At 38.0% G+C, this 70,698-nt stretch overlaps 1 long non-coding RNA gene across 1 annotated transcript; it reads right to left on the bottom strand.

Annotated features, from left to right (window-relative positions):
- Positions 1–15,769: 15,769 nt before the first annotated feature.
- Positions 15,770–68,213, bottom strand: LOC131810799 (uncharacterized). Its single transcript, XR_009345716.1, has 5 exons — positions 68,090–68,213; positions 57,078–57,222; positions 55,371–55,445; positions 50,106–50,191; positions 15,770–16,133 (listed from the first exon to the last, which is right to left on the bottom strand). It is a non-coding gene; the product is annotated as an uncharacterized LOC131810799 (long non-coding RNA).
- Between the last annotated feature and the right edge of the window lie 2,485 nt (positions 68,214–70,698).

Genomic DNA, 70,698 nt, shown 5'->3' with positions numbered 1-70,698 from the left:
GAAAAACAATCTGAGGGTTTTGAAGGGGCGGGGAGTAGGAGGTTGGGGGAATGAGATGGTGGGTATTAGAGAGAGCACGTATTGCATGGAGCACTGGGTGTGGTACAAAAACAATGAATACTGTTACGCTGAAAAGAAAAAAAAATTTTTTAATGGGGTGGCTCTTCTAGTGACATCATAGAACACCTCAATCTCGTAGGTATTTCTTTTTAAAGATTTTATTTATTTATTTATTTGATAGAGAGAGACAACAAGAAAGAGAACACAAGCCAGGGGAGTAGGAGAGGGAGAACCAGGCTTTCCAGTAGAGCAGGGAGCCCGATGTGGGGCTCAATCCCAGGATCCTGGGATCATGACCTGAGCTGAAGGCAGATGCTTAAGACTGATTTACCCAGGCACCCCAAATCTTGTAGGTCTTTAGCAGAAAATATATTTGCCAGAATGCTATCGAGGATATTCTTATATTAGATGAGGTACGAAATGAAGGATGTTATATTATTTTAGTGGCAAAATACAGAGTGTCATTCAGTCTAATTTATGTTATAAAAATAATTGTAGCAATAAGGTAAGGAAATATTGCCAGATATTCATGAATAGAAATTGAAATATGGCCATACCTAAGGAAACTGGAACAAAAATTAATTCTGTACTTGTTGAAACTCTAGGGACCTCAGCAGCACAAGTCTGGGGATTTTAGTCTCAGGTAGGCTGTCAGTAAAGTGGCTAAGCTCTCAGCTACCATCTCTGCCTGTTTCTCCTTCTGTCTCTTGCTTCTCGTATTTCTGCCTGACTTCCTTTTCAATCCCAGTCTCTGCTTACCCATGGTTTCTGCTTCTTCAAGAGTCTAACTTACTCATAACTACTCACCTATGTCTGTTATGGTCCTTCTCTAAGTTCCGACTGCTTATAATGTGATTTGTTCCATAGCACAGAAAAGTGCACAACAGAAAGGAAATTGATTGTCTCATAAAAATTATTGTTTAATTGACCTTTTAACACTAAGCTATATCATATACCTCCAGTTAGCTTAAGGTTTGTCTATATTTGGGTCAGATCATTACATCTGATCCCAGCAGCTTTGTTCAGAGTAGAATGAAGTTATATGGTAAAGAACACAGCAGCCCAGAGCTGGACACTCAACATACTCGGTAGACAATCTATTTTCTTTTAGGAAAGAATGGTGGATATTCTGGTTAATTCATTTAGAACAGTGGGTAGGAAGAAAATGGAAACAAAAAAAGGCCCCAAGATTTATGTCAATTCTCAGTCTATAATTCTGACACCTGGGAGTAGCTATGCAAAGAAGATATCAAATCAGAATTCTGGTGGTCTTGTTAGAAACACCACTATTGCCTTACTTGCCATCTGGGTCATTTTGACAGCAACTAAACACTAAAAAAGTGAGGTTTTGCTCATAAATGATGGAAAGCATTCCCTTTGCCCAGGGACCAAAATAAAAAGACAATATTCAAGCCCAGCAGCCTGACATTTCTGTCTGGGTAATATTTCAGATAGTGTGAAGAGGGGGACAATGGGCTGGGCCTGGCACATGCTCTCACACTGAGACAGCAAGCCAGGAATATTTTTCCTAGAAAGCAACCCAGTGGGGAGCCTCTGTGAAAGAGAGAAATATAAATTATTCATTTTCTGTTCTTTGTCTACTACCCCCAGCAAGCCTGGTTTTGCAGAGGCAAACAGAGCACAGAGGAAGGTATCGGGACAAGTATCTTGTACTATGCCCAGCTGAAGATCACTGCTTTCTAATGAGTGTGCATGCACAGCAGACTGCAAGCAGCCTGGATGGTAGCAAGAAGGGAAGACCGTCACTGGTCTGACTGACAGGCAGACTCACAAATTTGTCATGGCTCAGCATTTAATGAATGGGAAAAACACTTCAGTCCTGTGGAGTTCTGTTTTATTAGCTATAAAAAGAAAGAAATCAAAGAGTATCTTCAAAGCGTTGGTTCTGGAAAAGCACATTACCAAGACTGGAATTCTCTCCCATCCAGCCAGCCTCCCTGGTTCTTGGGTCTCTCTTTAAGTAAGAGAAAATATCATTTAGAGAACTGCAACCTTGGGAGTCTTCCCAAAAGAGCACTCTTCCCAGACCCTAACACTGGAGAGAGTGAAGAAATCAAGTCTTGAAGAATGACTTCTGCCTGCAGAAGGATCTGCACAAGCAATGTCATCATTGCAGAAGGGTAAAAGAAGGTGTCAAACCATGAAGATAATTTCCACAGCAACACCATTAGCTATGACAGATGAAACCTAGGTAAAACCCAGCTCCTGTTACCAAAGTGATCTTTTTTTCCAGTTTTCTATTCTCTTGCAGTTTAGAAGTAGGACTAGAATCCTTGGAATAAATAAGTAAAATTCTTGGATAAGTGGGTGAAGAGGATCGTGCATGTTTCATCTGACAATTCAGCTTCATTCAAGGAAGCCTCAAGTCTTCCACCTACTTTGAGACCATTGCTATAGTCCCGACACTGACCTTCCACAGTTTCTTTCTAGCAGGTTTGGTATCCCTCTACACCTACCGAGGTCCCTGTTCAAATAAAGTCTTGTCCAGGTAAGTACAACTGCTATCTCATCTTTAGACTTCTTGCTAAACCAGCTCCAGTTGAAAAATTACCTCTGGCTATCAATACAATCTGGTTGAATAAGACAGGGGTGGGGGGACATGAAAGACATCTGTCTCTTATTCATCGTATTACCAGCTAATTATGTTGCCTTTATTACCTCCATGTGTTAAATATGAAGCACTCAGTCTGAGACCCAGGAGGATCAACGATCAAATATTACCAATAGTGGGTATAAGAGTTTGACATTGTATTGACACAACAAACCATCCTCTCTTGTTTGACATGTTCAGATAGAGCTCATCATTCATTGCCTAGCCAAACCCCACATACCAGAAATTTCTAGGTCAATAGCATTTTCAAGTTGAAAAGAAATTTTCTTATAAAAAAATGTGGTGCTTGCCTGAACTTTTACACAGTCTGCTCTTCTCTTGGCACAGGGCTTACCAGACTACGTCATCTTTGAATGCCTATAGACTAGATCATACATTTTGTCATAGCTTGATCTCTTAGTAACCTGCCATCTACCTTAAGCCTACCAGGCCATTTGTGAATTTTCTCCCAGAAAAGCTAGATTTTGCCAGTTGGGTCACCCCCAGCTATCTTTAGGAGCTTACTTTCTCAAGTACATGCATATGCCCAGATTTGCGAATATTTATTTCTACAGTATTTTGAAGGGAGGGCTTGCTCATATTTTTCAATTGTGGTCTTAGTGGTTTGTTTTATAGAGGCCCCTGCAACCTCTCGTTCTCTTACTATTATCCCTAGAAGTGCTTCTAACATGTAATTGTAGAGAAAAAAGGTGATACACTTTTTTTTAAATTACATAAACTCATTTATTAAAATTAACCAAATGTAATTAAATTATACTTGTCCCACTACCTAACAGGAACATAAATATGCATTGTAGATTGTTAAATGTAATCAAATTTATTCTTTTGTTATTTTTTTGGATTACAGAAAGAATAATGGATTGGCTGTGGAATTTCCAATGATTGAGGAAACATTAGTATTTATCACAAGAGGAATAATATAGGATGAGAAAAATAGCAATAAATATTTACAAATGAATCCCTAATTCCTAATAGAAAAGCATAGAAAAGTTGTTAGTTTATTCATTAAATAAAAACTAAATACATACATACTTACATATATACATACATATGTGTATGTATATATAGTATATGTACATGTGTGCATCACTATTGTGTGTGTGATAGTACCTACTCTAGAGCTCACTGCCATTGGAAAGGACAGATAGGGAAACAAGCAACATATTAGAAGGCTCCAAGAGTCTTCCACAGAAAGAGTGGAGGCACTGAAGAGAAGATGTTAATTTTGCCTTAGGGTGTGGGAATGGGAAAAAGAAAAGGGTGTAGTATTAAAACTCCAGAGAGGGGCGCCTGGGTGGCTCTGTGGGTTGAAGCCTCTGCCTTCAGTTCGGGTCATAAGTCCCGGGTCCTGGGATCAAGCCCCGCATCCACTCAGTGAGGAGCCTGCTTCCTCCTCTCTCTCTGCCTGCCTCTCTGCCTACTTGTGATCTCTGTCAAATAAATAATAAAATCTTTAAAAAAAAAAAAAAAACCTTCCAGAGAAAGTGGTGCAGAGTAGTCTTGAACAAGATATTAATTTTCATAAAGTAGATGAAGATGGAAGGCAAATACTCTGCCAGGCTATAGTCCGTAGGGGGTTCATCAGCAATAGATGAGTGGGAAGGTCAGTCAAAGAACAAGATAAATTTAACAAGGCAAAGGTGAAGTTGCAGAGAATCATTAATGCCAATCTTTGCCTTTTGTGAAAAGCCTTGTATTCCATTCTTGAGTAACATCCTGGGTCCTAACTCTAAATGGTCCACTGTTGTTGCTCCAAATTCCATGGTGAGACACATCCTGGGACCTTCTCTGATCTCCAAGAGGAAAATAGCTGTGATTACTCATACCATGAACATGTCCAAGTCTACCATAAATGCAGAAGCAGAGCAGGGCAGCACGTCTGCCTGCTATTGGTCATTACAAACAAGACAGGTTAAAGATGGAATAAGTATTCCCTGACTGATGGACAGGAAGACGCCATCATAAGATTTGCTTGCACTAGAAACAGGAAGCCCTAATTAGCCAGGACTGGTTTAATATGTAGCACTTATGACACTGCAATTTCAAACAGCATTTCCACAGGGATTTAGTTTCATAACTCTTCTTGGTGGTACATTATTATTTTCCAGGCACTCCTGGGAAAAATTAAAATTCAAGACCAATATGCTTTCCAGAAAAATCTATTAAAGCATTAAAGGGAAAGCAATTCCTAGGTGATCTATGCATTGAAAACTAGTCTATAGTAACATGTAGACAGATATTGCAGAGCCATCTCAGGGCCATCTTATCTCATCTCATTGAATGCCAATCACATCACCTTCATCCACTAGCACTACATGCTTTTCCTGGAGGAATTTCAGTCTATGGGCTCCTTCCTCATTTAGATCTTGGAGCATCTTTTTTCGTTTGTCTGCCTGCTTCATTCATTTATTTCCCCACATTTACTGAAAACGTATGATGTGCCAGGCTCTGTGACAACTAGGTAAACAAATCTAGAGCTGGCCCTCTTAGAGCTCAAAGTCTGAAGGGAAAAATAGATCTTTAAGGAAGAATTTACATTTCCTGCTGAATGTTCAATCTCCAGACTTTTCTAAGGCCATTTCCTGTTCATTCTTTTTCTTTCAACCACAAGGAGAACCTATTTCATTTTGCTGGTGCCTACAATATCTTCTCTCCTCTTTACTATTTCTGTAATATTTTCTTTGCTTTTTGGAAACTATATCCAATCTCTCCTTGAGATTTTCTCAAGGAGTAAAAGGGCCGTTTACTATCTTACTTTTAAAATTATCATTATAGACCTGATATAGACAGCTTTCAAGAACTTAACCTAAGAAAGACCTGGGAGGTCAAGGGACAGAAGTGGGCAGGATGGGGGATACTTTTAATACTTGGATCAGCCTGCAACATTATAATCCCAGGCTTTACTGAAGATGTTAGAGATTAAACGAAAATCTCTAAAGAGAAGGACGCAATGCTATAACAACCACATTTTCTAGTTTCTATAATTGATTCTTTAACATCTTGAGGCTTTGCTGACTGTGGAGGGATTGCCCCTCCCAGGGTTAGCCAATTCCTAAACACAGTAAAAGACTTGCCTTCAAGCAAGCCTTTTATAAATAAACCAACCAACCCAGCACCCACACCTCCACCACCTTCTTTATCATGCTCTCACTCAGCCACCATCCTCTTGCTCTACACTTCCCAAAGCCAGATCACAGTCTCCTAGGCCCAGCTCTTACCATCCAGAGCCCATGAAAATTATCCAAACTAGCCAGTCCCAAACTTATTTACCCTGCCTTGCCCATTCCTTCCCACAGAAACCACAATAAAGGCTCTTACCCACATTGTCCCCCCACTCCCTCTGCCTCTTGACCTGCCCTGGTGCTTTCCCATAGGAACCTCATGATTTGGCATGCACCCTCCTCTTGGATCTGTAGTAGAACAAGTTATCTTTTCAGAGAAATTGGTCTCCTATTTTTGGCCTTGCCATCATTGCATTATAATAAAATCTACATTAAAGGAAAGATTCTTGAACTGAGATGATTTCATTAGACTTTTTCAACTGGGAATGACCCAGAGTTTTCCATAGTCCCTGGGCTTCCTCTAAAAGAACGTAAGTCTTTGGTTTGCCTCGTAAGAATGGGTTTTATGGTGGCCATGTACCTCTCAGGTCTCTTAGGAAGCATGATGGACTGCTAGTCCAGATATGGACCCCATTCCATCACTTTATTTGCTTTGAGGCCATACTTCCCATGTTCTACCCCCAACTACTAGTGGAGGAATGAACAAAACAGGGACATTAAGGCAGGCACGTTCCTAGGAGATAAAGGACTCCTCTAATGGGCAACTTTGGCTTGAAGACTCCGATTATGTTGCCTTTCATTCAGACTACACTGTAGTCTCGGATCCTTCCTCACTTCACCTTCCTCCTCTCCTTCACCCAGGGTCAAATGTGCATCATGTTCTGCCAATTTAACCAGCTTTCCCTGGCTCTCTTCCCATTTTCTTTCAGTTGTTTCTCTTAGTCAAATTCTTATTCATTTAATTCTGCATTAATGTCTGTTTCTCAGAGGAACTAAAATAACACAAGTATCAGACCAGTAAGAATTGGAATGATTCCAAAACAGCCCATCTTTGTCTGCTTACCATGAAGAGATGAACTATACAAAACAAAAAATCAGTGCTAGAAACTGGAGATTCATTCAGCTCCATTAGAGAGTCAATCAATTATTAGCTTGGAGTTAATTAAGTTCTAGTCAAGAAGGCATTCAAAATCTCCCACATGTATGACTTTTTCTTTCTTGGGAACAAACTGAGACTCCTGTGTTACAGTCTATTCTTAATGCTGAGGTCTTTTAGGAGAATGAAAAGCGAGATAAAAATAAAGAAAAGGAAAAAAAGGAAATAATAACTCTAACAAAGTAAAAAAAAAAAAACAAAAAACAAAAAAACATAATGCTGTCCAGGTGGTCCAAAGATTTAATTTCCATTGTCAGCATTAAGTGATGGGCTCAGAATCCAATGACCCAGCGATTAGGCTCTGACCCATACATTTTTAATAATGGCAGGTGTCCCAGACATACCTTTTATTTCCACAGGCCAAATTCCTGCAGCCACCATCAGGTAGGAGGCTGCCCATTTGAGATTATATCAGCATGGAATTTATATCCTGACCAAGAATAGTGTATACCAGATAAATCAAACCCCAGCAAAGGCTTCAGCTTCCTTCTAGTCTTCCCACCCACTATTCCTCCTACTGAGGGCACCATTTAAAATAATTGTATTATTATTTATAAGGTAGATGGCAATGCATTATTATTTCACCCTTCTACCTTAGTCACAGGTGTCTGACACAGGGGAGGACAGCTTTTTCAAGGTCAGTCAATAAGTAGGCCAACTGGAAGGTTATGAGGTGGGCTCATTCAAGAGTTGTGCCCACGAGGCTGAGAGCAATAAACCATACTAAATCAGAGCTAACTCTGAACTTTGAATCTGAGAGGGAGAGTAGTTTAAATCTGGAGGAAACATTAAAAAAGAAGCAGATTGTGCATGAAAAGGTGGGGAAATGGTGACACCTCAGCCTGGGGAAGAACCAAAAGTGAGTAATCCTGCTGTTAGAACTGTACAAATAGCCAAAGACATCTTAGTTCCCAAACTACTTTTCCATGTAGCCGGGGTGTGTGATAATTCCCATAATCCCTTGAGGCCTTGGCATAGTAATAATTTATTCTTCCACGTAGCACTCCTTCCTACACTTATGGATTCAGAGTGAGACTCTGTTCCTTGAGAAGAAAAAAAAAAAAAATAGAAAGTCAAACAGACTACACTTACCTGGGGAAGAAAAACTGTCAAAAAAAAAAAAAATGAGAAGAAAAGAAAAACGACATTTCAGTGCTCTGTCCGTAGATTATGATTCAGGTGGTCTGGAGTGGAAGATGAAACATACATACTTTTTTTACAGGCTTCCACATCATAATGACAATAAGCCAGATCTAAATGCCATTTCACCAACACAATGACTAGTCAAGTCAGACTCCACAAATAAAAGGTTCATCAGAAAAGTATACACACACACACACACACGCACAAAAGAAAGAAAGAAAAAGAAAAAAGAAAAGTATACACGATGGAGGAGTGGAAGGCTGCATGCCTCCTGCTCCCCTAAGTAAATGAACAGCAACATATTTGTCATAAGTGTCTTCTTTAATAATTTGGTGGTTTGAGTTGTTACACACAGAATGGATTCCTAGAAAAAGGTGACACTGTCACAAAAATCAAAGGAAGGACTCATTTTCCAGCAAGTATAAGAATACTGTGACGACAACTGTACAGATTATTCCAAAGGGGGACAGTCACAGGAAAGGTAAAGTCTGTTTCATCACTGAAAGCTCATGTGCAAACTTTAAGTAGATCTAATCATCTGAGGCTCAGTGTACAAATTAGACAATTAAGGGCCCTGAGATTAGGTAGATGTAAATTCAAATTTCAACCCTGCTCTCTATATACAAGACGTATGACTGTGGGCAATCTGCTTAAGCTCTCTCGGCTTCTGTTTCCTCACCTAAAAAGTAAAAATAGTACTAGGATCTTTGTCAGAGTGCTTGTTTTGAAAAATAAGAGTGTTGAGTTATGTAAAGCATTTAAACGTATTAAGTGCTCATTAAATACTGTTTTGCTACTGCTGTTGTCATTATTGCTAATGCACCCCACCATGTAAAGTTAAATAGAAGCACTTGTTGCATTTGAGGTATTTGTCCTAAGGCTCCTTCCTGTCCTGCTTCTCTCTCGGTTCCATATGTCCTAAGGCTCCTTCCTGTCCTGCTTCTCTCTCGGTTCCATATCCTTTCATCTTGTTCTTAGCCCTGTTGGACTAGATGTTTCTCTCTGATACCTCTGGGATTCTGACTTTAGAATTCCCTCATGGAATCTGCTTTAGATGGAGCCCAACTAATTTCCTTAGCCTTCTGATACCTCAGGGAGAATACCTCAACCAGTATGCCTCTGGAAATCTAACACCAATATGACCCGTATGAGCCCCTATAAAATTAAGATTCTAAAACTGGGTAAATTACAGTTTTATCAGCTGATTGATAACTACTTTATTAAATGCTCAAAAGCAGTTAATCCCCCAAACTGGTGTCTATCAATGATGAGCTCCCAGGCATGCCATGATTCTCAAGCTTCAAATATCTGATATAAATAAGGGAGTAAATGCTTATAAACAAATCAATGATCAAGTTCTATCCAACAACTCTATTGTTAATTATGGGGACCATTTCTGTTATTCATGGTCTCAAGTTAAATTGTTTTACTTTTTTTGTTTTTTTGTTTGTTTGTTTTCTTGTTTTTACTGGAGAAACTGTACTTCTAAAAGGCTATATTTTCTCAAAGTTTCTATTGCAAGCCTATGACTAGCAGGAATCCCAGCTGGACATTCAGTCTCTTTCAACATTAGTCTCTTTCACCAGATTTGATCTGCCTCTCCTGAGCTCAAACTTACGTCATTCAGAAAAATCATTCAAATAGCTTTTGCCTCAAAGTGTTTCATTCAGAGGTTTACCCCTCCCCCTGACCCCACAGAGAATGAGATTTGCTCTGATTAGCATAGAATCTAGCCAGTCCTTTTCCTATGATCAAGGACAATTTTTCCCACCTGCCTTGGGAGGTTTTTAATCTACCAGCTGGAAACATTTTCTCTGAAAACAACAATGTTAAAGTCTACAAAGGTGGGGGGGGGGGTTATAAAGAAATATCTAGCACTGCCTCCCAGAAGTTTATGTTGTATCCAGACCTTGATTTAGAATGTGTTGTGTTCTGCTCCAGAGATAACAAAAGCTTTGGCTGAAAAGCAAACCCTCATGATGGGGGAGCTGTAAAGCCGTTACCCTAGGTGAAGTGAAGGCTACAATTAGAAGCATACAAAGCACAGAAGTTCTTTCAACCATTTGTGCTCAAACCTTGCATCACAACTCAAAGTAATGATTAATTTTTCTACTGAGTCAGACTATAAAGGGGAAATTTTCCTGAGCATAAAAATGAATATATATATATATTTTTTTATAACAGCTTGTCTTTAAAGATGTCCCACATCTTCCAGTATTCATGCCCTATGAGATTCCCTCCCCTTGAATCTGGGCTGGGAATTTGATTCCTGAAACAAATAAGTGAGCATGCTGAGACTGGGTCAGAATAAGCCTTGCAGTATCTGCCTTGGTCTCTGCTATGCTTATGCTGGAGAAGTAAGCCTCATGTAACAAGTCTGATTTGTAAGTGAAAAAGCCATCTGGGATGTCCAGCTCTGTTGAGTCTTCTGATGCTTCTAACCCTGGTGACATCTGACAGTAACACATGAGAGGAACCAAGCTAGAACTACACAGCTGAGCTCATTCGATGGACAAAAAACATGAGCAACAATAATAAATTGCCATTTGAAGTCACTAGGATTAGGGCAGCGGTAGGCGTAGGTGGTTACACTATGGGAAATAACGGGAAAAACATTCTAAAAATTTAGGGGTACTAACTCCAAAGATTACATAAAATTAGCCCTGTATTATTTAGGAATTTTTACTTGGAAATGTGAGAAAAACATACTGACTTAAACAACAAAAAGGGGAGTGATTGGTTCAGGTAACTGAAAACCTTAGTCATGGGTAATTCTGGCCATACCTAGATCTCAGTCCTCAAATAATGTAGTAGGAAACTGAGTGCATCCCTTCACCTTCTGCTCTTCAGCTGGCTTAGCTCTCAAGCAGACTCTTGCCTTAGCCCCCAATGGCACTATGTTTGAGGCCTAACCTTCAGAAACCCCATGGGATAGAGCTTTTCTTTCTGGATGGTTCCAATGAATATATAGTATTGTTGGAGACTGGCCTAGTTTGGGCCACAAGCCCATTCCTCCAGCCAGAGATGAAATCAAGACTTTTTTTTCATAAACAGAGACTAAAAGTGAAAAAGGGAGCCCCCGAACAAATGAAGTGCTCATGTTAATGAGGCTATGACTTCAGATTTAGTGGCAGGAATCCGAAATTTAAAACAACTTTGAAAATCAGTTCATTTCTTTCTCACAGACAAGTTCAAGCAATGAAGCACCTTGCTTCCTTGAAGACATCAGGGGCCCAGGATTCTGTTATCCTAGTGCTTTGCTATTATTAATACACAGGTTCCATCTCTTAACTTAAAATGGCTGCTGTAGCTCTGTCCACCATGCCCATGTTCCCCCGAGTAGGGAAGGGAAATACACAACGGTCACACATTGAACTTCTGTTCACATCCAATTCACTAAAACTAAGTTGTCACTTGGCCATGCCCAGCTACAAGAGTCGGGAAATGTAGTCTTTATTAATGGCCTTATGTTTAACTAAAATTCTTCTTACAACCTAAGATTTCTGAGAGACAACTAACAGTCCCTAACATCCACAGTTACCAATAGAAAAGAGAATGAGCACTGAGTAGGGAAACAAAACCATTCACCGCATGTACCTGGATGGAATTTTTATGATTCTAAGGTATTTTTACAATATGGGATTGTTTTTTCCTTAAAAATAATTGCAGTGGCATTACTAGTATTAATTGTCCCCTATGTCTCTAATTAGAAAGACTACATGTGATTTGGGGTATTTTTAAATTTTTTTTCTTTTGTTGTTTTTATTATTTTTTGAAGTTTGCACCTGAAAATTTTTAATTAAAAAAAGTACACCACTTTCCTTGGCAAGCTATCCCCTCTTTAGAACAATCTAATTGTTGATTTTTTTTTTCCGTGAAAAACTTCTCTTTGCAGTCACATAGCTTGTCTTATCACCACTAAAATATAAAGATAGCTGAAAATTAGAGCCTGACAATTTTGAATTTCTATGAAAGAAACAGCGAAACCATGTTTTTTAGATAAATATTAAAAGCTACCTACTCACTTCTAAGGAGACAAAGAATAAATAAAAATAAAGAATACAAGGTAAGTTAGAATATGTTCATGAGACTGACACTCAAAATTAGCAAATGTTGTTGTGTTTTAATAGAGGCTACAGATCTTTTCTCTCTTTTTTAGAAAATATTACAAACAAAATTGAAATTCCTTATTCCATTCCCCTGTCTCATTCTTCTCCCTTCCACCCTTGATGCATCCCACTTCATAAATTTTGTGTGCCTCAATACACATTATAATACTTATTGTATATAATTATATACAATATAATAATAATAATCATGATAGCAAACGTAGTGCTTACTCTGTATAGACATTCATATAAGAGTTATATAAATATGAACTCACTTGATCATCATAATAACCAAAAGGTAAGTATAATAATTATTATTATTATCTTCATTTTACAGATGGAGAATTAAAATCACAGAGAGATTTAAAAATAACTTTCCCAGGGTCATACACCAGTAGTGGTAGAGCCAGTAATCAACTCCATGCAAGCTGACTCTGGATGGAGTACATTCTTTTAGAATTACTAATACAAAATGGCCACATGCCTCAAGAAAAATAAGTGGTATTGTTTTGTGCAAGCCTTTTTTCCAACTTCAATAAATGTTACCATCTATAGCCCTTTGCAACATAACATCTCCATGAAACATTTTTTATATTCTTATTAACATATATAGACATGGTATTCATTTTAACTGCTATGCAATATTCCTTTGTATACTCAAAACACAATTACATATTTCTCTATTTTTTAAAATGTTTCCAAAAAGTTGCTGTCTGACAAAGTACTAATAGGTTAAATGAACATTACATTTTTATTTTTTTAAGAGAAGATTCAGTATATGTCATATATCTTCAAGGCACATGTGTTGCTGAAAAACTAATTTCAAAACAAATGAATTGAAGGAAAAATATTTCCCATAGTTATCCAAAAAAAAAAAAAAAAAAAAAAAAGGCAAAGCAAAAACAACCCACACTGATTGAAAAATATCATTTCTAGCAACAGACACTTTGACTCTCTGTCCTGGAAGTTGGGACCAATCCAAGGCAGTGAATTATTCTCAACCAAATCAGAAGCACTTTGCTATAGACTAGAAGAATATTCTACACAGTAACAAGTTAAAAGACCATAACTGGTAACTATGCTGTTATTTTTATTGTAATACCAGTAAAATTTAACAAATATTTATTAAGTGCATATAATACATTAGACTCTGTAGTAGCAGTATATAATAAACTCTGCCCCCAAATTTAGTGGTGAAATGTCAAGAACAAAGAAAAAAATAATGCACAGAATAAAGATGTCCCTTGGGAATGTGCTTAATTCAAAGCAAAATTTTTCAAGTATAGCTATATAGAGCAAAGTTTCCCAAAGTATCTTTCATGAAAGTGAAGAAAGTTTAAAAAGAAAGGGGACACTTCTTGGTCAAAAAATTTGGGGGGATACTGAAACAAGCAAAGTTTTAACACATTTTCTCTTTGCATAGATATAAGTTTTAAATATGGAAAATACTTTAAAAATTAAAAAAAAAAAAAAACCTTTGCTTCCACCCAAGAACGGGATCCAATAATTTTGAATTCAGGAATTTGGCAAGTCCCTGTTAATTCAATTGGTAGTAAGACAAATCGGGTAAACTACCCCTACTAAATAGTGCTTAAAATATTATTGCCAAAAAGATATGTCACATACCATAGAAATGTAAGATCCCTCACACATATACCCATCCATTCCTAACTAAACTACTAAACCCATAAGCTGGATAAATTTGGAAAATAATGTTTACTATATCATTCTTTAAAAATCTTTAAACAGATCCTGGAGGTTTCAAAGGGTTGCATTATGTTTGTAAAGTGGCAGAAATTAAAATCAACTCTTAATCTGATTTTCCCAAAAACTGCCCTTTGCCTCTGACACATTAAAATTGAGCTTTGGGGATCCTGGATGGTTCAGTTGGTTAGGCATCAGACTCTGTTTCAACTCAGGTCATGATCTCAGAGTTGTGACATTGAGCCACATGTGGGGCTCCTGCTCAGAGGAGAGTCTGTTCCTCTCCCTCTGCTCCTCCTCCACTTCCTCTCACTCTCTCCCTCTAAAAATAAGTTAATTAATAAAATGTTTTTAAAAATAGACCTTCAACTAGGAGTGCCAGTTGGGATTCAATCTTTCATTCAAGCACAAAACACTAATTGATCAAAAGATATTAAGGTATAAAGAAGGTACATAAGGTGGATCCCTGGAATGTTATAGAATGATATGCAAATTGTGTGCTAAGATTGTGGCCAATAGGAACACCCTTATCACGAAGTTTCCTGTGCTCACTGTGGAATTCAAGTTGTTTGCAAAGGTCCATAATAATCCTCTCTCACCCTCCAGAAAACCTACGCAAGGGGCATTCAGAGAAATTTCAGTATTTCAGCAATTATTCCTGAATATTTTATTAAATAATAAATACTTTGCATATAAATAGAATTTCTTCACAGGCTTATGGACAATCTCTTGGTCTCTTAAGATGACACACACTAGGCTAAGACAATATTATATCAACATTTATTTGATAAACCAGCTAAACTAGGTGTCCTGACATGCTTCACTATCCCAAATTTGGCATGTTTGTAGCTGTTCCGGGAAACAAGATTGTTTTTTCATGGATGTGTGGCAATAGTTTTGATCCTGCCTCTTCATTTCTCCTCTCATTGTGTTTTTAATACTGATTCCCTGGTGTTCTTTCCCAGGAGTTACACTCAACCCATCAGGAACTATCTCAATGACAGATTTTATAATGGGGAAAAAAATCCTAATAAAATTTGTTCAATCTCCTTATTTTATATAGTATGAAATTAAGATGAAGAAAAGGGCAAGGACCTGTCCAAAATTTCCACAGCCAATTTCAGTCAGGGATAGGACTGGAAAGCATGTCATTTGTATCAGTGTGAGGATGCACAGGGATATTAGAGCATGAGGTTGAAATGTATGGGATGTCATTGAAGTTTTATGTTGAGATTTTTCAAGGTCAAGCATTTAAGGGGGAGGGTCATGTACCACTTGAAAATCAGGCAGTCCTATAGTACAAAGACCATTTCCATTTATTCAGAATGATGAAGTGCAAAAAATTAGTATATACATTTTGGAAGGGAAATTCACATCACTGGTTCCTCTTCTTTTAAGTTACAGCTAAAATGTCACCACCTCAAAGACCCCTTCTTGGACAAGCTATTAAGAAACTCCCTATGACTCTGTACCATCTTGCACCCAGAACATTGATTTATTTCATTGCTTATTTTTGCTTCCCCTGGCCACCACCCCCTGCACTGAAAGATGCAACTCTTCTGGTCTATCTTTACACCATCATGTACCTGGTGCCTAATTAGCATCTGATTCAGAGATCACACTCAGTACCTGAGTGGGTGAAGCCAAATCCAGACAGCAAATGAGAGGAGAGGGGACAACATAATTACAGATCCTCTGTGATTTCTGTGAGGGATGCAAGAGGAGCAATGAGGACTTTCAGAGAAAGAGGCAAAGACCTAACAGAATGTGAGCAGTTGAGAAGAGGTTAGATTGGAAGGCTCTCAAGGAGGATTAGACATGAAAGAGTGAAGTGGTGGTGGGCAGAGGGGCAGTCCTGAACATCCTGTTGGAAGCCAGTGAGCTGAGCTCTTCCTGAGGCATTTGAGTACCAGTTGCCTACAGGGGTGTTATGCAGCTTGATCTTTGTATAGCATGAGAACAAAAGTGTTCCTGAAAGACCAAAATCCTCTTTTCAAATATTTATGTTCCCTCTAGCCAGTCCCCTCATTCCCACCCTCCTACTCCCTGTCATTACTGCATGAGGCCACTGTGACCAAAAGAAGAAGTCTGGAGGGTCAACCTGCATCCAGCCATATTGTGACTTCCCTATAGTACCTCTTCCATCAGCTGCTCTCTGCAATAACTGGAAAAACCAACTGGTGCTGGTGATCATTTAAAAAGTTACCTAGGTAGATCCTTAAAGGCTGTATGCCAGTCTGAGAAAGGAAAATTTCAGGCCAGGTGACCTGGGGAAAAAACAAACAAACAAACAAACAAAAAAACCTCATGTATACTTTCCCCCAAGAAGGATTTAAGGTTTTAAAAGCATTCCCCCAGGGCAGAAAGTACATCAGCTGGGGTAGTTTCTGCACCCCCTCCTCCCCAGCAGTCTAAACTCCAGGCATCCTGCCTAGACGCAAGCCTCAGCTTCGTCAGCATCTGAACCACTGAGCATAGACATTCCTGTTTTACCCACCTCCACCCGCATTTCTTCCCCAAACCAGCTCCTAAAAGGATAAACTAAACTTGTGGCAGAATCTTAAGGTAACAATCTGCAAATAGCTGAGGGTGAATGAGGCTTTGGAGTTGTGGAAAATACATAGATAACTGGGCACCATATAAATGCAAGGAGAGAGCCACAGCACCTTAGCTGGATGGAAAGAGTGAGGTTGGGGGCTGAGACTGGCTTTGGAACACAGAATTACCTAGTTACTGGAGACAATCAGCCTCCAAGGCTTTCTAGCCTATTCTGCGAAGTTCACTAATATAAACCAGTAATATATACCACACTATATATGCCACCACTAATATATACCACACTATATATATACCACCACTAATATATACCACACTAATACATACCACTAACATATACCACACCTTCACTAATATATAGCACACAGTATATATATACTAATATATGCCATATATAAATATACACATACATATATATAATATAGTGTATATACTACTAATGAATATATTAACTAATATATATTGGGCTGAATGCAGTGTGCCCAAGGTCTCTGTACTTGTCTTATTAAGGATGCCGGGGTTAGGCCTAACCCTATAAGGGTTAGGCTGATATGCATGCAAAGAGGACTCTATTCTCCATTTGAGGGACCCATCCTATTTCCAGACTCTTTATTAAACTGAATTTGGGTTTTTTTTTTTCTGTGTGTTTATCTTAGAAAGAGGTTTTAGTGGAAACCTATTGTATATCTGCCAGATGCCTTCTTTTAGAAACAGTCTTCCAATCTTCTCATCCCCAACTGCTTTCTGCAGGAACTTACATACCTCAACCTGCCCTCTGACACTGGCCATGGTTGACTGGTCCAGGTATAGATACCAGACCCAGACAGAGCCAATGTTGTGGATCTAGCTGTTCCCAAGGCCCAGCCATATTCATATTCCTGGGTTCCTTAAGATACTACCTTTTCATCTAATCTAGCTAAAGTTGATTTTCTGTCCCTTACATAGAGCTCTAATTAACACAGGAAAGAAGAGAGAGAGGGAACAAATGTATATCTTTCATGTAATTTTAATAGTGAGTAAAGATGTCTGAAAACAGTGGTCCCCAAGTGGGGATAATTTTGGCTTCTTAGGGGACATTTGGCAATGTCTAGAGATATTGCAAGTGTGTACGTGTGTGTGTGTGCATGTGTGGGTGTCACATGTGTGGGATGTGGGTGCTACTGGCTTGTGATGGGTAGAGGCATGGGTTGCTGCTGAGCATCTTACAATGCACAAGACAGACCCCACAACAAAGAATTATCCAGGCCAAATGTTAATGGGACTACTGCTGAAAAACCTTAGTCTAAAGAAAGTCATTCATTCTATCAGTTTTCCTTTTATTTATTCAACCAACATTTATGAACCATTTGTAATGTTTTAAGCACTAAGTAGTTACTTAGGCATGGACAAGGGAAAAACAGACAAATTGACCAATAATTACTGTACAGTGGGGCAAGTATGCAATATTGGAGGTGTGCATAGTGGACTGAGACAGCTCAGTAGTAGAGGATGGGAGAGGATCAAAGAAGCTTTCCTGAAGAGATGATTACTGAGCTGAGTTCTATAGGGTAGGTAGTGTTGGATGAGACAGAGGAAAGAAGGAGAGAGAAAAGTTTTCCATTAACAGAAACACAGGTAGCTGCTCAAATACCCATTTATCCACCCATTTAGCATTCATACATTCCATAAATATTGACTGAGAAAAGAAGTATGAATGAATAGTGATTAAGAATACAGACTCTGGATCTAGACTTGTCTGGCTTCAAATCTCAGTTCTGCTACTTCTCAGCTGTGTGATCTTGAGCAAGTTACTTAAACTCCTTATGACTCCACTTCCTCATCTGTAAAATATCTGATAATTATAAGAATTTTCCTTCTGGGATTACTGTGTACAATAGTGTTTACTATTATTATCTTTGTTATTCCGTGCCAGACACTTCCTAGGTGCTGGAGATAGGAAGGTGAATAACATAGGCATGATCCCTGCCCTCATAAAGCATATACCCTACTGGGAGATATGTAGGTGAGACAAAGGGAGAAGTATGGAGTATACTAACAAATTATAGAGAAAGGAGAGCTATATTAATAAACAGAGACTAGATTAAATCAAGGCACCAAACAACTCCCAAATCCTATAACACCAAATTTATAACACCAAATTGGTACTTCATATTTCTGCTAGATGGCATGTTTTCTCAATCAGGGATCCAAATGTACAGAACCTCCAAACCTGGATTTTGGCAGTTGCCTTGAGAGATAAATGGAGTATGGCTAATCACACACTGGCTCCTAAAGGTTCCTGCCAGGTTGTGACACATACTACTTCTGATTATATTTCACTGGCCAGAGAAAGACCCGTGATCACAACATACTTCAAGATGGTGGGAACGTGCAACCCAACCAGGTGCCCAAAGGGAGGAGAATGAGAGCACTTGTAAGCTGCCTTAATGGTAGTCACGACCTAGCATCACAGGGTTGGAGGAACTTCCTTTAAGAAGTGACATTCTAGCTGAAAGCTCTTAGTAAAATAGGAATTAACCAGGTACAAGATGGGATGGAATAATTCCAAGCACAGTGTTGAGAAAACTGGCTAGTCAGAGTGCAAAAGTGAGGCAGTAAGAGAGAAGACTGAGAGGTTGTCAGGCCAGACTGTGCAGGACATAGCACATATATATCAAGAATATGTTTGAGACGTAGTGATCCAAAGGGGCACATGCACCCGAATGTTTATAGCAGCAATGTCTACAATAGCCAAACTATGGAAAGAACCTAGATGTCCATCAACAGATGAATGGATAAAGAAGATATGGTATATATACACAATGGAATACTATGCAGCCATCAAAAGAAATGAAATCTTGCCATTTGCGACAACATGGATGGAACTAGAGCGTATCGTGCTTAGCGAAATAAGTCAAGCAGAGAAAGACAACTATCATATGATCTCCCTGATATGAGGAAGTGGTGATGCAACATGGGAGCTTAAGTGGGTAGGAGAAGAATCAATGAAACAAGATGGGATTGGGAGGGAGACAAACCATAAGTGACTCTTAATCTCACAAAACAAACTGAGGGTTGCTGGGGGGAGGGGGGTTGGGAGAAGGGGGGTGGGGTTATGGACATTGGGGAGGGTATGTGCTTTGGTGAGTGCTGTGAAGTATGTAAACCTGGCGATTCACAGACCTGTACCACTGGGGATAAAAATATATGTTTATAAAAAATAAAATATTTAAAAAAAGAATATGTTTGAGAATTAGATATGTATTTTAGAAGATAGTTCTTATTGTGATATATATAATGGACTAAAACAACTAGAAAGAATGTGGAGATATCAGTTAGGAGACTCTTGCTGTGATATAGTCTGAGCCGGGGAAATGCAGGTGAGGAGAGAGAAATACACAAATCAAAAAAGCATCTCAGTGAGGGCAGGGGGAACAAGGATGCTTGTCAGGTTTCTGATTTAGCAACCTGCAGATGGTGGTACTATTCACTAAAGGGAAAAAATAGTATGAAATGAAAGATGAAGGGTTTAGCTTTAAAGAGATTAAGATGAGAGGTTTCTACGTTATCCAAATGGAGGTGTCTCATAAGCCAATTTATAGGTGTTGAGCTCAGAAGAGAGGCTCATTGAGAGTAAGAAAAATAGAGTTGGAGTCATCAGTATATGGAATTTAATTTAAGATAAAGGAGTAAATTGTTCAGTAAGAATGTGCAGAATAAAAAGAGAAGACGGCATAGGACCTCTAAAGAACACCAACATTTAAAGGACAAGAAGGAGAAGAAAGTCTCAGGGAGGAGACAGAGAAAGATGGCTGGAATACAGGGAGGAGAAGAACCAACAGGAGAGACCAGGACCAAGGGAATAGAAAGAAGAGAGTGTTTCAGAGGGGAATAGTCATGAGGGTCCATGTTGCTGAAAGATTTGGATAAGAACAGAAAATGGACAAGTTCTGATTTTAAAAAATGCCAGTTAGAAATTGGCAAGAAAGAGTTCCTTGTCCATGTTTTCAAAAGCAGTGTGAGTGTAACGGTGAAGGTAGAAGGCAGATGACATTAAAAAGATGAGTAAGCAGAGGAGAAGAAATAGATCCAATGTGGCCAGATCTTCCAGGAAGCTTGGTAGTTGATTAAGAAGGTTGAAAGGTATGTTTTATGTCAGGACATGAAATTAAAACAAGGACATTCTTCTTGTCTTCAAGGAACTTGAAATCCAGTAGGAAATGAGGATATATCCACAGAGAAAAGCAGTAAGATAGGAGGGATGCTGAGACAGATAGTTTGGACTTCAGACAAAATAATTCTCATTGGTGATCGACCGCTGAAGGGGAAGCCTCAAAGAAAAAGTAGAACTTGATCTGGTCCAAGACAGAGGAGTTAAACTTAGGAGAGGGCATTCCTAAGAGGGGGAAGAATGTTATTAGAAGCACATGCATGAGATAGCATTTAAGGAACAGAAAGAAGTCCAATCGGGCTGGAGCAGAATGGTAGATTTAGAAAGGATCCACATTTTATAATTTTCAAAGTGTTCCCTGGGGGAGCCCCAGAGTTTCCACAGAGATGTTCACAAGTAAATTTTCAAGATCAGATGATGATAAAACATGGCCCATGGGTAAAATCCAGGCTGCCAGCTATTTTCATAAATTATGTATTATTAGAACACACCCATTTGTTTTCATACTGTCTATGACTGCTTTCTAGAGTTGAGTAGTTGAGACAGAGACCCATAAAGCCAAAAATATTTAGTATTTGGCCCTGTCAGAAAAAGTGTGCCAACTCCTTTCTGTCTTCTTTCTGTTTATACAGTTAGAGATTTTTTAAAATTTACTATCATCATTATTGGTAGAAATATTTGTAAAATAGTTTATATGGTCTTGCACAGAAAAATTATGACAGTGTTATATGAACTGAAGTTTCTGTAGCTTTCCTTAAATAGAATGAAATAAATGCCTTATATTCTTTCTTTTCTTCTAAAGTCAAATACAATCAAACATGATTGAACTTTGGTGAGACAGATCCAGCATCTCAACCTAGGTTGTAGTACAAGAATGACTACAGGAAATCTCTCTGTGTTCACCTGTATCAAGTCTTACTCTCTTTCTGGCCCAAGGAATACTTGCCTGCTTCCCTTGCACTTTGAAATTATGTAGTTAGTTGTACCCAATGGTAGGGATGTGTGTGTGTGTGTGTGTGTGTGTGTGTGTGTGTGTGTGTGTGTGTGTGACTTCTGGGAAAAGCTTAACTGTCAGGAGGGAGACTCTCTAAGGATAATTTTCCCCTGCCATGGAATTCAGTGATAAATGTGAGAGTCAAGTGACCAGTGTGCAGTAGGCTTAATTTATTAGCATTCACATGGATATAAGTAGCCCAAAAGAGCCACCCAGACCAGAAGTAGTGTTTGTATAAGGAATTATCTTTTGTGGTGTGAAGTCCCAAAGATTTTGGTAGTATTTGTTACTGCAGTATAAACCTATCCTATAAGGACTAATATAATGCCCTAAGAATTACTTACCAGCATAAGAATGCTTTCCTCCATGATCTATGGTCCCAGACTCGTACATTAGAACACTAGATTAGAGAATCTAACTTTCTGCTGTTACCATAACTTGACAGAACTCTCTACCAAGGGGTTCTACTCTCTCCAAGCCAAGAGATGTCTAAGTTGTACCAGTCAGATATTGTCTCATTGAAGTCTGATGTTCAAGAGAAATAACTGAAAATGATTCACTTTATGAGACTGCCTGAAGAGCTTACCCTTTAAAGTGAGAGTATGCTGGGGGAGGTGCCATGTGAGTGTGTATGTGTATGTTTGGTATGAGTTATTCCATTAGCTTCTGTTGCTCGTAACCAGAGAGTTCTACCTGATACCCTTCCTTGCAACATTTCCCCAGACCTCTCCTTGCTACACATCCTAGATTTCAAAACCACAAGAAGTTGAGGAGTTTCCACAGCTTGCTATATACTAGGCTAGATAGATAGATAGATAGATATTAGTATATTGCTATGTACTTCCTTCTACAAGCTTTTAATCATACTATTCTCTTTTCTCATAACATTCTTTCTTTATTCCTGGAAAATTTCAGTTCATCCTTTAAGTGTAATTTAAATACAGAATGGAATATTTCTACTTCAAACTCTTCCCCAGCCTTAACAGGAAAAGTGAAGTGTCCTTGTCTTTGTGTATCCATAGCAACTTATACATCTTTCTAACTTACAGTGTGGTATCATAGCTAGTGATTCACACATCCAACCCTTCCAGGAGATACTGAAATCCTCAAGGACAGACAAGCAAAGTTCAACAAATATCTGTTGAATGGAGTGAACTGAATCACATCTAAAAAGATTTATTTTCTAAAAGACGGCTCTCACTTTACTTATTTGCTTATTTACTTGTTTGTTTATATGTTTTAAAATTTCTAGTCCTGTGCTCCTTTGAAAATTGGATCTGATTAATGCTTTATAGAGTTTGGAATTAATAACTAATAAGATGTAGAAAGCAAAAATAGTTGTCCCACTTCTCTTCCTTCTGTGCTTCTGTGCTTCTCTTTTTCCACTGACACATCACATTTTGATGTCATTTTTTATTTCTTTACAAGTTCCCTTGGTCTTAGCAGAAAAATGCAATGACCCATTATGCAATGAGTTACATTGTATAACAAACAGGATTTCCCTCCTCTCTTGAGACAATGTGAAAAAAAAAAAAAAAGAAAAAAAAACTCAAATCCTTAATAAGTCTGCTAATGTGAATGAAGGCCAAGGATTCAATCCCTTAGGAAATTCTGGAGATGGATACAGTTGGGCTCTTCTTGGTAAATAGCTAGGAAATTATTCAATAAAAACAAAACATAAAGAAGAAAATGCCAGGGGTTCCTATCTTCCTTCCTGAAAAGATTGATCCAAAGCTCCACTTTGCAATTGCTCAAATGAGTTCACTTCAATCAGAGGACCAAAATGCTAATCAAAACTAAGGGGAAATAAATGGAATTGGTTTTCTCTGTATTATTTAATGGTGCTTGTCCTATCTCATCTGCTGCCCTTTCCCATTGACCAGAGTTAGAAAATATTTCTTTGGTATTATATGTCCCCATTCTTGAAGGAGAAAGTAAAATGATCTTTCTCATTTGAACTCTTAAACCCCAACTTCCCAACTTTAGCATACAAGGCCCTTGATGATTTTCTGTAGCCCCAACTTGTATCCTTTCCCACTATCTCTACCATTCTACTCCAAAATTTAGCTACTCTGAAATTTTCCAGTTTATCCAAATATTTTTTTTTTGATACTCATACTTTCAGGCCTGCTGCATCCTTTACCTGGAAAAGCTAGTCCCTTTTATTTAGCAAGAAAATCCTCTCTACACCATTTACCCATTTTAAACACTTAGCCTCCTGCTCCTCTAAGCATCCACAGTACTGTAAACACATCTTCACGTTCTGTGTAATTTATCTTTTGGTCAATTTTTCTGTCCTAGACCCTGAGCTCCTTGAGAGCTAGGAACATATACCAATCACAGTTCCCATATAATAGATACTCCATTATGCTGGATGAATTAATAATTATTCACTTCCAAAACAATTCTATGTAAGGTCGTTGCCAAGGGCAAAGTAAATACCCAGTTAATTGTACTAACATTGGGGCTAAAATGTGTTTATTTAAACTTTTCTTACTATGGAAAATAAATTTATCATCTCCATGGCCCACAGAAAAACACTCATTGACACATAAATAAATAGGTTTCATGGTATTGGAGAGAATTTCATTGGTCTTTGCTTATGCCAGTTAGAAATCATAGTATCTGGAAATTAACACCAACAGAAACCAAAAGAAACTTCTCTATATACACACAAGGGCATGAAACAGCTAATCTATAAAACCATTATGGACACCAAGAATACATGACAAGGGATAAACATACACTTATCTCCAACTGGTTCTGTTTAGGGGAAGAAGAAAAATGAGGTCAATGACTTCACTCAAAAAGCTATTCTAGGTTAAACCTTTCTAACATGAGCATAGATAGAAATTGGTTATTTCAGCCCAGATTCCAACAGCTTTAAAGAGCTTTTCTCTTTAGAGGTTAACATTCATTTATGGGATCTTTCAACCTATACAATTTCCCAATTTCTAAAACTGATCATAGGAACAACTTGATTCCAAAAAGAGATAGCACTTCAATAATAATGGTAAGATAAAGAATAAGGAATTTACTACAAACTACTTTGCTGGCCCTGACATAAAAAAGCAATATGACATTGTGGAAAATACATAAGCTTTAGAAAGACACAGGTTCTAATCCTGGCTCTATTTCTTCCTGGCTCTCACTTTCTGCCTGGGACAGACTTGGGTAAGATTTTTAACCCCAGCAGACATCAGCTCTCTCATCTGTGAAACTGAGATTTTAAAAAGAAAAGAGATTTTAAAAAATACTTTTTTAAAAGTATTTTTAAAAAATATTAAAGTTGATATTGTAATACCTAACACAGTTGCATATCAAGTAATATATACTCATTATATAAAAGTATACTCATTATTTAATTAAAATTAATTTAATTATTTTATTACCATTTTGGATACAGAATACCAAAGTACATGGGAGACTTCCTATTGCTCCTGGTAAAGATGCAATAGGAAAAAAAAAATGTTAAGGAAGAAGAGCCAAGATAAAGGACAGGACAGAAACCTTCAAGGTTAAGAATAAAAATATGCACATCTCAGTAGCACTGGATCATGGGAAGGGTATGTATGTATGTATGTATTTTGATGGGCAGCAAAGCAAAATTTGTTGAGTGATAGCAAAGTGATAGTACAAAGCTCCCAAGGAGGGAGGGGATCCAAAAGGTTTGTCCCTATTTATGTCTTTAAAAAAGACTTTCTTTATTTATTTGATAGAGATAAAGAGAAAGAGCACAAGCAGGGGGAGGAGCAGGCAGAAGGAAAGGGAGAAGCAGGCTCCCCACTTGGCAGGGAGCCCAATGTGGGGCTAGATTCTAGGACCTGAGATCATGACCTAAGCTGAAGGCACACACTTAACCAACTAAGCCACCCAGCTGCTCAGGAATGGTGCTTATAAACATATTCAATTGGCTAAAAAATCCAGAAAGAACATAAATAGAGACTATATAAAGGAATGAATTTCTGAACATTTCACTTGACTTTTTATTCCACTAATGGACACCCTTCCTTTCCTACAACAATAATCCTCCAAAAAGTCCTGCAGGTGTAGTGGTGTAAAGAAAAGAGAAATATATTTTTCTAGCCACAGACAGTCATGCAGTTGGGATGGAAACACCTCTGGATAGACGTAGGTTACATGTTGTTTTGAATAGTAGCAAAGAAATTGCAAAGCAATCAACTTGTGGATACAAGTGAGACAGTATTCCAGGACTTTCATGAGGTGACACATTTTTTTCTGTTGCAAGGCCCTAGGCAGTTGAAGAACAAAAGTTTTCAAGAAGAGAATGCTTCCCACCATGCACTCTCCTATTATTTTGTCTTGAAAAACATGCAGAGTGAGTAGCAGTATGAATAATTCCAGGCTTTGCTGTGGGGAAAAAAAAAAACTAGGTTCAAATTCTTCCTAAGCCAGTTGGGATGTACAAGGTATGGGGTAATCAGTATCTGAATTCCAGTGAATAGAATAGTAACTACCTCACAGAGTTATAGTAGAGGTTAGGTAGCATAATTATGTAAATTATGTATCACAGCCCCCTAATACATAGTAAATCCTCAATAAATGGTAACTATATTGTTACATGGAAGAAAGAAAGGAAAGAAATGTGGTAATTTGTCCATTTCTGCATTTGATACTAAAAGAATCGCACAGAAGACTGAAGATGAGGCATCACAAAAATGAATTATCTGATACCTAAACTCAGACCAGTTTCAGTGAACCCCAGTGACACTAAAGGATGCACTTTCCACAAAGGCCAGCATGGAATACTGGGGGACTGGGGGACTTTCACTGGATGCAACTTTAGAACCCCCTTACTTCCTCAGTGGGAAATATGCTTTTATTCTTTTATCCGTTCAGGATGAAGTCTTGACAGGTGGAAGCCCTGAGCTGGAAGAAGGTTTTTCAAAGTTTCTATAGTCCCAGCAACATCTCTCTGGAACTCCAGTGTAATTGACATATATATATATATATATATATATATATATATATATATATATATATATGAAAACTGTCACCTGAAACTAACATCCAGGTCTAGATACAAATTCATATCATGATGCCAGCCCATCTCGCTTCATTGTTGTCAGGTTATGTTTTAATGATCAAACATCACACTTGCCAATCTCTTGCAGCTGTGTAACAATCCTCAGTCTGCGTATATACAATCAACTATATCCTCCTTACATACCTAAGGGGGAGAGTATGCCAGGCCTGCCTGATGAAGCCTTAACCACCTCAGCTTTATGGGCAGCTGAAGCACTTGGGTTCTACAGGACATCTAGTAGAAAGAAGCCCCAGATGTGGGGATAGAGCTCTCCTCAACCATGTGAGCTTTGAAGTCAAGCAGCGTCTATGAGCCTCAGTTTCCTTGTTTATCAAATAGGGATGAAAATGTTTCCCTGTATCAAACTTTCAGACTGGTTGTGTAGATCAAAATATAAACAGAAAATTTGTGCAGGTTCAGCATAAATTATAAAATGCTAAGGATTATAATGATATAAGCAGTATTATCATTATTTTTTTCTTATAAGGGTTTAAAAACATGTCTTAGACGTGTTTTAAAAAACACAATCTTGCATTGAAAGAGCAGGATCAGACAAAATTGAGGATGGGATGTGTTTATGTGGGTCTTCTTTAACTATCTAGCAAACTCATTGGCATGCTGAGCTTCCAACTCAGATAATTGTTTTTGAATGGGTAATTTTTTGTCCCCAAAGAGTCCCTGTCAGAATGATAAGAATGATTTTGGCTCTCCATTCTTCCTACCTCAGAAAATCTGTGAGTGCCAATATCTTCTCAGTGCATTTCTATTTTGCTTAAGCCAACATAATTGGCTATTGTAGCTTGCAGTTGAGAACTCAACATGGTATATTGGAAAGACCACTGGAATCGGGCAGAGCTGGAATGAAACCTAGGTCCATTATACTAAACTTGGACAAGTCACTTAACCTCTATAACCCTTAGTTTCTAGTGTCCCCAACTCACAGGGATTGTGTAGATTAAATTAGTATGTGAAAAAGTACTGGATAGACTGGCTGGCATCTAAAAGGCTTTAATATATCATAGTGGCCTGTATTCTCCGAATTAGTGGTGCTTTCTGGGTCAGAATCTCTAACACCTTTGAAAAATCTAACAAAAGTACTGGGTTTCTGAACCAAAAGATAATGTGCATATACGTATCCACATAACATCCTGCATATAATTTCAGAAGTTCTTTAGATCCCCTGAAGTCCAAGAAGGGGCCCAACAAAACCTTGATTAATAATTCCTGTGATGGGTGGCCACTCGAGACATAGAATTATTTTCATTTTGAGTGTTAAATACCTATTTTGTCTCTTTGTGCTTCAGCTATTGCTACTACCATCAAGACTCAATAAAAGCCTCTACTTTTATAAAGAATAACTACTTACAAAAGGTTTTCACATTCATCATATCATTTGATTTTCAGGAAAACCCTGTGAGGTCTGTATTATTGTCCTATTTTACAGACTGGAAGAAAAGTGTTTGTCTGTCTGTCTGTCTTTGGTTTTTTTATTTCTCCATTGTAAATAAGCCTCATGAGCACATAGACTGTGTTGTTTCAGTCTCCATTGCTTCATCGACACTTTATCTGGTGCCTGGAACACAACATGTGCTCTGTGTGTTTGAAATAAATAAAGGGAAAATTTAAGAAGAGAACTCTCATTTCCTGAATAGTAAGACTCAATACTTTGAGGCTAAAACAGGGCAAAGTTCTAACTCTATTAGAACTTCCCTGTGAACTTAGCCCATCGGAGATACAATGAACTCCTGAAAAATGTTGTTGGATAAATAGATGAGTGAATAAAACCTGATTTCTATAAAGTGAAACCCTGAATTTCAACAAAAGGTTTTTGTTTCTTTCATCTATTACTGCCCAAAACTTAGGGGCTTGAAAGAGCCATGTCATGTTGGGGGATCAGGAATTAGGGAAGGGCTCAGCTGGCTGGTTTATCTCTGAGCCACATGACATCAGCTGGGGTGAACAGGACTGAAGGATTCATTTCCAAACTAACTTCTTCACTCACTTGTCTGGGCCTTTGCAGGAATAGTTGAAGGTGGTTTCAGCTGGGCTCCTCTCCCACTCCATGCAGTGTCAGAGCCTCTCCACTTTATCTCTCTAGCGGGGTAATCAAACTTCTTACACAGCACAGGCCTCTACAATCAAGTAGCAAAAACTACAGGCAAAGTAGGTGTAACAGCTCTAGCTCTTGATCTAGCTGGAGCATTGTCAGCTCCATTGTATTCTCTGTGGCTCAGAGTGGGGAAATTGATCTCATGTCCTGACGGGAAGATAAACAAAAAATGTAAAGTCACTGCTAATCTGCTACAGTTTCCTTAACCAAGACAAGAAGCTCAGAAACGTTAAACTATGGAGTCGTTGCTTCCTTCAATCAGACTTTCTTCATGGCATAACTTTCACTCTCCAAATATCAGTAAATAATTCTATAAACCCCTACATTAAAATTCTATGAAACTTGGATGCATATCTGAACTAATTTCCATGCTTCAGTGAACACGTCTCAGGGGTAACATAGGAGTGTCTGTGTTCTAGTTATTTAAAGTAATTCAAACTTCTCCAAATCTGGTGGGATCAAGCAGCCCAAAATATCATTACAGCTAAAAATTTACTCTACAGTAAAGTGTCATTACAAATCAACCCTGTGCTATCCACCTCCTGGGCATGAAAAAATTCAGCACCGCCACTTTCAGGATATTTTAGCATCTCAACAGGGAGTACGGCTAAGTAAGAGCTAAAATAGCACAATGATCCCAGATACCACACAGAAGAAAGGAAATACAAATAGCACAAACAAGCGCAGGGCATCTCGGACGATTCCAAAGAAAACCAAAGTTTATTCTTCACATTTGGTTCTAGAGGCTCCTTACTTTAAAGAATTTTATTTCTGATGACTTTAGCCACCCCCAGTCCCACAAATTCACATTTATTCCATAGGCAGGAGGATTATTTTCTCATTGTGTCATGATCTTAATCTCTGCCTGTCACAGTTATATTACACATGTATTTTCAATGACCCAAGGCTTTTCAACCAAGTGATTAAAAGGAGGAGCTGGTTAGTTTTGTCAAATGCAAATGTAGACGTGGATTGTTAGGCCATAGGAACTTTCAGTATAAGGGCTGAGTATATTGGAGAAGAAAACATTTCCTAAATGTAAGACCTGCCATAACTAAGGTAGATTTAGACACAAAGTGGAAGCCTTAGAATATAAGGACCAAGGAGAGAATAAGCAAGATGGGGTGGGTGGAGGTTACAGATCTTAACCCTAGAGAGGAATGTTGGGAGAACTTCTGTTTGCTGGTGGGGCACAACACTCCCAGCCCCAGCTTCACACTCTCTCACTCAAAGCATCCACTGGAATGCAAGATCCATGGCGAGCAAGATTGGGGTGTTTTTGTTCAGTAATGTATCCTAGACACCTAGAACAATACCTGGCATGTAATGAGCAGTCAACAAATATTTGTTCATTTTCGACAAATGAAGCTCTTGAGGATTGCCTTAAAGGAATCTAGGAAGCTAATTGAATGTGGGCACAGTTACTAGGGATCTGTTCACACAACAGTAACTCTGTCTGTGGCTAAAGAGAACAGAGCCAAGATACCAGCCCACACTGAGGCAGCTCTCAGGGTCCTTGCCCAGTGGACAGTGTCTAATGGGGACTTTTTAGTGCTAAAAAAAGCAATCCTCCAGAGCAATCCCCAGAGAGGATGCAGGGAGAAACCCTGTTCTGTGAGGAAAGTGAGAAAACTGAGGAAACAGCACAGTTACAAGGCTACTGCCACCCTCTCACCACTTGGACATTCAGATCCCAAATGAAGGGGACAAGGGGACACCACATAGTCTATAGTGTAATATGTGACATAATACCAAGATTTACTCTATTCAAAAGGGAAGAGTAATGTGAAGAACATCACTATTTCCCCTCTTTTTCTTTTGGTTGATGTTGAAACTGGGGGCTATGCCCCAGTCAACTGGAAGGGGTGGCCATGTATAGGTATGAGAAAAAAGCAAAGACTAACATAATCCATCTTAACCTCTAAACCTATCGTTCCATAGTCTTTCTCCTTCTGAGATACTCTGAAGAATTTTTTTTCAATAAGAAAATACACCGTATTCAGTCTCTAAACTTCTTAATGCATCAAGAACTGATTTGAAAAGTTATCCATGGTAAGTTCTGCATCAGAAGAGTCACAACATAAAACTAGAGAAGAAAAACCTCTCAAAGTCCAAGCAGACCACAAGCTAAAGATATCTAGTCACTGCTTCCCATGGTACCAAAAATAAATAAGTAAATAAATAAAGTTGGTGGAGGAGGAGGCCAAGGCCCATGTCTTATTCAGGGCTTTATTACTAGCATGGCCAATAGGATGAATTTATAATGAATGGAGTCTGGCCTTGCACATGCAAGACACTGTCTTAATGCTGTCAGAAGTCTTGTTTACCAAGTGGTGTGTGGGTAACAGATGCTGTGTTCCTTTTTAGGCACTCTGTTGCCCCCTGGAAATTTTTTTGCATGCCTAATCACCTGACTCTTTGCCAGCCTGCTATCCTCTGAGCCTTCTTTCACTGCGTTTTGTAAACCTCCTGAGAGAACTACATGCATTAGGGCCCCAAATTAAGAAGAATAACGTGAAGCAGTTTGAGATGCTCAAAGTCAATCAAGGAAAAGCACAAACTTAGAGAGCAGGATATACAGTAACACACACGCATAGAAAGAATTCTGAGAGAGTATCCAAGCAGTAACAGAGGTGAGCAGAGCAATTATAAGTGATTTTAAAAATATTCCTCCTTTATTTTCTTTTTACATTTCCCACATACAACACATATTATCTTTATATGGAGAAAATATCAAATTGAAATATATATGATCCCATTTTTATTTTTTAAAAAGATGAAGTATGTGCATGTATGTATTTGCTTTTATATGCATAGAAAAAATCTGAAACTCCAGATATCAAAAGTATAAATATAAGTTTTAGGAATGTGATTGAGAATAAAGAGGAAAAAAGGAGAGAAACTCTACCTCTTCTCTTTCATTCTTCTGTAATGTTTGAATTTGTATTTTATAATAAATATTATTTTATAATAAAAAAGAAAAAAGTAAATACAAAAGATACTCTAAATTGTCCTTTTGGTAGTCAGATCTATGGAAAATGAACCCAATGATAAAATGATATATGCCATTGCTGTGATCGTATGTAGTTACTGACATGACAATTTAATGTTATAATGCCATAATTGCTATTACAACAACATTTTACATTGGTATAGGTTTAGTTCTTTTTTTTTTTTTTACTTTTTAGGTTGGACTAAAGAAACAAACCTGAGAGGCAAGTGATAAAATACAGTTCTCTAAACATAATGAAGGGCTTATGGCTTACTGTGAGTCCTTCCTCAAAACAGGATGAGAAATAAAATTATAAGACTTGCTCCTGAAATAAGTTAGCTGAGTTATAGGGAAGACTTCACATAGCGAGGGCAAGTAACACCATGTGGGTTAACAAGAAGCACACACAGAATTACTTTTCCTGGAGGACTTTAAAAATAGGCTGATGTATCTGGGTGAGTGGAAATGTGTTTCTGCTGAAGGCTAAGCAGATGAACTTGGTGACCCCTCAAGATCCCTTCTGGTCCTATGACTCAGGCTTATGACCCTGGCTCAGGCACAAGAGCTCTGCTCCACCCAAATGGCCTAACCTTACTTCAGTGGCTGCTGCTTCGCTATGGACACAAATCCTCCCTGTGTCCTGCTATATCTAGAATTCTCAATCCTAGCTCCCATCTGGATAAGGAGTGCAATATCAATATCTAGCAAAAAGTCGGTGATTCAGAAGCAAACTCAAAATATGAGGTCTATAAAACCCAAGTTGAAAAGCATACTATAAGATAACTGGCTTGCAATTTTCAAAAAATGTCAATGTCATGTGAAAATAAAAGTCTGAGACGCATTGCAGATTAAAGGAGACTAAAGGGACATGGGTACTACATGCAGCACGTGACCCTATACTAGGTCATATAATGTGGGAAAATGTTATAAAAGACATTATTGAGCCAAAAAATGAAGTTAGAATGCATTGTACTAACATTCAATTTCCTGAATTTGATAACTATATTATCATTATATAAGAAAAAAAAATCCTTGCTCTTAGGAAATAGGCACTATATAATTAAGTAAGGAGATCATAGATAGATGATAGATACATGATAAAGTAAATATGACAAAATTGTTTAAAGTTGATAAATATGAAAAAGGGTCTACAGAAGTAGTTTTTTTACTAATCTTACAAGTTTTCTATCAATTAAAAATTATTTTAAAAGGAAATATTTTTAAAAGTGAGCTCTAATGTTCGTACTATGAGTTAGGAGTTTCCCTGCCAGGGTTCCTGCTCCCGCATCTGTTCCTAACCACGAGGAAGCACAGCCATCTTGGCCCACCTCAGACACTTCCTTCCTTCCCACTTGGTCCTGATTTCAGGGAACACCACGGTTCTACCTCTAAGCTTGTTTTTCTTGCTCCTCTCGTCACATCTCGAATGCTATCCCTTCAAGGTCAGGACGCAGTCCTAGTCCCTGTATGGCAATCCCACCTGATGCTGCTCACATCCTGACATGACAGCTGTCTACCTTGCTCTCAGCAAAACTCCAACTCTCCCTGGCTTGTCCATTCTTGTAAAAAGAAAAAAAAAAAGATATAATTTTCCTTATATTCTTAGGAGTTCAGCTAGTTTAGTAAGCCATAAAAAAGTGGCTTGCTTGAATTTCATGTCCATGCATGGTAGTGCTAGGGTGAGAAACTTAACCTAGAAAGGGAGGTAAGTTTGGAGGGGAGGATAGGAACTAACATTTATGAGTGTCACCCTCACACTAAGTGATTTATGTACATTATCTTATTTGATCTTCACAACACTTATACAGGGCAGATTCTATTATCCCTATTTTGTGGATGAGAACATTAAGACTCAAAGATATTAAGCAACTTGTCCACATTCATGGTTACTGATTGGTTAAGTCATTAATCAAACCCATGTCTTTATGTTTCCAAGTCTTGTGATCTAAACAGCTTCATTACATGGCATCACAATTCTGTCAGCATACAGTAGAGCAGAACTATCTGTACTGACTTACAATTAGTGATAGCAAATAAACTCTGAACTAATTTACTTAAACTTTTCTTAAACTCCAGTAAATGCAAGCCACTTTATATTGGTCTTTCATTTACATCTTCTATAAGGCTGTTAATAAAATTCAACTGATTTAGGGGAAAAAATAATCTCTTTATTGTTAGTACTACCAGTGGAGGTACTGGTCTATTTGTTTTGAAAAGCAACTTGACAATACATAGCTATAGCCTCAAAATGTTTATAATCTTTTTCTTTTTCAAATTATGAAACTTAAAAATGTTTATAATCTTTAACCTAGCAATTCCTGGATATGCATCTATTACTGTAACTATGAGGAATGAATGACTTGGTGTACCAAGATACTCCCTGAAGTGTTATTAACAATTCTTAAAATAACAGCCAAGGGGCACCTGGGTGGCTCAGTCATTTGAATGTCCAACTCTTGATTTTGTCTCGGGTCATGATCCCATGGTCCTGAGAGCGAGGCCCGTATCAGGCTCCACTCTCAGCACCATGTCAGCTTCTCTATCTGCCTCTACTCTTCCCCCAGCTTACACTCTGTCATTCTCACTCTTTCTCAAATAAATAAATGAATAATCTTTAAAAATAAAATAACAGTCAAAATGTCCAATATTAAAGGGATGAATAAGTAAATAATGGTTTTTATCAGTGTATAGTAACAATGCAGTCATTGAAAATTACGTTTATAAAGTGTAATAAAATGAAAAAATCTGTATGACAATAAAAAAAAGCCAAAACCTAAAATTAAATTTAAAGAATGCTTGCAGCTTGGGGGAAATGGTCTATATTTTAAAAGACTGTGTCTACCTGCTGATTGGAGAATAGATTTCAGGCTGATAGATCAACCACTTATAAAATTACTGCATTAGTCCAGGGGAGTGTTGGAGGTGGATTGGATTCAGGTATTAGTGTGGGAGGTGGTAAGAATCTGTCAGATTATCTTACATACTCTGAAGTGGAGCTGACAGGATTTCCTAGCAGATTTATTTTATGGCATGAAAGAGTGGAGTTAAGAATGCCCTCCAGCCTTTTGGCTCAAGCCACTGTAGTTTCCATTTTCTGAGATGGAGACACCGAGGAGGAGCCGGCTGGAAAGTGCAAATCAAGGCTTAGATTTGGGGCATGTTATCTTTGAGATACCTGTTAGACATTCCTATGAGAATGTTCTGGGTGGTTGGATATAGAACTCAAGTTCAAAGGACAGGTCAGATTTATGGATGTAAATTTGGGAACCGTCCTCTTAAGGGAAAAATGACACTGAAATGTGACTGGATGAAATCACTAGGAAGAGGGTGCAGATAAGGAGGAGAAGATAGCCAAGCACCAACCCAGTTCAAATAGAGATTAGGAAGATGAGAAGAGGGGAGCAGAAACAGAGAAGTAGCAGCTAGTCAGGTGGGAGAAATAAGAGTGCCATACCTCAGAAGTCAAGTCAAGTGTAGGGTATTACAAAGGAAATTGTCCATGGTGTCAAAAGCTGCTGATGTTTAAACAGTGATAGTTTGTAAGCGGTAGGACGTAAGTGTTCCTTTGTTTTGTTTTAAATTTTCCCTTCCTAATAGATATCAGAACAGTGGTTGCCTAGGGTAGGGAAGGAGGTCATGGAGATAGATAGGACAGGGCTATCAGGGAGCTTGCTGGGTGATGAAAATGTTTTATATCTTGACTTGGGAATGGGTCACACAGGTGTGAACATTGTTCAAAACTAATCAAACTGTACACTTAAGATCTGTGTGTTTTACTATGTGCAAATTACACTTCAGCAAAAAAATAAAAATAAATTCTATTTTTCACATTTCTGCATTTTCTAATATTATTATAATGAACATTCATTACTTTTGTAATAAAAAATAAACATTTAGAAACGAAGGTTGGATTACTGCATATGTCAAATTTCTTTGAATTGTAAAGGTAAGAATTAGCAGGATATTATTTTTTCCCTCAACCAAAAACCAAGGTAAATAATAATTGAATACTGTACATAATGAAAACTTTGCCATGGATTTCCCAGGGGAAACTTACCTCTGCAAGTAAAAACCCAATTCTTATAGATAAACCAGGAAAAATCTACTTCTTTACAGGTCAAGTCTGGAGAGTTCAGGTGGTAAGTGATTTTTGCATTTTATAAATGCAAAACAATGGAGATTAATATCAAAATGTAGGTTGTGTCCTTCAGTAAGTCAGCTAAATTCTGTATACGAGTTTTCTCCAAAGTGGCAATAATGCTCTCTGCCATGTGTCAATCTCATGGTCTTGAGACAATTCCATGAACTAATAATGACCATGAAAGCTATTTGGAAATTATAAAGAATTCCACAAGATCAAGGCCTGGGAAATGCATCTGGGGCCATAGGAAGTTCCGTTCATCTTAATAAACTTACAGAGATGTGCACTTTGAAGGTAGGCTTCCAAACCTCCTTCTTTCTTGGAAAATAACCCAAAATAATTGCCCAAATAACAGTGAATCTGAAGAATCAGCTTTCTACAGTCAGCACATTTTTGCAGTACAATGATAAGTTCATAACCTGAGAAATTGTTGAATGAACCCCCATTTCCTTTTTCTGTATCTTCCACCTATTCCAATTCTCATTAGAATGAGAGTTTTTTCTTATAAGTTAGTTAAGAAGTAAATGTTCATTTATGTAAAGCATATCCACTTCCATATACCTCCAGTGAAATCTCCTCTTATTGCAATCCCACCAACTTGCAAAACATACTCTTTCCCGTGTACAATGCACTTCAGCACATTTCTATAATACCCAGAAATTGTGTTTGAAGGATAGAAAATAATTAGCATTTTCTAGAATAGAAATCTAGACCAAGAAATTAGAAAGCAGACCAGAATAATACCAAGCCACATGGTAAGGGTCTTATCATATAGGCAAGTGGATATCATTGAAGGTTTTTTAAAGGAGGGGTATAATTAAAAAAAAAAAAAAGTGATGTTTTACCAAGATGAATCTGTGTTTGGTAAGCAGAATGGATTGAAAGGAGACAGGTAATAGAAATCTCCCAGATGAAAGTCTATTGACGTGGTTCAGGCAAGTGGAGGTGAGGTCGTGAGAGCAGTAAGAATAGAACAGAAATAGGAAAGTCAGAAATAGGATACAGTTGTGAAGAAAATGAAAATATGGTTTAGGGCATGGTGAGTTTAAGGTGACAGTGGGATCCAAACAGAAATGTCAGGCATATACAACTGAAAGTGCAAGACTAGGAAGTAGAAGAATGGCTTGAAACATAATTATTTTAGGAAGAATATTCCATCGATGCCATCATAGGTCTGTATAGCTGCCTTTGCCAAAAGAATGTAATGAGTTTATTTAATAACATACTTAACCATTTAATATAACAGAAATATCTTTTCAGCATGTAATGTTAAAAATTACTGAGATGCTTTATACTCTTTTTCCCATACTCTTCAAAATGTTTTTTCCACAATCTTCAAAATCCAGTGTGGATTTTGCACTTACAGAACATCTATCTCAGTTTGGACTAGCCATATCTCAAGTACTCAGTTGTTACTAGCCTATGGACAGTGACTATAGTATTGTATAGTACAATTCTAGATGACCCCTTCCCACTTCTCATAGCTTAGCATCCATAGCAGAAAGCTGTATGGGAAGGAAAAACTGATTGCCAAGACAGAAAATGTGAAAAGGTGTATAAAAGTAGGTTTGTCTATGTACATATATGTGTGTTGGTATTCATGTGTACTTGTAATGACATTTATTGAATTTTTATTATATGCCAGGCAATGAACTTAGAATTTTACATATATTAATATGTTAAAACAGCTGAAGCTACTTGCTGGAGTAGGTACTATGAATATTATTCCCATTTTATGAGTTAAAAAATAGTCTTCCTAAGATTAAGTAACATTCTCCAAAATTATGCAGCACTGGAGTAACTTTGAAAAAGTTATCTCATCCCAGAATCTTTGTACTTAACATACATTAAATTTGTGGGATTTATTTTATTCTCTTTTCTGCAAAGAGCTAAATGCCAGGGCTATTATTATCTAATAACCCATTGTGAACAACTTTTCATATAACAAAATAATATTCAAAATTATGACTGTAGTGATTGTGCACAAAATATCATACAGATAAATAATTTATTTAATCATTTCTCCTTCTCTGCATCTTGGTTTCTTTCTCATAAGTGAGGCTTTTGCATTTAGCAACAAAATAACTGATCCACCAGTTTGATTGGGTATGCAAAAAGATACAATGACATATATGTTGAAAACTAGATTGTCATTCAATTTCCCAGGCATGGATTTCCATGGGGAATAGCAATATAACTATAGCAACCTATCCCACCCCATAATATTTGTCACAGTTAGGATCCTAACTTGGGCGTCTAAGGGACTTGGCAAAAGCCTCTGTCTCTGCCCAACATAGGCACAGTTGACAAATACAAAAGCCCTAGGAGAAGCCCTGAAGACAGATACCCCAACTAAATGCCAAAAATGATGCCAAGTCAGAATGTTCTCTTGTATCTGTCAAATCCACAGGTGGGCAATGAACCAACATGCTCTGCTAACATGTGGCACGTTTCCAAACCCAAGGCTTCTCTTGCAATTGAGAACCAATTAGGCTGAAAGTACTTAACAATTAAATCCCTCCTCTTCGTATGTCCACAGTCCTATAAAATTCCAACAGTTAATTGCAGTAGGAGTAAAAGAGATCAAACTTAACAGTGCTTATAAAACACATCTCCAACTACCTAAGGCTATGTGATAGTAGAAGAATTATTGAATACTCAATGAGTACCTTTTCTCCTCTACCTTCCATTGGTCCCATTATCCCACAGTGATAATGATGGAAAGACAAATATAAAGCTCTAAGTGAAACAATGCACTATCAAGTTCAAGTTTAGACACCTGATCAGATATGATACCCTAATAGGCAAAGCTCTGTTATTCTAAATTGCTTCAGAATAAACTGATTGGTTTGGGAATGAATTCTCCTGAGATCTCATAGAGCAGATCTTCCCTATGTAGCCCTCTTTATCTTTGTTGTCTACCTTCGAGGTACATGCGAGCACAGTGAGTTATTATTATTATTATTATTATTAACAGCAACCTGAGTGAGAGGATTCTCAGAAATATATAACAAATTATGGGACCCTCCTGAGATTCCTGCTAGAAAAGAAGTGGTCTTGCCAACCTCCATTCATGCCTTAGTCCTTTGGAGATTTCAATTGTTCCCTCCATGGATCTTGAAACAGTTATAAATTATAGCAAAAGAGATAGTGTTCACCCAGCCAGGACTCTAAACAAGGGCCTAGAGAATTCTAGCAAAGAGTAACAAATTCCTCTTTTCTATCTCCACTGGATCCTACAGAGACATTTAATAGCATTTATAGCACCTTACAGAATTTTTTTTTTTTACATTCTGCACACACACACACACACACACACACACACGTACATGTGTATAAATACAAACAATAAATTTTTCTAAAAGTGTGGTCTATAGACCACCAATATCAGAATCATGAGTGTGAAGGATTGACAAAATAGCTTCCTGGAACCTACCCCAAGCTATCCAAAATAGAATGTATGGAGAGTGGGGAGTGGAATTCATTCAGACAGTAAAGTTCAACAACCATGGCTTTGAACCCTAAGTCTCTCAAGTGCAGGGAATATGTTTTAGCAGGAGAGAAGATATTCAGGGTCAAAGGAAAGACTTTTGAGATCTCCTGAGTTATCCCACTCAGGACACAGATTCTGGTCCTTTCTGCCCCATTTGGCCTGAAAAAACTCCAATATCCTATTTGTCCTGTAAGGAACTCTGAAATATTTCACTTTGAAAATAAAGCTCCTGGTGAGCATAGTGCACAATTTCTCATTCTCACTGTCTGGAAAAAGGTCTTTGAGCAAGAATGAAAACTAGGATAATAATAGAATTGAGTTCCTGGGCTGTTTTTTAAAAAATTACTATTAGAACTAATCACAAAAGAATTTCCTAATACAATGCAGACTGGAACTTCTTAAAATAGAAATAATGAATTCAGATTTATTTTCAATTCATTTACTCATTCACTTATTCATTTATAATTCAATAAATATTTAATAAGTACCTACCACATATGGGCACTGATAGAATGGTTAAGGATAAATAAGATAAAGTCATTACCCTTGGATGGTATACATCCGGTTCATTTATTCACTCATTCATTTATTTGTTAATTTCACTTGTTTAACAAATTTACTACGCATGATTTGGAAGCAACCGCGAGGCATTTTGTCATGCAGATATGAGAAGAACATCCATCTACTGAAATGACAGGAGAAGGCAAATATGCCTACCTACTATATGAGGAAAAATATAACAGGATGAATGTTTTTACACAGTGGGCTTAAGAAATTGAGAGAAAAATGTCTGAACAGGTTGAATAATATCTAGTTAAAAATTTAGTCTATGTTGCATTCCTATATGTGCATCTTCTTTTTCCATATATTCACTCAATTACTCATTCTAAATATTCATTAAACACATAATATGTATCAGCTGTCATACTGGGTGAATATATATACACAAGATCCAATCTATACCACTGAAAACCTCAGGGATTGAGAGAAACCAGGAGTACATGGCACATGTGCCACTTCTGTTCTCCTCACTCATGGCTAAAATCAGTAATTAACATGTTACTCTTTCCTGCTGAGCTTAAATACAGGCTCCGGAAGTTCTAAAACATGGAATTTCATGTGGGCACTTAAAAAAAAAATTCAGTGTAAGAGATACTTGAAGAAGGGCTGAGACATCGCAGTGAAAGCCACTCTGGATCATGCAGGTCCTAGCTGACTTTCCAGTGAATCATAGACATAAGAGCACTGATGCATTGAGCTTCGTTCAGATCTGCAAAATCTTTTGCCAATCCATATACTTGTGAGCAATAATACATAGTTGTTATTTTAAGCCACTAAGCTTTGAAATGGTTTGTGAGACACCATAGTAAGCTGACAAAGAATGTGGTGTTACATTTCGGTTCTGCTATCACTAAAATATAGCATATGTGACATTGGCTTTGGGTCAAAGAAGTCTACAGAGGCTGGAATGGTGAGAAAATGTCTGAAGGAGATTAAGAAAATGGCAATGCATTTCATACAGTGATGAGACAATTGGTAAATCTGTCACCAATTGTAACTAAGAAAAGAGGAAATGTAGTGATGAGCTTTTGGATTTGAGCATTGAGATTTCTAGGCAAAATGTTGAAAGCAGGGACCATTCTTGGTGGTCATATTTGGTAAACTGTTATAAGAAGGAGAAGTTCTAAAGAAAAAACTACCTACATCATAAGCAAAAACATAGAAAATAGAGAGAGTTTGTGATTTTCTGGCAGGGAACATCAAACTATTCTTCATCACTAGCCTCCCTCGGGAGCAGAAAACTTCTCACAGTAAAATATAGCTTCGGGACAAAAGATGAAATCACAGGTGTGGTTATCAGCCCCTTTGTAAATATCTGTGAAAAAATTAAGGCAGGACTTTATGTAATGAGAACTGGGTATTATATGCAACTGATGAATCACTAAACTCTACCTCTGAAACTTAAAAAAGAAAAAAAAAAGAATTAAGGCAGGCTCTAAGAATTTCTCTGCTATATAAAAAGGCTTATAAGGGTATTAAAGATGTGGCTTTTAGTTCATGGAGTAGAATCACATCATTTTTAAAGGAAATCTATTTTTAATTTTAATTTTTAATCCAGTTGGGTTGGCAATGTTCTGTCAGTATGGACTAAAAGGAATTGAGATTGTAGAAAAATGTCTCAGAATTGTGGAAAGACCTTCATGCCACCAAATCTTTATAGGCAAAAAGCAGGAATATGTTCCAATATTTTCTTCAGAAATATCCCAGGAGGGTGGAAACGAACAACATGCCAGAAAGGTGACTCAAGAGCCATGGAAAACAATGGACAGGGAACCATTCCCAGGGAACCAAACTAAATAAAGTCTGATCAAAGAACATTCTCTATCTCCAGAGTAGGGGACAGGGACAGCATTTGCTCAGAAAAAGTTCAGAATTGCTATGAACCAGTGACTTCTATGTAGTTTCTACTCTTCCCCTTTCCAGATCAGAAAATTTATATGGGTCATTCTCTTCTCATTTCATTACTATATGGTGGGTGTGTATAGGTCAGTTGACTTTTTTCTCTATAGTATATAACTTTCTGGCTCAAGAAGCCTTATATAAACCTGAAGTAGATCACAATACTCTAGCTTTTAAGCATAATGCCAGGACTTGGGATATGGAAATAAACATATTTCACATATGACAGCATATAAGTAATTGTGGCCAGAAAGCAGACAATGGCAAACTGTTTGGATTAATGGCCCTAAGTTTTCACACAAACACACCCCCATATCTATGTTTTTGTCCATGTTTTCTTACTCTAACTCTGGTCTTGACCAGATGAATTCTTTTAGCCAATAGGAAAAATCTGACACCAGTAGAGACTCAACAAAGATTTTATAAATTTCTGCCTTCTCTCTTTTGATTCTTGCCATTAGAACATGCTTGGGCTAGTCTCCTGGAGGGAATGAGAGACAGGTAGCAAAGAGCCAAGTGTTCTATCCAAACCTATAGTAAATCAAGCCATCTCTAGCCAATTTGCCAGGGATTAGGAATCCCAGTGGGATTAGAGAAGCAAATGACTGCTCTATGAAACAATGAAAGGAAAAAACCTACTGGTCTTATGATCTAGTGTGGAAGAGGAAGAGTGAAAATGAGGCATCAAAGATGGGCACAGCCCAGTCATTAATTTGCTTAAAAACTTTCAATGGCTCTTTGATAGTGTATATTATATCCCTACTGAAGTGTGAGTTCCATGAAGGACTGGGTCTTTAAAAATCATCATCATCAGTGGAGAGTCTGCTTCTTCCTCTACCTCACCCTCTACCCTTCCTTCTCCTCACACTCTCGCTGTCTCTAAAATAAATAAATAAATAAATAGGTCTTTAAAAAAAAAAAATCAACAGCATGGGCGCCTGGGTGGCTCAGTGGGTTAAATCAGCATGGGCGCCTGGGTGGCTCGGTGGGTTAAAGCCTCTGTCTTTGGCTCAGGTCATGATCTCAGGGTCCTGGGATCGAGCCCCTCATCAGGGGGTCTCTGTTCAGTGGGAGGCTGCTTCCTCCTCTCTCTTTCTCTCTGCCTGCCTCTCTGCCTACTTGTGATCTTTGTCAAACAAATAAATAAAATCTTTTAAAAAATCATCGTCATTATTCTCAAAAACTAACACCTATTGAATACTTATACTTTGTATATGTCAGGTGGTGTACTGAAGAACTTAACCTTCATTAATTGTCTTGTTTGCTTTTTACGACAATCCTGGAAAATAGGAACCAATACTACCCCATATTACAGCTGAGGAACTGAAGTCTAGAGAACTTAAAGTGACTTGCCCAAGGTCAGCCAACTAGGACAGAGTCGAGTCAGAGTTCAAACAAAGGTCTGTCTCTGACTTCAAAGAACTTATTCTTAAATGCTACCTTATTCTGCTTTTCTCATTGGGATACTTATTAGTTCTTCAGCACCAACTCAGATTTGGCACATAGTAAATATAATACATATTTGCTTAATGAATTAATGAAAAAAATGAATAAAAGTATAAATGAATGAACAAATAAGTAAGAGAATGATAGTACCAACGACAGAGAAAAAAACTGAAAGGAGGGCCTTCAAGAGTGGTAAAGAGACTTTGGGTGTTGTTACAATAATAAGAAAATGACAGTCATATGGTATTTGTCTTTCTCTGACTGACTTATTTTGCTTAGCATAATAGCCTCTAGTTCCATCTGAGGGGAGGTGGATGGAGGGATGGGGTAACTGGGTAATGGGTATTTAAGAGAGCACTTAATGTAATGAGCACTGAGTGTTATATTCAACTGAAGAATCACTAAACTCTATTCCTGAAACTAATAATACACTGTATGTTAACTAAACTGAATTTAAATTAGAAAAATTAAAACAAAAAAGAAAATGATAATTCTTCTAGTAGTCAAGAAGGAATTAAGAGAAAGAAATTTGGGGAAAAGTAAATAAACATTAGTTTTTGGCATGATCAACCAGGTTATTTACACAGGTAAGAATGACCTTTGCATATCTGGAAGCAGAAGGCAAAAAAATGAAGGAAAAGGAGATCACCCAAGTGAGCCAGTGGAAAAGCTCTGGTGTTTGCTGCTGAGAAAGTGTATTTCACCAGTTGTAGTCAAAGATGACCATCTTAAAAAGCATTCTTCCCGAAGTAAACCTGCTTCCATGTGCAGCAAGAACAACTGAGAATTCATTGATTATGTCCCTAGATGTACTTTCATTGTGCCAGAAACTTCATATACATTTCATAATTTAATCCTTATAGAAACACTCTAAGATTGATATCATTCCTTCCATTGTGTGGACGCAGTTCAAAGAGAGAAAAATGTGGAGATATTTAAACTTAGATCTGTCTAACATTAAAACCCTTTCTTATATTCTTATTTTCTGCAAACAGAACTTTCAAACCACTAACTGAAAGAAAAAATTTCCTCCACAACTGTATGGTCAATTAATCTTTTAGAAAGCAGGAAAGAATATCCAATGGGAAAAAGCCTCTTCAACAAATAGTGCTGAGAAAATTAGACACCAACATGCAAAAGAATTAAATTGGACCACTTTCTTATATTTTTGTGTATGCACAAAAATAAATTCAAAATGTACTGAAGACCTAAATTTGACACATGAAACCATTACAATCCCAGAGAAGAAGATAGGCAGTAACTTCTCTGACATTGGCCATAGCAACTTCTTACTAGGTATATCTCCCGAGGCAAGAGAAACAAAAGCAAACAAACAAACAAACTATTGGGACTTCATCAAAATAAATAGCTTCTGTACAGCAAAGGAAACAATCAACCAAATTGAAAAGCTATCTACAGAAAGGGAGAAGATGTTCACAAACGACTTATCTGATAAAGGATTAGTATCCAAAATAATCAAAATATATAAAGAACTTATAAAGTCCAAACCAAAAAATGAATAATCCAATTAAAAGATGCACAGAAAACATGAGTAGATATTTTTCCAAAGAAGACATCCAGATGGCCAACAAACACATGAAAAGATGCTCAACATGACTCAACATCAGGGAAATACAAACCAAACCTTCTATGAGATATCACCTCACACCTGTGAAAATGATTAATAACAATAAAAGAAAAAACAACAGGTGTTGGTAAGGATGTGGAGAAAAGAGAACCCTCTTACACTGTTGGTAGGAATGTAAACTGGTACATCAACTCTGTAAAACAGTACGGAGTTTCCTCGAAAAGTTAAAAAATAGAACTAGCCTATGATCCAGCAAATGCACTAACTAGGAGGCATTTATCCAAGGAATACAAAAATACTAATCAAAAGGATATATGGCCCCCAGTGTTTATCGCAGCATTATTTATAATAGTCAGATTATGGAAATAGTCCAAGTGACCATTGATAGATGAATGGATAAAGAAGGGGTAATACACACACACACACACACACCGCACATATGCACACAATGGAATTTTACTTAGCCATCAAAAAGAATGAAATCTTGTCATTTGCAGCAACATGGATAGAGCTAGAAAGTATAATGCTAAGCAAAATAAGTCAGTAAGATTAAGATGAATACCATATGATCTCACTCACATGTGGAATTTAAGAAACAAAACAATCCATCACAGGGGAAAAAAGAGAACAAAAAAAACAGGAAACAGACTCTTAACTATAGAGAACAAACTGATGGTTTCTGGAGAGTGGAGGGGTAGGGGGATGAGTTGAATAGGTGGTGAGGATTAAGGAGTGCACATGTTGTGATGAGCACCAGGTAATGTATGGAAGTGTTGAATGACTAAATTGTACACCTGAAACTAATATTAAAATGTAAGTTAACTGATTGAAATCTTATTTAAAATTTTTCAAAAAAGAAAAAATAAAATTTCCCCCTTTGCCTTCAGTGGGCAATGTTAAAGAGCAAACATTTCTCCCTTCAAATAAATTTCCAAAGAGACAAAAGAATTATAAACATGTAATGTACACAATAGCCAAACTCTGGAAGGCACCAAGATACTCTTGGACAGGTGAATGGATAAAAATGTGGTCCATATATACAATGGAATATTACTCAGCATCAGAAGGGATGAAGACCCACCATTTGTATCGACATGGATGGAACTGGAGGGGATCATGCTAAGTAAAGTAAGTCAAGCAGAGAAAGACAATTATATGGTTTCACTCATATGTGGAACATAAGCAATAGCATGAAGGACTACAGGGGAAGGGAGGGAAATCTGAAGGGGGGGGTGGAAATCAGAGGGAGATGAACCATGAGAGACTGTGGACCCCGGGAAATAAACTGAAGGCTTCAGAGGGAGGAGGTTGGGGGATGAGGTACAGGGTGATGGGTACTAAGGAGGGCACATGCTGTGATGAGCGCTGGGTGTTATACGTAACTAATGAATCATTGAACACTATATCAGAAACCAATGATGTACTATACAGTGCCTAACTAAACATAATTTTTAAAAAATGAATGGTCATTTCCAGTCAGTTGAATGATTGTGTAATTACTGGTCTTTATACTTGACTCCTTAAAAGGAAAGAGATTTACCCCACTTTGATTAAACCACCATAACATCTGAAAGACTATGTAACAGAGAAATAAAACAGCAGCAAGTTGTTTTCTTCTCCAACTTTGTGTTTTTATTCTTTTCCATTCTCAATTGTTCTCCAAGCTGCCTATTTTGCCTGTATCAGACTATAGGGTTTGACTAAGAATTTGGTTGTCTCAATTATAATCCCTTGAGTGGCACAAAAAGGCATTCTCCATGAAATGGATGCCAAGTCACATAAGGTTTTTGAGTGGAAAGTTGGAGTCTTTCCTGCACCCATAGTTATGTGCTCTGGTGTTAAGGGAAGGATTTCTCCATTCCTAGTAAGAGCTGGGAGGGAGTCAAGAATCCTGTGACGGCCGCCCTGTGGAGACACAGTTTGCTTGTTTTCCAAGAAGCTGTTAGTCTGACTCTTTCCTGGAGTGTCACTATAGACTTCACTGAACTTAAGTATTTTCATTGCTGTATTTAAAGTATTGTTATAAACAGATAACTTCTACTAGTGTTCCAAGGCCTTTCTGACTTTTGGCCTTCTTTTTTTTTTTTTTTTTTAATTAATTTTTTACTTTTTATAAACATATATTTTTATCCCCAGGGGTACAGGTCTGTGAATCACCAGGTTTACACACTTCACAGCACTCACCAAAGCACATACCCTCCCCAATGTCCATAATCCCACCCCATTCTCCCAAACCCCCTCCCCCCAGCAACCCTCAGTTTGTTTTGTGAGATTAAGAGTCACTTATGGTTTGTCTCCCTCCCAATCCCATCTTGTTTCATTGATTCTTCTCGTACCCACTTAAGCCCCCATGTTGCATCACCACTTCCTCATATCAGGGAGATCATATGATAGTTGTCTTTCTCTGCTTGACTTATTTCGCTAAGCATGATACGCTCTAGTTCCATCCATGTTGTCACAAATGGCAAGATTTCATTTCTTTTGATGGCTGCATAGTATTCCATTGTGTATATATACCACATCTTCTTGATCCATTCATCTGTTGATGGACATCTAGGTTCTTTCCATAGTTTGGCTATTGTGGACATTGCTGCTATAAACATTCGGGTGCATGTGCCCCTTTGGATCACTACGTTTGTATCTTTAGGGTAAATACCCAATAGTGCAATTGCTGGGTCATAGGGCAGTTCTATTTTCAACATTTTGAGGAACCTCCATGCTGTTTTCCAGAGTGGCTGCACCAGCTTGCATTCCCACCAGCAGTGTACATGAAAAAGTGCTCCATATCACTCGGCATCAGGGAAATACAAATCAAAACCACAATGAGATATCACCTCACACCAGTCAGAATGGCTAAAATCAACAAGTCAGGAAATGACAGATGCTGGCGAGGATGCGGAGAAAGGGGAACCCTCCTACACTGTTGGCCTTCTTTTTCATTTAAGGACATGACTTACGTCCCCTAAGACAGTGTATTTTTTTGAGGGCGGGAGCTCTCTAAACAGGAGTTTGTGTGGTGGCAAGATGAAACTGAGAAAGGAGTCTCAGACTGAGGGATTTATGACATAAAGTAGGGTAAAGAAGGAATAGGAGGCAGATCCTGCTACTTTCCTGATAGGCCACCAAGGGTACAAACCATGCAGAGAAAAGGTAGCAGTCCAGGCAGGCAGGCAAGCAGTGCCATCAAAAATTCAGGCAGGTAGAATGATAATCATTCCAGACAAAGGTAATATAAATAGACAGCATCAAAGAAGGAGCATGGTCCCAAAGGGCCTGAGCTTTAGGAATAGGACTCTAGCCATCAGGATACCAGAAGGGGCCAGCTAGTGACAAATACTGGCCCCATTTTCAGAAGTACTAGGGTTCTAGGAAAAAATAAAAACACAAGAGAATGAGATAAGAACTCTAGCAGTGAGATCTGACCTGAGCAATAGGGAGGAGCTTGTCAAGGCCATCATACTAGATTAGCAGAGAACATGAGGTCCCAAACTCCTAAAGCAGATTCAAGGCAAGACATCTCCCAGAGTCTGTGTGGGTACTCATCTTGTCTCAGAGAGGCATCTATGAGGTTTAGAGGGATTAAGCTAGTCCTTATAGTGATTTGTAGATTATACATTTTGTATTCTACCACAGGTTCAAGTTCAGAACCCTGAGCATGTAGAAGGCACTTAATTATAATTTTATATAACTAAGTGTATTCTATGTGCTAGGTACTAATCTAGGTGTGTGTTATCTCATTTAACTACATCCTAAGAAGTACATATTATCATTCCCACCTAACAGACAAGAAATCCCAGGCAGAGGCAGATGAAGTAATTGCCCGAAATCAAGCATTTAATAAGAGGTAACACTGGAATAGATATAAATAGTTTGACATCAAAACCCAAACTTTAAACTCTATTGCCAATCTTGGTCATACATTTTATAAAGCTACCATTTGCTAAATTTATATGATGTGACAGATATAATGCTAGGTATTATAGGTATCATCAATGCCCTTCAAGAGCTTAGGTTATAGTAGGAAGATAAATACATGAAAGATAGTAACACTTACTTTTGGGCCCTGATAGGAGACTAGAAGTTGCTATGACATCATTCATGCTAGGACCCAATACTCTCTAAAGTGAGACTTTCTGAGGGAAGTGATGGAAGCCAGTGGTAATGAAAGAAAAGGAGAGAAAAGAAAGAAAAAGAACAACTTACCCAAAGCCCCAGAAGAAAGGAAAATCATGATTTCTTTGAAATTACTGAAAGACACTTGTGCAACATGAAGGTAGAATATACAGGGAGGTGAGAGGGAAGGATAAGCAATGTCACCGGAGAAGTCCGTAGAGCCCCATTGTGGAGAGCAGAGAGGCTGCATTCAGCAGTCCAGGCTTCACCCTGACAGAAAAGCCAGGAAAGGATTTCAAAATAGAGTAACATGACCAGATGTGCATTTTGGGAAATGATTCTCAGTTCTATGTGGAAAGAAAGAAGAGATGGGTGGACAGAAAACCAATTCTTGCTCTTCCTACTCCATGAAACAGGCCCTAGTTGGTTGAATTGCTCTGACAGCCCATCTGTCCCTCAGTCTGCTATTAGGGCCTAGAGCCCAGAAGACAGCCCTGGAGGCCAAGTGTACCAGCAGGAACGCTATCATATGGGCACAAGGACTGGTTTTCATTTAATGGCGGTTTTTTTTTTTTTTTTTTCCCATGCTTTTCATGGCCCTGCATGTTCCCATACTAGCCGGGCAACCTCCTTTGGTTTCTGAGACTCCATGCCCAGCTTTTCTAGCTCTGACAAGTCGTCTACAAGCCTCCACTGCTACTTGGGTAACTGTAAACATATGTTTTCTGTTCTCCCCACATCCCTGCAGTAGAGCCACAGGTTGTGTCTTGACGCAGAGATGTCTGGAATGTTTAGTATAATCCCAGTCACACAAAAGTTCTTGGCCTTGGGTGATAAATTACCCCTTCCACATCTGTCAGGGGAAGAATTGAAAGGGTGCATCGTTTCTTCTGTGTGTGGCCAAATGGTTTTCTCCCAGCATGAAACAAGCCTATTTGAGGCACAGGTTGGCAGGGGTCACTTCCTTTCCTATCACACACATTTTAACAACCCAGGTGCTCATAGAATATGAGCTGATAAAAAGACTCAGCTTTGAAGAGCCTTTGTTAATGCTTTTCGGAAGGAATTACATGTAGAGAATTCTAATCATTGCATTGAATGTATGCCATTATTTGTGTTTCTACCACCTTCTTTGTCACATGTACATACCTTTGTACACTCTCACCCCATCTTTTCCTCCAAGGGGAGAATCAAAGAGAAGAGAGGGGCCTATAGTTGTTATCTACCTTGGGTACCTATAAACAAAACAAGAGATGATAATTTTAGGTCTTTCTCACAAGGTCGCGCAGCCTAGAAAAGGAAAAGACAAATGTTTAGAAAGAATAAAACAAGCAACAGGCTAGACATTTTTACTTTTCTCTGTAAGACTAAGTCTTTTTTTTTAACTTATTAGCAAGATTAGACGACTTTATAGCCATTATGACTACCAAAATGATACAATGTTAGCATTAAATCAAAATGACATGTGCAAATGCCAGTAGGGAGAACATTCTGAACAGTATAAAGAACTCTAAAAATGCAAAGTATAATGGCTAGATTTTTCATTAGCTCCATAGGGCTATGACATTCTACCTCTAGTCAATATTCTATCATCCATGATCAGAGTAGACCTGATGAAAAGAAACATCTAACTTGCATGAAACTCAGTAATGAAGCAATCTTACTTTCCTGAGAGAGAGAGAGAGAGAGAGAAGAAGGAAGAAAGGAAGGAAGGGAGAGTGACAGACAGAAAGCAAGCAAGCAAACAATAAAGAGAAAAGGAAAAAAAAGAGAGAAAGAAATGGGGCCCCTGATAAAGCAAAGATGATAAAATAAAGCTCATGAACTTTATGCACATGGAAATGCTCCTGGGGCTCACACTTAGAGTCCATTTGCTTATATTTTAGGCACAACTTTAATGAGCATGATTGTCTAGTTTCCAGTTCCAGGTATCCTGGAGGCAGCAGGTCACCAGGGAGACACACACTGGCAGCATCAGAAAGTGACAGCTGGCAGCCTGAGACTTGATGACAGGAAAACTCTGAAAAGTTGATACCAGAACTCCAAACCGGAACCCCTACAGGTTCAAACACAGAGCCCTGAACTCAACAGGCTCTCTTACAGCACTTTAGAATAATTTATGATTGAGTCATCAGAGCGAGATCAAATTAGAATGTTATATTTAATAAAGCAGAGAAGTATACATATATTTCCAAAGATGTTCACCAGAAATAGTTTAAATGAACCTATTTTTATACATATGAACTTTGTAACCAGAATAACTCATTTCCGTAATGTTCTAGATAGGTAGCTGACCTTTTACTGTATATTGGTTACTTCTCAGTTTTAATCCCAAGCCACCTGCCCTTCTTGATCCCCTAGCCAGGAAGCCATGATTAGGAAATGCAGTGTGTTTATACCAGTACCACCCCAAGCTTAGCAAAAGGAGGTTTATAAATTTACTGCTACCCGCCCCCAAAATAAAATCACACATTGCTACCCCAGTGCTACATACATGATTCCAGACTAAACTGTGCTGCTGCCTGATGCCAATAATATGTAATACATGTTACTTTATGTGCTGATCAAGTTTAAATCCAATTTTAGCTAGCCATTTAAGAAGATATGATTCTAATCTAACAATCCAAGCTTTTTGTGATTTGATTTGTCTTTGAATCCCTTGTACTGGATTTCTCAAGAAATCAAATTATTATCACCCAATAGAACTGAACTCTTGAACCTAGAAAAGAAAGACAATAGACTAGCCTAGAAGATGGAGCAAGTAATCTACGTAAATGATATTCTGCATGATTCTTTTCACAAATGTTAACAAAGGAAAAATCAGATCAAAACCAGAGCAAACTTGAGGTTATTCTACTGTGCAGATGGTTAAGGTTTCTAGATATTATCAATACTTGAAGTAAGAATGAAAAGGAATAAAATAAGGCAGAGGGTAGGTGTACAAAACCCAGAAACACCTTTCCCTTGAGGATAGCATGCCAAAATTTTGAATATAGTGCCAAGGGGAATATAACCGTTTGGTGGTAAGCTTTGCAAAGCCATTCATAAAAAGTCACAGTACCAGTCAGTAGGTTGGAGGAAAGGAGGCATAGCAGTCTGAGCAATGCTGCAGGGATGAACAACCCCAAAATTTCAAAGCTTAAAACAACAAAGGTCTCTTTCTCTTTCGTGCTACATTTTCACTGCCTGCTCTCCTCACTCCGGGATCTAGGGTAACAGAGGAGCTATTATCTGCTCCTTGCGGTTCACAGTGACAGAAAGAGGGAGTAGCAAAGCACATGTGGGCTCTTCAAACCTCCACATGGAAGTGACCATGCTCATTTCTCTCACATTTTATTGGTCCAAATAAGTCACAAAATGAAGCCTGACTTTTAAAGGAGTAGGAAGTACTCCTCCTTCAGGGAGGAGCTTCAAATATTGATGTGTGGGAATGCAGTCACTACAGGCAGTAGGGCAGAAATGACAAGCTGTCCACCAGAGGTCAGGGCTTTTCACATGAGCATCCATAAAAATCCTGTGGAAGGCTTATTAAAATGCCCTGGCCCCACCTCCATTCTTCCTAATTTAGTAATGCTGGATAAGCCCCAAGAATGTGCATTTCTAACAGACTCCCCGGTGAATCTGATGGTGGAAGTCCATGGAGCATACTTGCAGGAGGACAGACACACAGCTGTTGCTGGGAAGCAGGTGCCCAGACAGACGCTGAATATCCCAGCCCACCCTTGCATCCCCATAGGGGCGAAGGACTAGTCCTCACCAAGGAAACATGACAAGTGATGTGGGTCACCTCTTGAAGGAAAGTAGTTAAAAACCAAAGATCCCTTTCTCCTACTCCCTTCTCCCATATGCTTTTTACATGTCGATGACCAGAGCAACATGGCAGCTTCCTCAGTCCGAAACATGGTCCCCCTCTGACAAGAAGCACCTGCATCAGATTACTACAGGAAAGAGAACACATTTTTATCATGCTAAGCCACTGAAATTTGGGGGTTTGTTTGTCAAAACAGGTAGTTTACCTTAGCTAACACTGGAGAGGACGGGAAGAAGGTTAAGAGAATCTTGACCGCGCCACTGAATACTGCCTCTCCTTCAGCTAAATGAGGGAAACCTCTCCTGCCTCCTTAACTTCTACAAATGTCATTTTCTTTGATCCCCCATAATTATATCTCTTTTTTTCTCGAGTCCCTGTGGTATCATAAAATTAAAAAGATTAGGATTAGAAAGTAGAAGAACTCAGAATCATTTTAATTCCTGCCTAAGGTCCTAGCTATGATTCACTTATTTACATTTTAGTCATTCATTTAACAAAACCTTACTCAGGGCCTATATACGTATGTCTAAAAGATAGTCCTGCCTCCAAAAATGGCATAGGCATTACCTCAGCCCCTCCCATGATCATGGCAGATATCAAAAATCAAAAAAAAAAAAAAAAAAAAAAGTCCTTTTTCTCTCTGGGTTCAGGGAAAGCCTCAGAATCCTTTACAGCAGAATGCTCCAAAAGCCATTACAAATAAATCTATAATGGTGGTTTTATCATCTATTTGTTTCTATTTGTTTCTCAATAAATGGGTTTTTCAAAGAGGTTTGGTTTCATGTGGTCACTGATTTCAATCTAATTCTAATATATTTTCCCGAGTAATAGAAACTATAAAGACCAAGCTACATTTGCCACTAAGTTTCCACATTGATTTAGGTTCCACTAAGCAGATATACCTGCACAAAACCTGAAATGCAGAAATCGACACTGTGGGATTATAGCCTTACATGAAGAGACTGGACTGCCCAGCCAGTATCACTACAGAAGTGTTTGATTCTCTTGAGGCAGCTGTGAGGAAGGTTCTATAGGTTAGTACCTAGCATCAAAACTACTGAACAGCAGGTGTCTGTGGCAGTCAGGTTCCTTGAAACAAGTCCCTTGGTGTGGCTTGGCAGCTCATTAGGCTGCATTCTTTCTGAACAAGCAGGACCTATGCTTGTTTCCATCTTTAGTCTAGGTGAAAGAATCTCTTAATCTTGGCCCAACACTTCACAGGCTCTTGCTCTGGCCCTCCTCTGGTCATCTCCTAAACACTGAGTGAGGAGTATGTGGAGCCAATGAGACATACTTAACTGGAGCTTTAGCCCCAGACTGTGCCCTGGAAATCATGGACCCACATTCCTTACCTAAAATGGCCCTGACCTTGCTTCCAGAGTCTGTGTGGGTCTCTTTCCTGGGGCTCATTCTCCTGAAAGTGAACCAAACCACCACTGTGGGCACCTTTTGGTCTGAGAGTGGCCACAGGGCAGCTGGCTTCCAAGGGTATAGACAGAGCTTGTATATGTGGGTTACAGCGTCCACTCATATGCTAATAAGAGTCCCTTGCAGCACAGAATGAAGCCAGAAACAAAAAAAACAGAAGGGTGGGAAATCTGGGTTGGGGACTTGGTCATGCTTTTCCCATACCATTATGCTTTGGTGAGGAACCCAAAAGAGTCAAAATTTTAAGCTCTATCTTGACCCCCCAGGTCATTTAGGAGGTAACTTTCTCCAAGTGGGAACATAGCATACATTTTATTTAACAAACTGAAGCTGATGTTTAACTTTTAAGTACTTAGACATGTTATGTGGGTATCAATTTGTACTTCTGCCCCAGATCCCACAAATTTTAGTAGCATAACTACTCAGTTCTCTAGCCTCTGACATATTCTGCAAACTACCTTATGCTCTGTAATAAACCTTCTGCCTAAACTACCCAGAGTAAATTTTGTTCTCTAAAACCAAGAAATCAGTTGTTATAATTCGCTAGATGCTTAGAAAGGGGTGGTATTTTCCTTTTGTTGTAGACAAATACACATCAACTCCAAAAATATGGAACTCTTCCAGTATCAACCATAGCTTGGATTTGTTGTGAGTGACACTTCCTGATCCCAAGGCTCTATACTGTAGCAGCAAGAGTATTGATGTTGAATGAGAGTTTAGGTTGGAGACCCAGCTCCAACACTAACCCAGTGTGCACCTTGAACAAGCCATTTTTAACCTCCCTAAACCCTGGGAGGTTTATGTGTATATACGTGTACATATACTTCATTGGATGCAGATCTAACATTGCCATTTCTAATGCTGAACCTAAAGAAAAGAGTTAATAGTAGCTGACACCTTAGGTATATTCCTTGTGGTATATTCTCCGATGCTTTTTCTTTTGCTTACTTCAGAAACATCTGCTCCAATCACTTCCCTCTGGAAAACCAATTCCACTGTCTTAACTTCTGGCTCCATTAGGAAATATTTCTAGAAAGTCATTCAAATGTTTCCATTAGTCAATTCCATTTTGGTACTTCAAGTTCTAACTCCTTATGCTACAGGAAACCATTTTCTTCCTTACTTGCTATTTAAACTCTTCAAGCGTTTGTCAAGCATTATTATGTCATACTCACCCTACTCAGGGACTTAATCACACACTCCATGCACTTCAAGACATATTCATTTTCTGGAGTATCCAATGACATGATCTGCAATAGCAGAGATAAGGATTCAAGCACTTAAGTTCCTCTTGGGTTTCTTGATTTTTAGAATATTAAGGAATTTTTCAGAGTTAGTCCTATAGCAATGTAAGTTTCAAATAGCTTTCATAACATGATGTATTTTCTTTTCATTATGCTTTTCAGATTAAGAACCTACTACAACAGTAGCCTATGCTAACAGGAAGATAAGCCTTCTGTTTCTGGCTCAGAAACTTGGAAAAGGGAACATTTCAAAAGTCATTTTATTGGCATATTTCAATCAAATGCCTAAAAATCCATGATGAGATGAGCAAGGACTGCATTAGACAACTTCTATTTTTTAAAGATTTTTCTAGTTTCCAATGGTCTCTACCAGATGGTCCTGTAAACGTCCCTCCCCACAAAAAAAGTAACTATCAAAAAAAAAAAATAATAATGATACTGTCATGCTGAAAATAAATAAATAAATAAATAAATAAAAAAGAATTGCAGAACCATTGCAACATGGCATCAAAAGGTTAAAACTGCATAGAAACTTTGGGTAAAATGCTTTATATTTTAGAAACAATTAATACACCTGTAGGTGCTGTAGCAGGGAGCTTGGGCATGTTGGCCCCATTACTTGTCTTTTTTTGGGCTCAGCTCTCTGATAGAGGGACAGACTGAACCCTACAGTCTGTGTTTCCCAAGATCCCAGATCAGCTGTTTTCTGCCTAAGTTTTGACAAAGAAAGACACAGACCAGAGATCGAATGTGGTGGGAGAGAGCAACCAAGGCACTTCTCCTCTCTACCTACCTGAGAAGGCAGCTTCTCAGCAATTGCTTCTCCTCTATGGCTCCAGCTCCTTAGTTTCATTGTTTGGCAAATTTGTCTTAGCTTCCATTTAATAACCCCCTGGGCAGGAGTACTGCTATATGTTTCATCTTTCTAGCCTATAGATGGTAGTGGTTTCATGCTGCTTAACTCTGTTTAACTCTGTTACTTCAGCTCTCAGAAATTCCATCACCTATTTGATAAATTCCCTGAATTAAATTCACTCTGTTGAAAAGTCTTTAAGGTGGTTTCTGCTTTCTTGGTTATACTCTGATTGATAATATAATGGACTGACTTTTGAAACAATGCACATGACTGTTAGTGTACCAATAAGAATGTTAAGGAAGTGGGATATAATAAGTCACCTTATAGATTTCTCAGGACACTACATGAAATAAAGCATAAATTGTGGGAAAACTGCCCCAGCAAGAAGACTAAATTAGAGGCATCAGTAAATTCTCGGGACTTGATTGGCCTTTTTCTTTATTTTTTCTCTCCAGGTAAAATAATGTGTAGGTGAGCAGTGAAAGCAACAGTAATCGCTGACCTATTTACAATTCTGACTTTGTGCCAGTAGGTCTATTATTTAGTATAGTCTGCATTAAGATGTTCACTAGAACATCTCAAGGAAATATCTGAAAACATTACGTCTGGCTTGTTAACAAAACAAGTGCCAAATATGAAATAAACCAAAATCACAAAAACTTTTGCCTTCATTTTGTTCTCATTCTTTCATTTACTCAATGAGTACCTGTGATGTGTCAATCACTCATCTACATCCTACAATCCCTGAATAAAGAGCAAAAAAAAAAAAAATAATCCCTTACCTGTGTGGAGCTTATGGTCTGGAGTGGGTGGAAGTGGCTATTTAGACCGATAGCAACCAACAGGGTGAAAACCATCATAGGATAGACAGTCAATCCACACTTAGATTTTTTTTTTTCTCTAAGTTATTTCTGTCAATGTTAAGACCTAAAAGGAAAGCAGAGATTGTTGTCTTACTTTCTAATAAACAGTTGTAAAAGTGTGCTGGATTTGAAGTTCTACAAGTTTTGATTTGAGTTCCAATTCTTTACTTTCCTTATTATTTAAATTATCATGCTTATGAAAGATCACTCATATAAGCTCCCTGAAGTAATATTAAAAATAGAAAAATGTATTGAAAATAGAGATATTTAAGTTTGGAAAATTGAAATTAGTGAATAGCTCTCATTTTCTTTTTATTTTTAATTTCCAGCAAATGACCATAATGTGACCATAATAAATGACTGTTGTTGGTGTTCCAAATTTGAGGGATTTTAGGTCATTAATTTTTCAGGTATATTTTTCTGTCCTATTCAATCTCTCTACTACTGTGGCTCCAATTACAATTTCTTTAGACCAGTTTATATGGTCTCATGGGTCACTAACAATATATTCTTTCTTTTCTTTAAAATATTTTTTCTTTCCATTCTTCAAAATAGATAATTTTCCTATCTTCAAGTTCACTAAACTTTATTTTTTTTCCAATTTCCAGGTTGGTGTTAATACAATGCAATCATTTTTTTAATTTTTAAATCAATTTTTAAATTTTAGACAGTGCATTTGTTAGTTCTAGAATTCCATTTGGTTCTTTTTTACAGTTTCCATTTTTCTGAGAAGATTTCCCATTGTATATTTCCTATATACATCTTCCTTTTTAAATTCTTAAATATATTTATAATAGCTAGTTTAAAATTAGTGCTGCTGGGCGCCTGGGTGGCTCAGTGGGTTAAGCCGCTGCCTTCTGCTCAGGTCGTGATCCCAGGGTCCTGGGATCGAGCCCCGCATCGGGCTCTCTGCTCAGCAGGGAGCCTGCTTCCCTCTCTCTCTCTCTGCCTGCCTCTCCATCTACTTGTGATTTCTCTCTGTCAAATAAATAAATAAAATCTTTAAAAAAAAATAAAAAAATAAAATAAAATAAAATAAAATAAAATAAAATTAGTGCTGCTAATTCTAACATCTAAGTCATCTGGGATTTGTTTCTTTTGGCTGCTTTATTTCATAATTAGTAGTCATATTTATCTATTACTTTATATATCCAGTATTTTTTTAAATGTTATGCAAGACATTTAAGATTACATGACACAGGGGTGCCTGGGTGGCTCAGTGGGTTAAAGCCTCTGCCTTCGGCTCAGGTCATGATCCCAGGGTCCTGGAATCAAGCCCTGCATCGGGCTCTTTGCTCAGCAGGGAGCCTGTTTCCTCCTCTCTGTCTCTGCCTGCCTCTCTGCCATTTTGTGATCTCTGTCTGTCAAATAAATAAATAAAATCTCAAAAAAAAAGCTACCTGACACATATGCACATATATGTATATATACACATATACATTTAAGTTAAATCACATAACAATGAATGTGATTATTTCATCTTCCTTTAAAAGCTACTAAAAGTTTTGTTCTGGCAGACATTAAAATTCCTCCTTCTTTTAAAAGTCTCATGAAAGTCTCATTTTCCTTCAAATATATCTGACCACCTTCCCGTACCATAAAAACTATCACATCTATCGCCAAGAGAAAAGAGTCTTTACAAATGATCAGCAATTCAAAAGTCATAGAATTTGAGATCCATTTCATCCTTTTATTTCAAGGGTACATCTATGTGGAGAACCCACCATACAAATTTGCATATATATTATTTCATATTACCTATAAAAATTATCTCCTATAAGAAAGTAAGACAAATCTTTTTTGAAATGTAAATAATCTTTCCAAAATCAGTTTTTTTTAATATAATTTATTTTTTATAAACATATTTTTATTCCCAGGGGTACAGGTCTGTGAATCACCAGGTTTACACACTTCACAGCACTCACCAAAACACATACCCTCCCCAATGTCCATAATACCACCCCCTTCTCCCAAACCCCCTCCCCCCAACAACCCTCAGTTTGTTTTGTGAGATTAAGAGTCACTTATGGTTTGTCTCCCTCCCAATCCCATCTTGTTTCATTTATTCTTCTCGTACCCACTTAAGCCCCCAACATCCTGGTTTTAAAAACATCTTGATTGAGGAAAAGAACCATAATTCTAGGGAAAGAGTATTATTACCTTCATGGAGCCTAGAAGAAGTAAGAACAATAATTTGGAGGGTAAAGAATCAAAACTATTTGGTAATCTCTGTTTGGATGAAATATGTGTAAGGACTATATCAGCCCATATTTGAACAGGTGTGTTTTTCCAGTTTGAGCTGAAGCTGTAAAACCCATATATTCAATAGTATTTTTGTTTTCTTTTGATTTAAACAAAAACCATGTTTGTTGTAAAATTTCTTTTAAACACTTAAAAACATAAAGAAAAATTTTATTCTTCTCAGAGATAAATAACTGAACATATTAAGTAAGGTATGCCCTTTAAGTTTTTTAGGTGTGTGTGTGAAAATATGTGTTCTTATATATAATAAATTACAAAACTGGAATGGTGCCCTGGACATGATGTACCTTATGTATATCACTAAAAACATATCATGGTTTTTCCACATCATTAAATGGTGTTTGATAAATGCGATTTTTTATAACATTTTATTGTATGGACAATTTACTTATCCATCACCCTATTACTAGAGATTATATTATTTTTGATATTTTATTATCAAATAAATTAAATAATTGTTCCCATATATAATTATTTCCTTTTAATAAATTTCTGAAATGAAAATGGTGGGAAGAATGGAAATAAAAATAGCAGTACATCAAGCCAGTGTAATGCAGAAAGAAAACCTTGAAAAACAGAAATGGAGAGTGGTTTTAGTTAGCATGGTTTTCATAACTGAATCGAAAAGGAGGGCATGCCAAAGCAATAGGCTTTCATAAAATAGTTGCACTGTGTTTCAAACAATTATTGGAAAACGGGAGCTGAGACTGAAGACCTGTAAAGTTAACAGCAGAATTTCTTATCATATATGTTGCGGAACATAGATTGTGTGGGATTTTCATAAGTGTTACATTAGGGAACTGTTCTGAGGTGTGATGACTTTGAGAAATACAAATTTAAAGACAAATAAGATTTTTGCTATTATGTTTTACTGCAGGACTTCCCAGAACCTTTAATGTTCTTGTATGCTTTTTAAAACCCCAAACAGAAACTATAATATGAAACATTTCCCAAATTTATTTAGCCACAGAATCTTTTGTGCACGAAGTATCTTGAGGGAAAAGTGTTCTATGGAACACCAGATTGAGGAAAAGTACTTGAACAAAATTGAGGAAAAGTAAATTATAGTCAAGGCCAGTGGAAAAACCACATCAGATTATGTTAGATTAAGTTAAATTGTTTTATGACATACACTGAATGTTTTGAAATCTTGCTTTCCATTTAAATTCCTTATCTCTTTAAAAATGCCTCATGACATTTGCAACAACATGGATGGAACTAGAGCGTATCATGCTTAGCAAAATAAGTCAAGCAGAGAAAGACAACTATCATATGATCTCCCTGATATGAGGAAGTGGTGATGCAACATGGGGGCTTAAGTGGGTAGAAGAAGAATCAATGAAACAAGATGGAATTGGGAGGGAGACAAACTATAAGTGACTCTTTTTTTTTTTTTTTTTTTTTTTTTTTGTAGATAGGTCTTGCTTTTTATTTTCTTAAAGATTTCGTTTATTTATTTATTTATTTATTTATTTATTTAGCAGAGAGACACAGCAAGAGAGAGAACACAAGCAGAGGGAGAGGGAAAAGCAGGCTTTCCGCAGAGTAGGGAGCCTGATGCAGGGCTCGATCCCTGGACCCTGGGATCATGACCTGAGCTGAAGGCAGGTTCTTAGCTACTGAGCCACCCAGGTGCTTCTGGGTCTTGCTTTTTTATACATTCTGTCACTCTGTCTTTTGATTGGAGCATTTAGTCCATTTACATTTAAAGTAATTATTTATAGGTATGTACTTATTCCCATTTTGTTGCTTTTTTTTTTTTTTTTTTGAATTTTAATTTTTTTTTTTTAATTTTTTTGTTTTTTATAAACATATATTTTTATCCCTAGGGGTACAGGTCTGTGAATCACCAGGTTTACACACTTCACAGCACTCACCAAATCACATGCCCTCCCCAATGTCCATAATCCCACCCCCTTCTCCCAAACCCCCTCCCCCCGGCAACCCTCCGTTTGTTTTGTGAGATTAAGAGTCACTTATGGTTTGTCTCCCTCCCAATCCCATCTTGTTTCATTTATTCTTCTTCTACCCATTAAGCCTCCATGTTGCATCACCACTTCCTCATATCAGGGAGATCATATGATAGTTGTCTTTCTCTGCTTGACTTATTTCGCTAAGCATGATACGCTCTAGTTCCATCCATGTTGTTGCAAATGGCAAGATTTCATTTCTTTTGATGGCTGCATAGTATTCCATTGTGTATATATACCACATCTTCTTGATCCATTCATCTGTTGATGGACATCTAGGTTCTTTCCATAGTTTGGCTATTGTGGACATTGCTGCTATAAACATTCGGGTGCATGTGCCCCTTTGGATCACTACATTTGTATCTTTATGATAAATACCCAATAGTGCAATTGCTGGGTCATAGGGCAGTTCTATTTTCAACATTTTGAGGAACCTCCATGCTGTTTTCCAGAGTGGCTGCACCAGCTTGCATTCCCACCAACAGTGTAGGAGGGTTCCCCTTTCTCCGCATCCTCGCCAGCATCTGTCATTTCCTGACTTGTTGATTTTAGCCATTCTGACTGGTGTGAGGTGATATCTCATTGTGGTTTTGATTTGTATTTCCCTGATGCCGAGTGATATGGAGCACTTTTTCATGTGTCTGTTGGCCATCTGGATGTCTTCTTTGCAGAAATGTCTGTTCATGTCCTCTGCCCATTTCTTGATTGGATTATTTGTTCTTTGGGTGTTGAGTTTGCTAAGTTCTTTATAGATTCTGGACACTAGTCCTTTATCTGATATGTCGTTTGCAAATATCTTCTCCCATTCTGTCAGTTGTCTTTTGATTTTGTTAACTGTTTCCTTTGCTGTGCAAAAGCTTTTGATCTTGATGAAATCCCAGTATTTCATTTTTTCCCTTGCTTCCCTTGCCTTTTGCGTTGTTCCTAGGAAGATGTTGCTGCGGCTGAGGTCGAAGAGGTTGCTGCCTGTGTTCTCCTCAAGGATTTTGATGGATTCCTTTCTCACATTGAGGTCCTTCATCCATTTTGAGTCTATTTTTGTGTGTGGTGTAAGGAAATGGTCCAATTTCATTTTTCTGCATGTGTCTGTCCAATTTTCCCAGCACCATTTATTGAAGAGGCTGTCTTTTTTCCATTGGACATTCTTTCCTGCTTTGTCGAAGATTAGTTGACCATAGAGTTGAGGGTCTATTTCTGGGCTCTCTATTCTGTTCCATTGATCTATGTGTCTGTTTTTGTGCCAGTACCACGCTGTCTTGAGGATGACAGCTTTGTAATAGAGCTTGAAGTCCGGAATTGTGATGCCACCAACGTTGGCTTTCTTTTTCAATATCCCTTTGGCTATTCGAGGTCTTTTCTGGTTCCATATAAATTTTAGAATTATTTGTTCCATTTCTTTGAAAAAGATGAATGGTACTTTGATAGGAATTGCATTAAATGTGTAGATTGCTTTAGGTAGCATAGACATTTTCACAATATTTATTCTTCCAATCCAGGAGCATGGAACATTTTTCCATTTCTTTGTGTCTTCCTCAATTTCTTTCATGAGTACTTTATAGTTTTCTGAGTATAGATTCTGTGTCTCTTTGGTTAGGTTTATTCCTAGGTATCTTATGGTTTTGGATGCAATTGTAAATGGGATTGACTCCTTAATATCTCTTTCTTCTGTCTTGCTGTTGGTGTAGAGAAATGCAACTGATGTCTGTGCATTGATTTTATATCCTGACACTTTACTGAATTCCTGTATAAGTTCTAGCAGTTTTGGAGTGGAGTCTTTTGGGTTTTCCACATATAGTATCATATCATCTGCGAAGAGTGATAATTTGACTTCTTCTTTGCCGATTTGGATGCCTTTAATTTCCTTTTGTTGTCTGATTGCTGAGGCTAGGACCTCTAGTACGATGTTGAATAGCAGTGGTGATAATGGACATCCCTGCCGTGTTCCTGACCTTAGCGGAAAAGCTTTCAGTTTTTCTCCATTGAGAATGATATTTGCGGTGGGTTTTTCATAGATGGCTTTGATGATATTGAGGTATGTGCCCTCTATCCCTACACTTTGAAGAGTTTTGATCAGGAAGGGATGTTGTACTTTGTCAAATGCTTTTTCAGCATCTATTGAGAGTATCATATGGTTCTTGTTCTTTCTTTTATTGATGTGTTGTATCACATTGACTGATTTGCGGATGTTGAACCAACCTTGCAGCCCTGGAATAAATCCCACTTGGTCGTGGTGAATAATCTTTTTAATGTACTGTTGAATCCTATTGGCTAGTATTTTGTTGAGTATTTTCGCATCTGTGTTCATCAAGGATATCGGTCTATAGCTCTCTTTTTTGGTGGTATCCTTGTCTGGTTTTGGGATCAAGGTGATGCTGGCTTCATAAAATGAGTTTGGAAGTTTTCCTTCCATTTCTATTTTTTGGAACAGTTTTAGGAGAATAGGAATTAGTTCTTCTTTAAATGTTTGGTAGAATTCCCCCGGGAAGCCGTCTGGCCCTGGGCTTTTGTTTGTTTGGAGATTTTTAATGACTGTTTCAATCTCCTTACTGGTTATGGGTCTGTTCAGCCTTTCTATTTCTTCCTGGTTCAGTTGTGGTAGTTTATATGTTTCTAGGAATGCATCCATTTCTTCCAGATTGTCAAATTTATTGCCATAGAGTTGCTCATAGTATGTTCTTATAATAGTTTGTATTTCTTTGGTGTTAGTTGTGATCTCTCCTCTTTCATTCATGATTTTATTTATTTGGGTCCTTTCTCTTTTCTTTTTGATAAGTCGGGCCAGGGGTTTATCAATTTTATTAATTCTTTCAAAGAACCAGCTCCTAGTTTCGTTGATTTGTTCTATTGTTTTTTTGGTTTCTATTTCATTGATTTCTGCTCTGATCTTTATGATTTCTCTTCTCCTGCTGGGCTTAGGGTTTCTTTCTTGTTCTTTCTCCAGCTCCTTTAGGTGTAGGGTTAGGTTGTGTACCTGAGACCTTTCTTGTTTCTTGAGAAAGGCTTGTACCGCTATATATTTTCCTCTCAGGACTGCCTTTGTTGTGTCCCACAGATTTTGAACCGTTGTATTTTCATTATCATTTGTTTCCATGATTTTTTTCAATTCTTCTTTAATTTCCCGGTTGACCCATTCATTCTTTAGAAGGATACTGTTTAGTCTCCATGTATTTGGGTTCTTTCCAAACTTCTTTTTGTGGTTGAGTTCTAGCTTTAGAGCATTGTGGTCTGAAAATATGCAGGGAATGATCCCAATCTTTTGATACCGGTTGAGTCCTGATTTAGGACCGAGGATGTGATCTATTCTGGAGAATGTTCCATGTGCACTAGAGAAGAATGTGTATTCTGTTGCTTTGGGATGAAATGTTCTGAATATATCTGTGATGTCCATCTGGTCCAGTGTGTCGTTTAAGGCCTTTATTTCCTTGCTGATCTTTTGCTTGGATGACCTGTCTATTTCAGTGAGGGGAGTGTTAAAGTCCCCTACTATTATTGTATTATTGTTGATGTGTTTCTTTGATTTTGTTATTAATTGGTTTATATAGTTGGCTGCTCCCACATTGGGGGCGTAGATATTTAAAATTGTTAAATCTTCTTGTTGGACAGACCCTTTGAGTATGATATAGTGTCCTTCCTCATCTCTTATTATAGTCTTTGGCTTAAAATCTAATTGATCTGATATAAGGATTGCCACTCCTGCTTTCTTCTGATGTCCATTAGCATGGTAAATTCTTTTCCACCCCCTCACTTTAAATCTGGAGGTGTCTTCGGGCTTAAAATGTGTTTCTTGGAGGCAACATATAGATGGGTTTTGTTTTTTTATCCATTCTGATACCCTGTGTCTTTTGACAGGGGCATTTAGCCCATTCACATTCAGGGTAACTATTGAGAGATATGAATTTAGTGCCATTGTATTGCCTGTAAGGTGACTGTTACTGTATATGGTCTCTGTTCCTTTCTGATCTACCACTTGTAGGCTCTCTCTTTGCTTAGAGGACCCCTTTCAATATTTCTTGTAGAGCTGGTTTGGTATTTGCAAATTCTTTCAGTTGTTGTTTGTCCTGGAAGCTTTTAATCTCTCCTTCTATTTTCAATGATAGCCTAGCTGGATATAGTATTCTTGGCTGCATGTTTTTCTCGTTTAGTGCTCTGAAAATATCATGCCAGCTCTTTCTGGCCTGCCAGGTCTCTGTGGATAAGTCAGCTGCCAATCTAATATTTTTACCATTGTATGTTACAGACTTCTTTTCCCGGGCTGCTTTCAGGATTTTCTCTTTGTCATTGAGACTTGTAAATTTTACTATTAGGTGACGGGGTGTGGGCCTATTCTTATTGATTTTGAGGGGCGTTCTCTGAACCTCCTGAATTTTGATGCTCGTTCCCTTTGCCATATTGGGGAAATTCTCCCCAATAATTCTCTCCAGTATACCTTCTGCTCCTCTCACATTTTCTTCTTCTTCTGGAATCCCAATTATTCTAATGTTGTTTCGTCTTATGGTGTCATTTATCTCTCGAATTCTCCCCTCGTGGTCCAGTAGCTGTTTGTCCCTCTTTTGCTCAGCTTCTTTATTCTCTGTCATTTGGTCTTCTATATCACTAATTCTTTCTTCTGCCTCATTTATCCTAGCAGTTAGAGCCTCCATTTTTGATTGCACCTCATTAATAGCTTTTTTGATTTCACCTTGGTTAGATTTTAGTTCTTTTATTTCTCCAGAAAGGGCTTTTATATCTCTCGAGAGGGTTTCTCTAATATCTTCCATGCCTTTTTCGAGCCAGGCTAGAACCTTGAGAATTGTCATCTGAACTCTAGATCTGACATATTACCGATGTCTGTATTGATTAGGTCCCTAGCCTTCGGTACTGCCTCTTGTTCTTTTTTTTGTGTTGAATTTTTATGTCTTGTCATTTTGTCCAGATAAGTGTAAATGAAGGGGCAAGTAAAATACTAAAAGGGTGGCAACAACCCCAGGAAAATATGCTTTAACCGAATTAGAAGAGATCCAAAATCGTGAGTGGGGAGAAAGGGGATAAAAAGAGGTTCAAAAAGGAAGAAAGAAAAAAAAAACAAAAAGAAAAGAAAAAAAAAGAAAAGAATTTTTAAAAAAAGAAAACACCTAAGAAAAATGTAAAAAAGAAAAAATATATATATTAGATAAACTAGTAAAAAATCGTTAAAAAAGAAAAAGGTAACAGTTAAAAAAAAAATTTTACCCGAAGACGAGAAAGAAAAAAAAAAAAAAAAGAAAAAGAAAAAATTAAATTAACTGCAAGACTAAAAAAAATCACAGGAAAAAAGCCATGAGTTCCGTGTTTGGCTTTCTCCTCCTCTGGAATTCTGCTGCTCTCCTTGGTATTGAGACCGCACTCCTTGGTAGGTGAACTTGGTCTCGGCTGGATTTCTTGTTGATCTTCTGGGGGAGGGGCCTAGTGTAGTGATTCTCAAGTGTCTTTGCCCCAGGCGGAATTACACCGCCCTTACCCGGGGCCGGGGTGAGTAATCCGCTCGGGTTTGCTTTCAGGAGCTTTTGTTCCCTGAGCGCTTTCCGTAGAGTTCCAGAGGACGGGAATACAAATGGCGGCCTCCTGGTCTCCGGCCCGGAGGAGCCGAGAGCCCAGGGCCCCACTCCTCAGTGCACCCTCAGAGAACAGCGCCCAGTTACTCCCGTCTGCCTGACCTCCGGCCGCGCTCTGAGCTCACCGAGCCTGCGACCGGTTCAAGGTAACACGGAGCTGCGAGCTTACTGTCGGCTCTGTCTCTGTAGCCGGCTTTCCCGTTCCAATACCTGCAAGCTCTGCGACACTCAGACACCCCCGATCCTTCTGTGACCCTGCGGGACCTGAGGCCACGCTGACCCCGCGTGGGCTTCGCTCCGGTTTAGCCTCTGGAGCGATGTCCCTCAGCGGAACAGACTTTTAAAAGTCCTGATTTTGTGCACGGTTGCTCCGCCGCTTGCCGGGAGCCGGCCCCTCCCCCCGGGGTCTATCTTCCCGTCGCTTTGGATTCACTTCTCCGCCGGTCCTACCTTTCAGAAAGTGGTTGTTTTTCTGTTTCCAGAATTGCTGTTCTTCTTCTCTTCGATCTGCCGATGGATTTTCAGGTGTTTGCAATCTTTAGATAAGCTATCTAGCTGATCTCCGGCTAGCTGAAGCAGTCTCAGCTTGCTACTTCTCCGCCATCTTGACTCCTCCCCCTATAAGTGACTCTTAATCTCACAAAACAAACTGAGGGTTGCTGGGGGGAGGGGGGTTGGAAGAAGGGGGTGGGATTATGGACATTGGGGAAGGTATGTGCTTTGGTGAGTGCTGTGAAGTGTGTAAACCTGGTGATTCACAGACCTGTACCCCTGGGGATAAAAATATATGTTTATAAAAAATTAAAAATTTTAAAAAAATGCCTCATGAAAAAAAAAAAAATGCCACATGAGCTGTGTTCTTGTTTTGTTAGTACATAGCTCTACACAAAAGTGGACTGTGAATTTTTCTCACCATGACATGTTTTTCTGGAGGCCATAACATATAGTGATAATATCCCAACCTACGAGTTAAAACAGAGTTGTAGGTTGTGCCATTAGCTAACTTGTGACCTTAGAAAATTAACTCAGGTTCCACGAAATTTGCATGGCAGGGCATAGGTATACAATAAATTGTTGATTCAACAGATGATTGGATCCTGATGTTCACAAACTTTTCAGTCATTCTCACCTGGTATTATTCATGGGCTTTAGGAAGATCGAATCAGCTTCTCTGTGATTGGTCTTATAAATTTGAAGCTCTAATGGTAAACTTTTTCTCAATTTAAGATCCACAGCATTTTTAATAATGATGTTATACTGTAAAGACATAAGAGGAAGACAGTTATTCAACTTCCCAACAATAACTAAATGTTAAATGTATTTCTGTCCTGCCTTTTACCTAAACAGATATTTGTGTCCCGGGGATCAGGCACCTCGCTCAGCCACATTTTCTGTATAAACTCCGTAGTTCTAGGTTGGCCTACGGTTTATTTGTCTCACAACAGAAATGTTTAACCTGTGGTTAATAAGCTTCAGGGAGCCTTTGAACCTGATGAAATTGTGTATAAAAATTTTCTCTTTATGTGAGAATATTCATCTTTCTGGAGACACACCCCATGGAATAGATTTTCAAATGGCATTTTCAATCCCTCAAAAAACTTACTGCTTACAGATTTCTTAAGGTTTTTGAAGAGGTACCTGAAGAATAAAATGAGGCACAAATTAATGCTTGAGTTCAAAATGCTGGTCTAAGTTACTGCTATAGTAATTTACCCATCATCAGAATAAGTGGGAGTAGAAACCTCAGGGTACAGAAATCAGCATGATCACAAAAAGGAAAAAAAAACTATTTAGAAAAAAAAGCTTTTGCTTTTTTTTTTTTTTTTTTTTTTTTTAAAGAGGCATTTTCTCTTCCTCTTACCTTCCCAAGGTCCCAACCCCTGCATGGAAAACAAAGCAAAGCAAAACAAACAAACAATAAAAAACCTTGTAGGAAAAATATCTTAATGATACATTACAAAAACTGCTAATAACCAGATAGAAGTGCCCTCATTCACATTTACCCATTTATTAGCTATGCTCCTAGAGACCTTAAAAAATCTTTTCTATAGCATGGTCCAGTGTCATCAGAATATCTATGAAATAGTACACAGTGATTGTAATTTTATGGAAAGAATTTCTTGGAAAGCCTGCCTGTCGGATAAATTAGCTATCTTTAACATAATCCTGATTAATTTTGCCATGTATTATCTTCTGCATGTTCTTGAGCTCAAGGTCCCAATTTATTAACCCCTATTCTAGATTTAAAATCATACATATATCTCCATGCTCCTCTGAATATTATTGTGTGATAGCTGATAATTGTCTAGTACTTAGTATGTGCCTCACAAGAAAGCCTGAGCAGATACAGAGATGGTTTACATCTGAAAGTTACACTGCCTTAAAGCAGCCTCAAAAGAAGCAGCAAAGCACATGAAGAGTCAATGTTCATCTTCATGCTCATTCATTCTTTCATTCACTCATTCATCTACTCAACAAATGTTCATCAAGCCTGCTCTCTGTCAGGCCCTGTTCCAGGTGTTGGACATAGAGAGGTGAATAGGATACAATCTCATCAGTGGTAGGATAGGTTGGGAAGAGTTTAGAAAGACAGTGTGACAAGTACCATTGACTTAACCCAAGTTCCATAAGCAAAGAAATGGGACTCCTAACCCAATCTAGGGCTTCTTGGGAAAGGTAACATTTAAGTGGACACTTGAATAATGAATGGGAAGTAACCAGGCAATAAGCCTGTTTTAGACAGAGGAAGCAGCAGATGCAAAGGCCCAAAGGCAAGAGGCATATTTGGTGAGCTCCCAGTAATCGTCATCAGATTCAAGGTGGGGGTAGTAGTGAGAAAGGACAATGGAGAAGTAGTAATTAAGATATAGATTTGGAAAGGTCTTGAATGACATTTAAGGATTTAGACTTTGTACTGAAATCAGGAACACTGGAGAATATAAATTGGGGGAAGGAGATGCATAAAAATATTTATATTTTATGAGTATCTTCCTGGCTACAGAGCATAAAAGGAGTAACAGAAAGCCAAGGAGATCAGTTAGGAGGGTGTTTCAGCAATCTAGACATGAGGGAAAGAAATGCATTGGAGAGACACTTGGGAGGGAGGATCCATGGATTGAATTGACTTGTTGCTGCAGTGAGGGAAATGGAAGAGGCAGAAGGAATGATATTATTCCATATTCTGGCTTAGTTAGCTATTAGATAATGGTGATATTCCCTAAAACAGGGACCAGACAAGAGAAAACAAGTCTGTTCACAACTTTATTGACCTGGAATCTTGCATATTTTATAGAAGTTCTGGAAACTACCAAAGCAGGCTTGCATAGACTTTGAAAGATTGCATGCAAAGAAATTGGATGCTTGCCCTAGGTAAGAGTTAAGCATATCTATTTCAATTTCACTGATAACAAAACAAATGAATCAACATATACAATAAGATAAAGCTTTACTTCATAGTTTAAAATTATAATTTTTTTCCATAGAGACCTTGAATCATATTGAAAGTAAGATAAAAGATGTTACAGTAGTAACCTCTCTGCACTATCCTGGAAGTATCTTCCTATAAGAGTGATTTGGCCTATAAAGTTCATGAATTACAAGGGAACCGAATCTTCTTGGTTTTTTGGGGGGAGTTTTGTTGTTGTTGTTGCTTTTAGTCTCTTTTAGCCAGCTAAGATGAGGATTAATATCTTCATCAAAGCCAAGTAAGAGCTTCCCTCATAGTTCAGGAAGGACCAA

The sequence above is a fragment of the Mustela lutreola genome, chromosome 1 (genome assembly GCF_030435805.1).
Source record: "Mustela lutreola isolate mMusLut2 chromosome 1, mMusLut2.pri, whole genome shotgun sequence".
Taxonomy (NCBI): domain Eukaryota; kingdom Metazoa; phylum Chordata; class Mammalia; order Carnivora; family Mustelidae; genus Mustela; species Mustela lutreola.
The sequence above is the reverse complement of the archived record's forward strand: the minus strand, read 5'-3'. Positions and strand labels throughout refer to the sequence as shown.